The sequence below is a fragment of the Lissotriton vulgaris genome, chromosome 7 (genome assembly GCF_964263255.1).
Source record: "Lissotriton vulgaris chromosome 7, aLisVul1.2, whole genome shotgun sequence".
Classification (NCBI taxonomy): domain Eukaryota; kingdom Metazoa; phylum Chordata; class Amphibia; order Caudata; family Salamandridae; genus Lissotriton; species Lissotriton vulgaris.
The window spans coordinates 765,617,239-765,689,327 of NC_141695.1; positions in this window are offsets into that span (position 1 = coordinate 765,617,239).

Consider the following 72,089-nt stretch of genomic DNA (forward strand, 5'->3'; position numbering starts at 1 on the left):
AATGGATTTGCACGAAACTTGGCAAAATTGTAGGGACTGTTAGCCCGATGTGCCTTTGCTAGGTCTCAATATATGTGCTCCAGTAGTTTTTGAGAAATTAACGTTCAAACCAAGATATATATCTGTAACAGCGCTCTGGGCAGCGATCCGGTCCGCTTACTTTTCGCTTATCGGAACTTTGCGCGCAGAAAGCTGATTGGCTCTCCGGTGTCTGTCAACATTCTAAACAGTCCGGAGCGGACGCCATCTTGTCTCTCGGTAGGATCGAGAGAGAAGAAGAGGTGGAAAACGAAGGGGGAATTTAATGAAAGGGGGCAAGGTATCCCCCTCTTGACCCCCTAGGAATGTTGTTGGGGTTATTAAAGGGTCCCGTGGGGAAAATAAAAAAAAAATGATTTTTCACGGTAGAAGCGCGGCCGCGAACTGGTAGCGAAACGGGAATTCGCCATTTTGTGCTTCGTAAATTAAATTACTACTTATAAGTGGGTGCGGGAGACGTATCCTAATCCCCTATGTTTCCTGAGGGTGGGTGAGGAGGCTGATATATGTTGATACATCTCTTCCAGCGGCTGTGCGTGAGCTTTTTTTTTTTTTTTGCTGCGTGACAGTCCGGAGCGGCCGCCATCTTGTCTCTCGGTAGGATCGAGAGAGAAGAAAAGGTGAAAAACTAAGGGGGAATTTAATGAAAGGGGGCAAGGTATCCCCCTCTTGACCCCCTAGGAATGTTGTTGGGGTTATTAAAGGGTCCCGTGGGGAAAATAAAAAAAAAATGATTTTTCACGGTAGAAGCGCTTCACGGGCCGCGAACTGGGCCGCAAACTGGTAGCGAAACGGGAATTCGCCATTTTGTGCTTCGTTAATTAAAGTACTAGGTATAAGGGGGTGCGGGAGACATATCCTAATCCCCTATGTTTCCTGAGGGTGGCTGAGGAGGCTGATATATGTTGATATATCTCTTCCAGCGGCTGCGCCATCTTGCCTTTTTTCGAATGCCACAATTTTGTCGTGCACGGCAGCCATTTTAGATGCCAGGCTGGTTCCAGGCTATCACCTAACCCTGCGGATGTAGTTTATGGCCCCAGCTGTAGAGAATTCAGACATGCCAATCCTCCTGATTCAGGCGTGTGAGTACTGATTTCAGTGCTAGTCTCCTGCCTCCCGATTTCTGCAAGCAAAAACCCGGGGGCATATTACGAACAACTAGCGATAATTTTTGTCTCTAACTTGTTTAGAGACAAAAATTATCGCCGCACATCGGCGATTTTTATCGCAGATAAACCTTGCTATTATCACAGAAAAGTCAGCGATATTCATGTATTATCGACCTAATGCTCTTAGCCATGTTATCCACCTCCCATTGGATAACATGGCTAAGAACTACTCAGGGCAGGTGTTAGATTTTGGAGATATTCGCGCTTAGCGCGAATATCTCCAAAAGTTGGTAATAGAAGGTAGCGATGTGAGGGACTGTTTCCAGTCGCTAACATCTTGGCACGCCACTTTGCATGTCATTAGTGATAAGTATCACTGACATGCAAAGCGGGGCCCAAGATGGTCGCTATCTCCTTTTAGCTGTCACTAACTGGTGTTAGCGACAGCTTGATAATAGGGAAATAATTTTATCTCCGCTTTCATGGTTTTTAAAGCCAAAAAAGCGGAGATAAACCCCCTTGATAATATGCCCCACGATTCCTTGGGGGTTTCAGCTGACAGGGCTTGGTATTGTGTTACATGGTAATTTTTCCATGAAACGTCAGAGGGTCGATGCAGGGGTTCTAGAAGAGGTGATAAACCATTTAAGCCTCATGAACAAGCGCATGGTCTTTTAAAGATTTGTGAAGTACTCGGGGCGGCGGTGTGTGTGTGCCCTCTTTCAGGAGCGGGCGGGGGGGCACTGCCAGCAACTTGCCAGGTCAGGTAGTGTTCAACACGTGCATCACCCTTTCTCTGCCTGCTATTGCGCTCCATGCTTCGGAAAGGTAAGAAAAAGAACGTGCATTTGAGTTTGAAATGTCCGATCCTGCAGCAGCACACTTCCAAAGCCCACACATGACAATAACCCGATTCAAGGCCCCATTCACCCGTTTTTAAAAAAATAGATAACACTCCAACAAAGTAAGGTTATAAAACTTTATTAACTACTAACTTTAACAAACGGAACAAAAACTAAAAACATTTAAACATTTCTCAACACAAAAAGCAACAATGGTTAGAAGCTGTCTTTTGTGCGAATAGTCCCAAGGCAGCACAACGTGCAGAGTTCTGGACGGCACCCAGGTGATGTCGCCTGGGTGCCGCACTGGTTTAGGGATCCTACAATGCTGCTCCGAAAATTGGCGTGGGGCGTCCCGGGTGGGGCGGGGGGAGGCCTCGTCAGTAGCGGTCTGTTGTGCGAATAGTCCCAAGGCAGCACAACGTGCAGAGTTCTGGACGGCACCCAGGTGATGTCGCCTGGGTGCCGCACTGGTTTAGGGATCCTACAATGCAGCACAGAAAAACAGCGTGGGGCGTCCCGGGTGGTGCGGGGGGAGGCCTCGTCAGTAGCGGTCTGTGTCCAGTGTCACATGGCTGACACAACATGTACGACAGGCACCCAGGTGATGTCCAGTAAACTGCCGCACTGGTTTTGGTATCCTACAATGCTGCTCCGAAAATTGGCGTGCGGCGGCCCGGGGGGGGCGTGGGGGAGCCGGCGTGAACGGGCCTCCCCAGGTGGCGGCCATCTAGCTGAGTTGCGCTCGCTCTTGCGGCCACAGCGTCTCGCTCACCATGTTGTTGAGTTGCTCCCACTCTTGCAGTGCAGCGATAGGCGGCTGCCACATGGCTCTTAAAATGGCGGACGGCTCCTCGGTTTTGGGCCTGGTCCACTGAAATGGCCCTGGGACACTTTGGAACTCGGACGCTTGCCTGCTAGGTCTTGGGCTCCATTCTCGAAAAGCGTCCCCTCAGCCGTGAAGATTGTATAAAAGTCTTGGGGGCCCCCGACTCCCGCAGGCTTCCGGTGGGGAGCGGCTGCCATGATTGCTCGCGGAATGACCACGACGGAGCCACGAGATGGTGGTGCTCTCATGCTGACGCCAGCTTCAGTCTGAATGATCCAGAAACAAGGTGGGGCTTTCATCGTTTGGGAAAAAAAAATGTTCTAAACCAATGAAAAGTGTTATTTTTAGGTCATATGACCAAGCCTTCCATCTTTAGGAAACCAAAAGTAAAATGAACCAATGAAAAGTTTTATAAACAAGTCACATGACCTGTTATGCGACATAGGGCTACAAAAAGCGTAGAAAATCCGTTGGCACGTGAGGCGGCGTCAGTAGCGGACCGATGTGCGAATAGGCCGAAGGCAGCACAACGCGCCGAGATCCGGATGGCACCGAGGTGGTGTCCAGCAAATTGCCGCACTGGTGTGGCCATCCTACAATGCTGCGCCGAAAGACGGCGTGTCCAGCTGAATTGCGGTCACTGTTGCGGTACAGTGACTCGAACGCGCCGAGATCCGGATGGCGCCGAGGTGGTGTCCAGCAAATTGCCGTACTGGTGTGGCCATCCTACAATGCTGCGCCGAAAGACGGCGTGTTCAGCTGAGTTCCGGTCACTCTTCCGGCACAGTGACTCGAACGCGCTGAGATCCGGATGGCACCGAGGTGGTGTCCAGCAAGTGGCTGCACTGGTGTGGCCATCCTACAATGCTGCGCCGAAAGTCGGCGTGGGGTGCCCCGTTGGCTTATGAGGTGATGTCAGTAGTGGACTGATGTGTGAATAGGTCGGAACCAGCACAAGGCGCCAAGATCCGAATGGCAAGTCCTGGATGTTGAGTGCCTCAGTTGAGATTTCTGAGCAGTGCTTGTAGGACTGTCTGAAGCTTATTTGCACCTGCTGCAGCTTCACTAGGTCCGGCGGAACTTTTTGCCTTTTCCTTTCTGCTTCTTTTCCTACAATGCGTTTCATCTGAAGACACGACCAGGTCCCTGAATGTGTGCAGGGGGACGCTATTGATTGAATGAACACGCCGAGATCTGGATGGCACCGAGGTGGTGTCCAGCAAATTGCCGCACTGGTGTGGCCATCCTACAATGCTGCGCCGAAAGTCGGCGTGGGGTGCCCCGTTGGTTTATGAGGTGATGTCAGTAGCGGACCGATGTGTGAATAGGTCGGAACCAGCACAAGGCGCCCTGCACTGTTGAGCCTTTTTCAATGTCTGTTTTTTGTTGTTTCCCCTCCATCAAAAACAAAACAAAAATACAAGGCGCCAAGATCCGAATGGCAAGTCCTGGATGTTGAGTGCCTCAGTTGAGAGTTCTGAGCAGTGCTTGTAAGACTGTCTGAAGCTTATTTGCACCTGCTGCAGCTTCACTAGGTCCGGCGGAACTTTTTTCCTTTTCCTTTCTGCTTCTTTTCCTACAATGCGTTTCAACTGAAGACACGACCAGGTCCCTGAATGTGTGCAGGGGGACGCTATTGATTGAATGAAAATGGCGGCTTGACACAAAGCTGACTCAAGCGTTACTGTTGGTGCTATACAGACAAAAATTGGTTTTCAGGTTGTACATTCTTCAGGTTTTTTTTTTCCATCCAAGTCTGATTGAGAGTTTGTAGAAAAATGGCTTCAGATTTTCCACATACTACTCTTCAACATTCTTCCTAAATGTAACAATGTGAAACTCACTAGGAGAACGGCTGTTTCTGTTTCCTTTCAAAATGCTGCCACCAATATTTTCTGAATGGAAGACACCATCTTGTAGCATAAAGGGCCGAAAGGGGTTCTGGTCTGGCCGATGGTTGGTGGAGACATTTTGACTATATCTTGGACCTGCCCGGCCTCGCCCAAAATGGCGCCGGTATAAATGGGACTCGTAACTCTTTGCCCGCAAATGTATATCTAGAAAATGTTATTGTAAGTGGCCCTGTCGTATTTTAATTACAAAATGTACGTCCACCGATTCCGCAACTGTTAGACACCTTTGTTCTTGTCACCTAATGGCCCGCTCGTTACGTTCTTCTACAGTGTAAATGTCTCCTCATCATATACGATTTCAGTTTGCTCCGTGGCCGGCCCACGTGGTTATAGGCCCGTATTTGTATACTGACATTTTCACAATAAAGGTTTTTAAAACAAAACACGGTAGTAGTATTTTCATTTGTAAAGTTTTTACTTTTAGTGACTGTTTTCGAATCAGTAAAAGGCAAGTGAAATAAAGCAGTCCAATTACATGACGGATAAAAGGTATAATACGTAGGAACGCAGTAAAGATAAATGGTCAAGGGCAGTTGTGTTTTTCATGTCTGCAACATAAAGTGATCGATAAGAATCTGATAATCAGGCGTATCGGCGACTAAGACAGCAGGCCGAATCTCTTTTACTCAACGGCTCCGTCATGGAAGGAAGAAACGCCCTTTTTCTCGAAAAAGGAATATATTTTACTTGCAAGACAGTTGTAAATTTTCCGGGAAAGTACATTAGCCTGGAATATTATAACATATGTTTGAAAAAAAAATATTGTTCGAAAATAATAAAAAGCGTAATTTTTAGGTCATATGACCAAGCTTTTCATCATTAAATTAACAAAAGTAAAATGAACCAATGAAAAGTTTTATTAACAAGTCACATGACCTGTTATGCTTACGTTACGCGCTGCGCGCCGCGCCTCGGATCACTTCCGGGTGCGCTAACGCGGCGTGTCATAAAACGCATTACGCGACAACGTAGGTCAAGAATATAGTCTAAATGTCTCCACCAACCAGCGTTCAGAACACAACCCCTTTCAGCAGTCCAAAAAGTTCTGTTAAATGACAACAGAGGGGACAGGCAACAAGAACCATCAGTCAAAGAGGGGAGGGCAAGTTCTTCTCTTCCGGGTCATGTTGGGGCGCTACCGGAACTGATCGAATTGGTAGTCTACAGTGTTTCTGGATGTTTCAGACTAAAGCTGGCGTCAGCATGAGACCACTACCATCTCGTAGCTCCGTCGTGGCCATTCCACGAGCAATCATGGCAGCCGCTCCCCACCAGAAGCCTGCGGGAGTCGGAGGCCCCCAAGACTTTTGTAGAATCTTCACAGCTGAGGGGACGCTTTTCGAGAATGGGACCCAAGCCCTAGCAGACAAGCGTCCGAGTTCCAAGGTGTCCCAGGGCCATTTTAGTGGACCAGGCCCAAAACCGAAGAGCCGGCCGCCATTTTGAGAGTCCTGTGGCAGCCGCCTATCGCTGCACCGCAAGAGCGGGCGCATCTCAACTACATGGTGAGCGAGACGCTGTAGTCGCAAGAGCGGGCGGAAAACAGCTGAATGGCGGAAGAGGCACAGTGTAGCAAAAGCGGGCGGAATGGCAACTAAAACGATAAAGGGGCGCCCCACTACAGCTTGTCTTCAGGTCAAACGGATTGTGGGACAAGGTCCAGAATTGAAGAGTCATCAAAAGGCAAAAAGTTCCGCCGGACCCCGGGAGCCGGCCGCCTATGTCGGGGGCGATCTCAGGCTACACCAGTGCTATAAGACTTGGGGAGGGTGTCGGAGCCAAGCGTCTTCTCCGAGTCCATGGCCATCACACCGCCCCTCAGGGGCCTCCGTCAAGCTGTTTAGGAAGGTAACATATCACATTGTTTTCTAATGCAGTCAGGTCCACAAACGACACTCACTTACTTTGAGAATAGTGAAGCTGCAGTAGGTGGAAATAAGCTTCAGACAGTGTTACAAGCACTGCTCAGAACTCTTAACTATGGCACCCAACATCCAGAACTTATGCTATTTGAGAATGGTAGTGACATCGAAGCATCTCAGGGACCAAAACCATTAACGTACTTTCACGTATGAAAATCTTACTTGGGGAGGGGGCAGGAGCGAAGCGCCCCCTCCCAGTCAGCGCCACCACACCGTATGTTGAAAATCTGAAGCCATCGTTCTACAAAGTCAACCAAACTTGGATTGAAAAATCTAGAAAAATGTACAAACTGAAAACCAGTTTTGGTCTGCATAGCATCAGTAACAACGCTTGAGTCAGCTTTGTGTCAAGCCGCCATTTTGATTCAACAAAGCACAGGCATTGAAAAAGGCTGAAATTCAGAACTCTAAACTATGGCACCCAACATCCAGGAGCTTGCTATCCGGATCTTGGAGCCTTGTGCTGTTTTCGATCTATTCACACATCGGTCCACTACTGACATCATCTTATAAACCAACGTTATGTAAATAGTTTTTTAATAAAATGTTTTACCCTGTTTCTTTGCTGGTGTGTTGTCTATATTTTTAATATTTGCATAGGGTTTGTCGTTATTTTGTGCGGGATGGGTGATGGAGCCGAGCTGTCTTGCAGCCCTCATGGTGTGGAGCTCAGTTCATCTCACTATTTTCGTATTTCTCAAGAAGGGTTGTTCCTAATATTTCTATTTTAGCGAGGTCAAAAAGAGATCCAATTAGTGGCCTACTGATTTTGCTCGATTACTTTTATTTTTTTACACGATTTTTCACTATCTGCAAAGACTAAACAGAGTATTGCGACTTTGTGCTTGTTTGTAAATAGAGAATGATCCAAAGAGAACCAATTCTAAAACAGTAAATGCTTGGACAACAATCAATCAAATGGAGAGACAAGGAGGCACGACGGATTACAACGGGGGTAAAGGCCTGCGTTAACTACCCTTCAGTATCTGCAAAGAGAGAGTACTACTAAGGCAAAAGAGGGGAGGGGGGGGGGGGCAGCGTTCAAAGCACATCAGCGTGCATAAATACGAAAATGTTTTTATCTATCACGTACTTGACATTTTAAAGCTTTTCATATTTGCTATTAAAAAACCAATGAAATTCACAGAAAAAACCATAGGTTATAGTGGATATATAGTTAGGAATTTGCATTTACAAAACCTTGAAAATTCAATGAAAAAACCATAGGTTATAGGCCATATATAGTTAGGAATTAGCATTTACAAAACCTTATTTTACTCGCATAAAACCATTGAAATTCCATATATAGTTAGCTAACTATAAGCGCTAACTATATATCGCGCACCCGCAATCCACTGCTGATGATGTCACATATTACATCATTCATGACATGGTCAGTGACATCACTGATGACATCACTGATGACATCTCAAATGACATCACTGATGACAACTCAAATGATATCAATGATGACATCTCAAATGACATCACTGATGACATCACTGATGACAACTCAAATGACATCACTGATGACATCTCATTTGTCATCACTGATCACATCACTCATGTGATAATACAATGAACCTCTTCAGACTCTAATATAACCTTACATACACTCAGTATAAACAGACACTCACAGACTGTCACTCATCCATGGAGTTACTCACACACCTAGTCAGTCATGCAAAGAATCAATCACACCTCCATTTCCTCAACTATACAGTTATACACATCTTACTTATTCAAACATATAATAACACATATTTACTCTCTTATATAATCCCTGATACAAGCTCACAGTGAACGATACAGCCACTCACACATTCACTGGCTCTTATGTTCAGTTATTTATATATCTCAACTCTCACATGTATTGTGTTTTACATACGTACTTACTTGCACATGTAGCAATGAGAAATCCATTCACTCACCAACACACCCATGCATAGTCAACCGCCCATATAGCTGTTTCCACATGCACTCTTGAACTCATACTCCTAGTGAATCAACTGCTTACACATCTATGCACAGAGTCACGCACCTCCCAGCCACCCACACACACACTCAGCCTCCCATTCAAATACTTGGGCAACCAATCAATAACCCATATGGCCACTCTTATAGCTACTGATCAACACATGCAACAGCTTACACAACAACAAACATAATGATGCACAAATTAAGACAGTTTAGTCACTAACCCATGCACTCAGTGAGACACATTTAATCACTCACTCATACAGTCAGTCATGCACCTACTAAATTCTTCATCCAGACACTTATACATCCACTCATTCTTCAATATGTGAAACATATTTAAACTTTACAGACACATACAATCACTGGATGTTGTGATCAGTGATGTCATCAGTGATGTCACTGACCATGTCATGAATGATGTAATATGTGACATCATCAGCAGTGGATTGCGGGTGCGCGATATATAGTTAGCGCTTATAGTTAGCTAACTATATATGGAATTTCAATGGTTTTATGCGAGTAAAATAAGGTTTTGTAAATGCTAATTCCTAACTTTATATGGCCTATAACCTATGGTTTTTTCATTGAATATATATATATATATATATATATATATAAAAGCTCCAAGTTACCCACAGGTAAGGAATGCACTTATATATATATATATATATATATATATATATATATATATACTACTATAATAAAGGAAGAACTTTCAGGCTTTGAGACGGGTAAACTACTCGGGAACCACAGCGCCAATCCACACACCCAATACACCGTTGAAATTGTCAGGGTGTGTAGATGGTTATAGGCTATATAAATAAAAAAAAAACGTTATTTAAAAAATATATCTATACTACTATAATAAAGGAAGAACTTTCAGCCTTTGAGGCGGGTAAACTCGGGAACCACAGCGCCAATCCACACACCCGCTACATCGTTGGAATCGTCAGGGTGTGTAGATGGTTATAGGCTATATACTTTATTAAAAAAAACGTTATTTAATCAATTTATAGTAAAAAAAAAGTAGTCCTACCGAAGTAGCGCTGGCCGCGACGTGTGTGCTCAGGCCAGCGGCGGTGCGAGCAGCAGACAGGCTGGAGGAGCGGTGGCTGAGGTAAGGGAGCGGCAGACATGGCGCGAGGGAGGAGTGGTGACGTGAGAAGCAGCGGACAGGCCAGCGGCGGTGCAACCAGCAGACAGGCAGGAGGAGCGGTGGCTGAGGTAAGGGGACCCATGTCGGGGCAGGCGGGGGTCAGGGCAAGCAGGGGTCGGAGCAGGCGGGGGACGGGCCGGGTAGGGGTTGAGGAAGCCTGCTACTCCCGGACAAGGTCAGGACGGGCTGCTAGTATATATATATATATATATATATATATATATATATATATATATATATATATATATATATATATATATATATATATATATTATACACCTCGTTTATACCGCAATGGTGCATTTGTACTATTCTAAGATGGCGCCTAGAGTGACCATAGTGGGGTTGTCCTCTGTCCATTTCCATGACTAGGAAAACGCTTTATTAATTCATTTTGATGTGTGCACTGATGTTATTCACACTGACGAAGGCAGCACGCCGAAACGCGTCTGTGTAGAACGCCCGCAGAATAAAAACTTGCGTGGTTGAAAGGACTCCTCGAGTGCTGTTTGTTTTCTTCATATGCGAAGAGAAATTGGAGTGTTATGTTATGCGGCGTCCCGCGAGCCGCTGACAGCACCCGCCCGAGAGTGAGCAGCTTTCTTCGTGGGAGAAGGAGCGTTGCAAAGTACGAGCTGCGCACCGCCACCACCCGCCATTACTAGTGGGGAGTTGCTGACCGGAGGCAAAGTACGGAGGAACCCGTCTGGTTGACGAGCGTGACCGGAAGCTTCCCGAGGAAGACGCCGTCCCGGTGAGCACTACTAAGTTCATTTACCCCCACTGTATGTGCATCTGTACAGCATAGCGGGTATTGCGACAGGGTGACCGAGGAGTAACCATCACCAGCAATTAAGCTGGTGCTCTCACTGGTCTTAGCTATGTTCGAGGACACGGAGTGTTCCGAATCACATTGCAAGACGTGAAACATCAATACAAACCAACATGTTTTCGGATACCGAGCGCCAAACAGCGGCGAAAGAAATGTTTAAACGGCGGGAAAAGCCGCTAGCAGCAACGACCACAACAACTGTAGAACCGTCAAATGACAAATTAACATCCACGATGTCGAAACTTGAGAGGCTCCACGAGCGAGAAATACGCAAGTGGTGGGAGGCGACAAGTCTTACGAACTATGTTGAGGAAGGAAGGGTACCCAGGGGCTTAAGGGTGCACACAGTCCCAACTTACGAGCATCTGGACCCACAGTTACTCACGGACTGGTTTGAACACACTGCCACATATTGTGAAGGAACCTTGACAATATTGATAAAGTACTCTTGGAGCGACAGAGAGAAAGTACTGGCTGAGATCTCATTGATCAATGAAGAACTCGAGAAAGAAACAGATGCGAGCGTGATAACGCAAATTTCTGAAAAGAAAGAACAAATGAAAGCTCGGCTCGTGAAATATGAGACGAAAATAAGGCATCGTAAACAGGAGAAATATGAACGCGACGCAAATGACTATCTGACAGGTCGCGTCTTAACCTATGCCAAGAAATTTGACGCTCCACGCAAAGCTTTACAAAAGGGCGCAGGCACCAGTGCTGGGTCAACTGCACCAGCTGACGTAGCCACTTCAGAGTCAGAAGTGACTGAGAATGAATCTGGTGACGATCAACCTGACTCAGCAGAACGGAGTCAAAATCGTGGAGCCCAGCCTGGAAGAAGTAAGAGAACTCCTTTTCAGGAGGAATACGAAGTAATCAAAAAATCATGGCTCCGTGGCGGGAAAAACAAGCCACCGGACGTGGAAGAAATGGGACCGGGGGAACCAGGAGGACAAGGAGGTCAGGGGGCGGTAAAAGGAGGAAGAGGAGGCACGAAAAGCTCTCGTTGGACCAACCGCAACCAAACCAAAAAATAGTGACATCCGAGAATATCGGTTCCTTAGATCAGGTGAATTTAACTGTTGTAAATCTCACAGAAAAACAACTAACAGATCAGGAAACCGAAGTCCTCAGCCTAGGACTAACCTTCTGCCCGAACAACGAATTGGAGTATACACAAACAAGGATCGACTTGTTTCGCTTTACAAGGAAACTAAATTTCCACAAATATTTCAAACTGCGTCCCCACACTCAAGACTCTAATAAGAAAGGAACAAGAATAACGGCAACAGATGCCTTAAGCAGCAGAGACCTACCAATGGTGGAGATTCTTGAAGATCTAGACAGAGAATAACCCCTAGATATAGAACATGTGGACACTGCCCAAAGAGCAGAGCTGCAAGGAATCGAACAATAAAGGGAGGAAAGTGGTTTCAAACCCCCTTCTGTCTTTGTTCCTCAGTCCCATTGGGATGCTGTGGATGTGTTTAGCGAAGCAATGAACAATTACCTTATGCGATATCGGAAGTCATACCATCAAAGTCACAAATTTAAAATCACAGACCAGCAGAATATTGCCTTAACGAATCTAATGAAAGATAAGAACATTGTGGTGAAACCTTCAGATAAAGGTGGGAACGTTGTTTTAATGAGTAGGGACTATTATAAGAATGAGGCACTGAGGCAGCTCTCGCACGAGAAGTTTTATATGAAATGTACCAATGATGTTTATCAACAGAGCATCAAAGAATATGATATACTGATTACATAATGGTATGACCTTCAGATGCTGGGAAAAGATGAACACCTGTTCCTACGTAACAACTGTCCTATGACCCCCACCTTTTACCACCTCCCAAAGCTGCACAAAATTAGAGACAGTCCACCAGGACGTCCGATCATCTCTTCAATTGGCAGCCTAACAGAGAACATGTCTCGTTTTGTAGATAATATCCTTTTCCCTTTGGTGTTGAATCTGAAATCTTACATTAGGGACACCAAAGATTTTCTGATGAAAATACAAGATCTAGAATGGAACTCAGGATATTTGCTTTTGGTGCTGGACATTACAAGCTTATACACATGTATTGAACATCAGCATGGCCTGAAAGCAATTAGACATGCTCTCGAACAGCGTCAAATGCGATTCGCGAGACATAATATGATGATCCTAGAATTTGTTGAGTTCTGTCTAACCCACAATATATTCCTGTTTGAAGAACAACTGTATTTACAGAAGTCAGGGACGGCGATGGGCACCTGCTTTGCCCCCAGCTATGCGAACTTGTTCATAGGCTGGTGGGAGGAGCAGGTGCCCAGGAACTGCATGGTTGGACAGGATACGGGCAGTACCGTGTGTTGGCATTGTTACATCGATGATTTATTTATCGTTTGGAACGGTAGCATTGAAACAGCAACAGAGTACATCAAGGTACTGAACAGCAATAACCTCAATTTACACTTCTCGGGCTCGATTAGTCCGGTGGCAGCGGAGTATCTAGACCTGAAGGTGTTTGTTGAGGGGGAAAATCTACACACAAGTCTATTTAGAAAGGAGACTGCTGGTAATTCTACACTCTTTGCCAGCAGCAGTAATCCCCCACAACTCATCAACAGCTTTCCCTACGGAGAGCTTTTGAGACTCCGTAGGAACTGCTCTAGAGATTCAGATTTCGAGGCGGCTGCCTTGGAATGCATATCCCGTTTCAAGATCAGGGGATATGGTGATGATTTATTGCAAAGGATGCTCAATAAAGTTAGAAAGATCCCAAGAGGTACCTTGTTCACTGCCAAACCTAGGATGGCTGGCCGTGGGAAAGATACAACCACTAACAAAGTCAAATTTAGAATGATCACTACTTATTCAGCTGGGGCTAATGACTTGAGAAGGATGCTTAAAAAAACTGGCACATTCTACAAACTGATACTGTACTCAAAGAGGATCTACCTACTAACCCATTGCTAACATTCAGTAAAGCCAGGTCGGTGGGAGATATGCTCGTTACTAGCCACTTAGAAAAGCCTTTGCCCAGAACCAACACCTTAAGGGACCAAAAAGGGTTTTACCCTTGTGGCAGGTGCAAAGCCTGTTTGGGCAGTAAGAGGGTTCTCTCGTACACAATACCTGATACAGGCAAGAAAATATTCATCACCTGTAGTACGCAATATGCGGTTTATTGCTTGCACTGCCCATGTGGCCTCCGCTACATCGGCAGCACAATAAAAGAACTAAAACTAAGAATATTGGAACAACTCAAGGCCATCGACAAAGCCGATCCTAGTTACCCAGTGGCCCGCCACTTCGCTGAAGTACATGGACGGGACCGTCAACAACTACAATACTTTGGCCTCGACACTGTACCTCCGAATGTAAGAGGCGGGGACCATTTGAGAGGGCTCCGTAGATTGGAATCTAGATTTATTATAGACCTTTCTACGAAACACCCAAGGGGCCTGAACAGTGGGGAGGAGATGGCGTTCCATCTGGGTAAATGAAGATTATAGCACAATGGGTAGTACAGTATCAATTTAGCCCACGCTAATTGCATTTATTTGTATGCAAAGGTGATTATGAAATCTGCTAATTGTTCTTTAGATGCGTAATATGGCTTGACTCATATTTTCCTTTAGGAATTAATGAAATTGACTCGTGTACCTAGATAGGTGTCTTGTCTTGCTGTATTTGTTTTAAGAGCAATACATCTGACTGTATGGTATACGAGCCAGGATGGTTTCTGCAATGTTGCCTGGTTGCTGCTCTTTGTCACTTTCAATATATTAACAAGACTGTTTTGAAAGTATTTTGCACATTGAATCAGAAATGCAAGGGAACATATAAATGAATTATCGAAGTAGTTTTACATTACCATTTAGATATGCACTTTTGATGGATCAATCTTGAGATATGGTTGCATAATCCAGTATGAAATAAGAAATGTATGGTTGTATTTATTTGTACACAGATTGACTTTCACAATGATGAATAGTGATAGAGGACTTTTTAGCCGATCCACGGCTTGATGTTTCTGTTTTGTTTATGTCTCAAACATTTTAGATGCCAATTATACCCACTGCTTGTACGGATTAGCCCATCGATGGGCTCAATTATACACCTCGTTTATACCGCAATGGTGCATTTGTACTATTCTAAGATGGCGCCTAGAGTGACCATAGTGGGGTTGTCCTCTGTCCATTTCCATGACTAGGAAAACGCTTTATTAATTCATTGTGATGTGTGCACTGATGTTATTCACACTGACGAAGGCAGCACACCGAAATGCGTCTGTGTAGAACGCCTGCAGAATAAAAACTTGCGTGGTTGAAAGGACTCCTCGAGTGCTGTTTGTTTTCTTCATATGCGAAGAGAAATTGGAGTGTTATGTTATGCGGCGTCCCGCGAGCCGCTGACAGCACCCGCCCGAGAGTGAGCAGCTTTCTTCGTGGGAGAAGGAGCGTTGCAAAGTACGAGCTGCGCACCGCCACCACCCGCCATTACTAGTGGGGAGTTGCTGACCGGAGGCAAAGTACGGAGGAACCCGTCTGGTTGACGAGCGTGACCGGAAGCTTCCCGAGGAAGACGCCGTCCCGGTGAGCACTACTAAGTTCATTTACCCCCACTGTATGTGCATCTGTACAGCATAGCGGGTATTGCGACAGGGTGACCGAGGAGTAACCATCACCAGCAATTAAGCTGGTGCTCTCACTGGTCTTAGCTATGTTCGAGGACACGGAGTGTTCCGAATCACATTGCAAGACGTGAAACATCAATACAAACCAACATGTTTTCGGATACCGAGCGCCAAACAGCGGCGAAAGAAATGTTTAAACGGCGGGAAAAGCCGCTAGCAGCAACGACCACAACAACTGTAGAACCGTCAAATGACAAATTAACATCCACGATGTCGAAACTTGAGAGGCTCCACGAGCGAGAAATACGCAAGTGGTGGGAGGCGACAAGTCTTACGAACTATGTTGAGGAAGGAAGGGTACCCAGGGGCTTAAGGGTGCACACAGTCCCAACTTACGAGCATCCGGACCCACAGTTACTCACGGACTGGTTTGAACACACTGCCACATATTGTGAAGGAACCTTGACAATATTGATAAAGTACTCTTGGAGCGACAGAGAGAAAGTACTGGCTGAGATCTCATTGATCAATGAAGAACTCGAGAAAGAAACAGATGCGAGCGTGATAACGCAAATTTCTGAAAAGAAAGAACAAATGAAAGCTCGGCTCGTGAAATATGAGACGAAAATAAGGCATCGTAAACAGGAGAAATATGAACGCGACGCAAATGACTATCTGACAGGTCGCGTCTTAACCTATGCCAAGAAATTTGACGCTCCACGCAAAGCTTTACAAAAGGGCGCAGGCACCAGTGCTGGGTCAACTGCACCAGCTGACGTAGCCACTTCAGAGTCAGAAGTGACTGAGAATGAATCTGGTGACGATCAACCTGACTCAGCAGAACGGAGTCAAAATCGTGGAGCCCAGCCTGGAAGAAGTAAGAGAACTCCTTTTCAGGAGGAATACGAAGTAATCAAAAAATCATGGCTCCGTGGCGGGAAAAACAAGCCACCGGACGTGGAAGAAATGGGACCGGGGGAACCAGGAGGACAAGGAGGTCAGGGGGCGGTAAAAGGAGGAAGAGGAGGCACGAAAAGCTCTCGTTGGACCAACCGCAACCAAACTAAAAAATAGTGACATCCGAGAATATCGGTTCCTTAGATCAGGTGAATTTAACTGTTGTAAATCTCACAGAAAAACAACTAACAGATCAGGAAACCGAAGTCCTCAGCCTAGGACTAACCTTCTGCCCGAACAACGAATTGGAGTATACACAAACAAGGATCGACTTGTTTCGCTTTACAAGGAAACTAAATTTCCACAAATATTTCAAACTGCGTCCCCACACTCAAGACTCTAATAAGAAAGGAACAAGAATAACGGCAACAGATGCCTTAAGCAGCAGAGACCTACCAATGGTGGAGATTCTTGAAGATCTAGACAGAGAATAACCCCTAGATATAGAACATGTGGACACTGCCCAAAGAGCAGAGCTGCAAGGAATCGAACAATAAAGGGAGGAAAGTGGTTTCAAACCCCCTTCTGTCTTTGTTCCTCAGTCCCATTGGGATGCTGTGGATGTGTTTAGCGAAGCAATGAACAATTACCTTATGCGATATCGGAAGTCATACCATCAAAGTCACAAATTTAAAATCACAGACCAGCAGAATATTGCCTTAACGAATCTAATGAAAGATAAGAACATTGTGGTGAAACCTTCAGATAAAGGTGGGAACGTTGTTTTAATGAGTAGGGACTATTATAAGAATGAGGCACTGAGGCAGCTCTCGCACGAGAAGTTTTATATGAAATGTACCAATGATGTTTATCAACAGAGCATCAAAGAATATGATATACTGATTACATAATGGTATGACCTTCAGATGCTGGGAAAAGATGAACACCTGTTCCTACGTAACAACTGTCCTATGACCCCCACCTTTTACCACCTCCCAAAGCTGCACAAAATTAGAGACAGTCCACCAGGACGTCCGATCATCTCTTCAATTGGCAGCCTAACAGAGAACATGTCTCGTTTTGTAGATAATATCCTTTTCCCTTTGGTGTTGAATCTGAAATCTTACATTAGGGACACCAAAGATTTTCTGATGAAAATACAAGATCTAGAATGGAACTCAGGATATTTGCTTTTGGTGCTGGACATTACAAGCTTATACACATGTATTGAACATCAGCATGGCCTGAAAGCAATTAGACATGCTCTCGAACAGCGTCAAATGCGATTCGCGAGACATAATATGATGATCCTAGAATTTGTTGAGTTCTGTCTAACCCACAATATATTCCTGTTTGAAGAACAACTGTATTTACAGAAGTCAGGGACGGCGATGGGCACCTGCTTTGCCCCCAGCTATGCGAACTTGTTCATAGGCTGGTGGGAGGAGCAGGTGCCCAGGAACTGCATGGTTGGACAGGATACGGGCAGTACCGTGTGTTGGCATCGTTACATCGATGATTTATTTATCGTTTGGAACGGTAGCATTGAAACAGCAACAGAGTACATCAAGGTACTGAACAGCAATAACCTCAATTTACACTTCTCGGGCTCGATTAGTCCGGTGGCAGCGGAGTATCTAGACCTGAAGGTGTTTGTTGAGGGGGAAAATCTACACACAAGTCTATTTAGAAAGGAGACTGCTGGTAATTCTACACTCTTTGCCAGCAGCAGTAATCCCCCACAACTCATCAACAGCTTTCCCTACGGAGAGCTTTTGAGACTCCGTAGGAACTGCTCTAGAGATTCAGATTTCGAGGCGGCTGCCTTGGAATGCATATCCCGTTTCAAGATCAGGGGATATGGTGATGATTTATTGCAAAGGATGCTCAATAAAGTTAGAAAGATCCCAAGAGGTACCTTGTTCACTGCCAAACCTAGGATGGCTGGCCGTGGGAAAGATACAACCACTAACAAAGTCAAATTTAGAATGATCACTCCTTATTCAGCTGGGGCTAATGACTTGAGAAGGATGCTTAAAAAAACTGGCACATTCTACAAACTGATACTGTACTCAAAGAGGATCTACCTACTAACCCATTGCTAACATTCAGTAAAGCCAGGTCGGTGGGAGATATGCTCGTTACTAGCCACTTAGAAAAGCCTTTGCCCAGAACCAACACCTTAAGGGACCAAAAAGGGTTTTACCCTTGTGGCAGGTGCAAAGCCTGTTTGGGCAGTAAGAGGGTTCTCTCGTACACAATACCTGATACAGGCAAGAAAATATTCATCACCTGTAGTACGCAATATGCGGTTTATTGCTTGCACTGCCCATGTGGCCTCCGCTACATCGGCAGCACAATAAAAGAACTAAAACTAAGAATATTGGAACAACTCAAGGCCATCGACAAAGCCGATCCTAGTTACCCAGTGGCCCGCCACTTCGCTGAAGTACATGGACGGGACCGTCAACAACTACAATACTTTGGCCTCGACACTGTACCTCCGAATGTAAGAGGCGGGGACCATTTGAGAGGGCTCCGTAGATTGGAATCTAGATTTATTATAGACCTTTCTACGAAACACCCAAGGGGCCTGAACAGTGGGGAGGAGATGGCGTTCCATCTGGGTAAATGAAGATTATAGCACAATGGGTAGTACAGTATCAATTTAGCCCACGCTAATTGCATTTATTTGTATGCAAAGGTGATTATGAAATCTGCTAATTGTTCTTTAGATGCGTAATATGGCTTGACTCATATTTTCCTTTAGGAATTAATGAAATTGACTCGTGTACCTAGATAGGTGTCTTGTCTTGCTGTATTTGTTTTAAGAGCAATACATCTGACTGTATGGTATACGAGCCAGGATGGTTTCTGCAATGTTGCCTGGTTGCTGCTCTTTGTCACTTTCAATATATTAACAAGACTGTTTTGAAAGTATTTTGCACATTGAATCAGAAATGCAAGGGAACATATAAATGAATTATCGAAGTAGTTTTACATTACCATTTAGATATGCACTTTTGATGGATCAATCTTGAGATATGGTTGCATAATCCAGTATGAAATAAGAAATGTATGGTTGTATTTATTTGTACACAGATTGACTTTCACAATGATGAATAGTGATAGAGGACTTTTTAGCCGATCCACGGCTTGATGTTTCTGTTTTGTTTATGTCTCAAACATTTTAGATGCCAATTATACCCACTGCTTGTACGGATTAGCCCATCGATGGGCTCAATTATACACCTCGTTTATACCGCAATGGTGCATTTGTACTATTCTAAGATGGCGCCTAGAGTGACCATAGTGGGGTTGTCCTCTGTCCATTTCCATGACTAGGAAAACGCTTTATTAATTCATTGTGATGTGTGCACTGATGTTATTCACACTGACGAAGGCAGCACACCGAAATGCGTCTGTGTAGAACGCCTGCAGAATAAAAACTTGCGTGGTTGAAAGGACTCCTCGAGTGCTGTTTGTTTTCTTCATATGCGAAGAGAAATTGGAGCGTTATATATATATATATATATATATATATATATATATATATATATATATATATATATATATATATATATATATATATATATATATATATGTATTTATATATATATATATATATATATTGCCTACTGCCGGTCGCCAGTAGGTAGTTATTTTTAGGACCTAGTTTCCATAGGAAATCCACAACATTCTATTTGGAATATCTTTGGCGCTGGTGGATGAATCTTCGCGAAATTCTCCAAGAAATTGGCCTGCTCTGCTCCGCTCCTTCCCTGCAAGTTTGGGGGTGATTCGTCAAGTGGGGGCCAAGAAAAAAGGGGGGTCCCAAAATGTGTTTTCCCCATGCAATTTTCCATAGGACCTTTAGCCAGGGCTACAGCCCGAACGGCTGAATGGAATTACACCAAATTTGGCAAGATTGTGCTTTTTGTTAAATGCTGTAAATCTGTTCAGTAGTTCCTGAGAAAATCAAAAGTAAAATCATAGTGATATCTAGAGACGAAGTACCGTACTCTGTACTGTACTCTGTACCTTCTTGAGCACGAGCTGCATGGTCATTGGCTATCAACTGTCTGTCAACACTCCAAACCAGGAAGTGTTGGCAGCCATCTTGTGCTTCGGTAGAACCGAAGCACAAGAAAGTAGTGAAACAAATGTGCAAAAAACGCAAAGGGGGCAGAGTAGAAACACCCTGATCCCCTAGGCCTGCTCAGGGGGTCCCACAAGGCCCAAAATATTATTATTCTTTTTTTTTTATTGCGGGGTACGAAGTACCCTACTCTGTACTGTACTCTGTACTGTACTCTGTATGGTACTCTGTACCTTCCCGAGCACGAGCTGCATGGTCATTGGCTGTCAACTGTCTGTCAACACTCCAAACCAGGAAGTTTTGTCAGCCATCTTGTGCCTCGGTAGAACCGAAGCACAAGAAAGTAGGGAAACAAACGTACAAAACACGCAAAGGGAGCATGGTAGAAACACCCTGATATCCTAGGCCTGCTCAGGGGGTCCCACAAGGACGCCCAAGGCCCAAAAAATTATTATTATTATTATTTTTAATTGCTGGGTACGAAGTACAGTACTCTGTACTTTCCCGAGCGCATACTGGAGATTCCTGGTGGGCTAGTTGGCCCCCAGGGACCTCCAGTATGCAAGGGGAATTAGTTACCCCTCTGCAAATGCGCAAGGGGGCTGCGTTGCAGAGAGGTGTAAAAAGCGGCGTGGCCTCATTACATCTCTCTCAATGCAGCCCCCTGGTGCAAACTGGAGGTTCCTGGTGGGCTAGTTGACCCCCAGGGACACCCAGTATGCAAGGGGAATTAGTTCCCCCTCCGCAAACGCGCCAGGGGGTTGCGTTGAAGAGAGGTCTAAAAAAGGGCGTGGCCTCATTACACCTCTCTGCAATGCAACCCCCTGGTGCATACTGGGGGTTCCTGGAGGGCTAGTTAGCCCCCAAGGACCCCCAGTATTCAAGGAGAATTAGTTCCCCCTCTGCAAACGCGCCAGGGGTCTGCGTTGCAGAGAGGTGTAAAAAGGGGCGTGCCTCATTACACCTCTCTGCAAGGCAGCCACTGGCGCATACTGGAGGTTCCTGGTGGGCTGGTTGGCCCCCAGGGACCTCCAGTATGCAAGGGGAATTAGTTCCCCCTATACAAACGTGCCAGGGGGCTGCGTTGCAGAGAGGTGTAATGAGGCCATGCCCCTTTTAACACCTCTCTGCAACGCAGCCCCCTGGCGCATACTGGAGGTTGCAGGTGGGCTAGTTGGCCCCCAGGGACCCCCAGTATGCAAGGGGACTTAATCCCCACACTTAGAACATGCTACAAGGCGAGTTTGCACAGTGGTGAAGGTAGGGGGCGGGGCTTGAAGTGATGTGAGTGCAAACATGCCCTGTGGCACGTTTTAGGTTGGGGAATTAATTCCTCTTCAATCCAGAGGTCCCTAGGGGGCAACTAGTCCAACAGGTATCTCCAGTAAGTGTCACGGAGATGTGTTGCAGAGTGTTGTAAAAAGGGGGCGTGCCCACTGAACACCTCTCTGCCAGGCGCATATTGGAGGTACCTGGTGGGCTAGTTGGCTCACAGGGGACCTTAGAATTGAAGAGGAATTAATCCCCCAATATAAAACGCGCCACAGGGCGTGTTTGCACACATGTTACCTCAGGCTCCGCCCCCTTTCTTCACTATTGAGCAAAATATTCCTGTAAAATCAGCCGAACTACGAATTCCGATTTACTCACCTGTTATCACAAGAAACATCAGTGCTGCATCTTTGAGCGCACTACTGATCCTGAAAAGTAATTCTAACCATACTTACAGTAACTTGAATTTCCATCCATAGGCTAACATTGACTGGTTTCACTTGGAAATTTTTCCAAGTGTGGAGTTTTGGAAATTAAAAAAATTCCTTAAAAATCAGTCGAACTACGAATTCCAATTTACTCACCTGTTATCAGGAGATACCTCAGTGCTGCATCTTTCAGCTCACTACTATTCCTGAAAAGTAAATTTAACTGTACTTACCAGTAACTTGAATTTCCTTCCATAGGATGTCATTGCCTGCTATATAAAATATATATATATTAAAAAAATATATTACAATTTCAATATTTTTAACACCTTGCCTGCGGTGCCGATTCTCCCCCGGTGCTAGACATTCCATTTGCGGGTGTGGTCATGACGGAACGGTTCCGTCATGAGCACAGCGCGACCGATGCTCATGACGGAACCGTTACGTCATGAGCATCGAAGGTGTTAAAAAAAATTTTTTTCAATTTATATTAAAAATATGTAATGTAACTTAAAAAATAAAATATCTAAAAATAAATACTTTAAAATAATGTAGTAAATTAGTATTAAAAATATAACAATTAATACATTTAAAAATTATCATTTACAAAACCTTTGAAATTTACTGAAAAAACCCTCGGTTTCAGCCACATTATAGTTAGGAATTAGCATTTAAAAAACCTTTGAAATTCACTGAAAAATCCATAGGTTTCAGCCACGTTATAGTTAGGAATGAGCATTTAAAAAACCTTGCAAATTCACTGAAAAAAAACATAGGTTCCACACATGTTAGCTGGACATTTCACTCTTACAAAACCATTGAAATTCCCCCGTTATAGTTAGTTCAGCTAACTATAACTTGCACGCCCGCAATGCACTGCTGATGACGTCACATATTACATCACTCATAACATGGTCAGTTTCATCACTCATGATATCACTAATGACATCTCAAATGACATCACTGATGACATCATCCTTGTGAAAGAGTGGCAGACCTCCTCTCACCCTAATATAACCTTTGATACACACATTCAAAAATAGAACCTAAAATTTCCAAAACAATGGAGATACCAATACCAGTTAGAACAACCTATTCAGTAATTCCAAAATCTACATACACATCCACTCATTCACCAATAGTTCTATATAGTCACTCATACATGTACTCACTCATCATATGTACTCATACACCTATACATCCTGTTACACACCTACACTTATACATAGTTATTCACACAAATACTCACACATGCAAATAAACTATCAAACATCCATTTACTTGCATATACAGCTCTACACACAGCACTACACTTATTTCTACAGAAACGTACACATAATTACTCTCTTAAACAATCAGTTATAGAAACACATACTTATTTATACAGGAACTCTTCCAATCTGTCAATGCCATATATCCTTACTTATATACATCAATGCTCACATATACTAGTTTAAAACATATGTACTTAGTCATAAAGACACTTTTGAGGCAGCCATTCACTCACTAACACACCCATACAAACACTCATCCATCCATACAGTCCTGCACACATGCTGTCTTCAAAACACATACAAACAGTGAGTCAGTCATTAATGCATCTGTGCGCTAAGTAATACCCCCCACCAAACCATACAGACACACATTTTGATATTAAAAAAAACAACTAATAACCCAGTTATACACAAAGTGAGACACTGATACAGATATTTACATATTTAAACATTACTCCCTAATACATATATTCACTAAGATATACTTAATAAGTCAGTTATACAATCAATTTAAAAAAACTAAAACATTTAGGCACTGATTTACTCATTCTTCCATCAACCTTTAGATATACATATATAAAAAATGCATTCACTGGATGATGTCATCAGTGATGTCATCGGTGATGTCATTTTAGATGTCATCAGTGATGTCATGAGTGATGTCACTGACCATGTCATGAGTGATGTATTTTTTGTGACGTCATCAGCAGTGCATTGCGGGCGCGTGAGTTATAGTTAGCTGAAGTAACTATAACGGGGGAATTTCAATGGATTTTTATGAGTGAAATGTCCAGCTAACTATAACATGTGTGAAACCTATGGTTTAATTAGAGAATATATATATATATAATCGTCATGTGATCAAGTCCCTTCGCGGGCTGAAACGCGTCATGGTTGGTATGGTGTTTGGGCTCCAATAAAAGAATTTTACACCATCCAAGGGTTCGTCTCGTCTTTGCTCGACAGCCTCATATATATATATATATATATATATATATATATATATATATATATATATATATATATATATATATATATATATATATAATATTCACTGAAAAAGCCACTGCTCATGATGTCACATATTACATCATTCATGACATGGTCAGTGATATCACTGATGACATTACTGATGACATATCAAATGACATCACTGATGACATCACTAATGACATCATCCAGTGAATGTGGTTTGGTTTGTTATTTATATAATTATTATATATATAGGAATCTGCATTGAAGACTGAGTGGATGTAGAAGTGTCTGGATGGAGGATTTACTACTACTGTGATGACTGTGTAAGCGAATAATTTAAAGTATCTCAATAAATATATTGGATAGTGATTTAACTGTGTGAATATGTGTTTCACTCTGTGTCTTGTTGTGTAAACTACTGCATATGTAGGTTACTAGGTATGTGAAACTCTATATTAGTTTTTATTTAGTTAAGAGAATATTTGTATGAGAGAGTGAATGTGTGTGTAGTTTGACGGAAGGTTTGTAACTGTGTAAAGATGTGTAAATAGTTGATTAAGTACATATATAAGGTTAAGACTGTATGTGAAAACAGTTATTTTGGGTGAGTGAATCTCTTTATGGGTGTGTTGATGAGTAAATATATTTCTAAATGATATATGTACAACAAAGTAGAAATATAAAAAGCAATGTATATGACAGTTGTATATAAATAAGTATACATAAGACTCAGTGATTGAGTGACTGTATCGAAAACTGTATACTTGTAATAGTGATTTTATAACACACTAAGTATGAGTTATTATCTATATGAATAAATAAAGTGGTGTTTGTATAAGTGTATGGCTTAGTAAATGTAAGTATGATCAATTGTTTGCATAAGTGGGTAGGATGACTACATAAGTGAATTGAGTGTGTGCTGGTGTGTAATGTTGATGTAGGTGTATAAGTATATATAATAGTGTTCTATTGATCTTTGTTGGCATGTATGAGTGAATCTATAGGCAAGTGTTTAGATGTGTGTGTAGATCTAGGAATCACTGAGTGGGTTTTTAGAAAATTGTATTGGTGTGTCAATGGATTCAAAGATGATACTCTGTATTTTACAGTGAGAGTTGAAAGGTTATACTAGTGTATAATGAGGCGTAACTGATTGTCATGTGGATGATGTCATCAGTGATGTCATTTGAGATGTCATCAGTGATGTCACTGACCATGTCATGAATGATGTAATATGTGACATCATTAGCAGTAGATTGTGGGCGCTCGAGTTCTACTTAGTATAACTAACTATAACGGAGGAATTTCACTGGTTTTGTATGAGTAAAATATCCAGCTAACTATAATACCCCTGAAACCTTTTTTTTTCTGTGAATTTCTAAGGTTTTTTAAATGATAATTCCTAACTATAACCTGCTGATATATGTTTTTTTCAGTCAATTTCAAAGGTTTTTTAAAAGATAATTCCTTAGTATAACCTAATAATTGTATGTGTATTTACCCATATATATTTCGGATTTTGTAAAAAAATTAATCTGAAATTAGTATATTTCCACATTTATTTTACTGATAAATATGCACTAATGGCTGAAAGACTGGCCATTTTCACTCATGTAAACACTCCTAAATGATAAACTATACACAACCTTCATATTAAAATGGGCAAGTTTTCTTATACGAGGATATATATATTGCTCTTTAAGGCTCTTTACCAAAAGTCTTTTATTGTTTTTACCCTTTTACTTTTAGAACGACAGACCTATTGGCCTAATACACATCATTGACAGCATTTACTAATGCTCAAAAAATAACCCAATTTCCCTATGTATCCACACTTTAAAATGAATACAGAGTGGAAAATAAATACTTTTCTGTCTGTATTCATCTGTAAAAATCTGTAAAAACATAAATCGAGGAGCCCTACTTATAATTTAAGAATATTTTCAACTTAATTAGCAGTAATTAACATATAAGTGTGGTAAAAGTATGACACAGCACCTATAATACCTGACTTTCAAGAACAACATTCACAGTTCGATTCCAAAGTCCATCAACATCTTAGCCCGCCACTATCTCACTGTAGGTAACACCTTGCTTAATCTTCCCAACGCCCCGAGCACCGGCACACCTTTCCAGGGTTACTTTACGCTATACAAATGCTGGCATTTTTTTAATTAAAAAGCAAAGTGATAACAAATATTAACAAATTTTTTTCTTCTATTGTAAACAATATTTTTTTTATCTTCTATTTAGATGTTTTTAATTATGACAATGCAAAGGACACAGTTTACCGGGTAACACTTTTTAAACTCTCCAACGTATGTGGATAATAAGGACATTATATGTGTTACGATGGAAATCGAAACCTTTACAGCTTCACAGTTTGTAACTTTTCCCCACATGTGCACAAGTAAAACAGTTAAAACGTGAGCATGTGTAAACTGTAAAACGTGACATCTACATAGGCAGAGCCAAATCTTCCTTCCATAGACTACTAAACAACTAAAAACTATATAAACCACAACTATTGTGCAATTAGTTTTGTTTTCCCGAGTTATTTCTGCATCGCCAATCTGTGATGCAGGTTCCCTTTTCTAGCATCGGATTCTTGTTTTGCGTCAACAAACATATTCCGGAGTTGTAAGTTGTTTCATTGTGGCATAGTAGATAGTTATAATTTGTGGCTATTTGTCAATATTTAAACATTTATATCTAGAAAAAAGTGTTATTGCATGTTTTTCCCTTTTTCTCTGTAAAGTCAGCAGCTTGTTTTCAGAAACAGATAGATTACAACAAACATTGCTCCTTTTCTGGTTCCTTTCAGCTCATATATTGTGACTTTCTATAATATAATATTGACACTGTACTTCGCTTCAGAGGCGTTGGTGACTGTCGCCGCAAACCCTAAACATTTACAATTATTGTCACCACCTTCCAGTTGTTAGTGTGTTTTCCCCTAGGGATTATATACTGTTAATATGTATATTATAATATTAACAGTTATGCTAATCTCAGTGGAGTTCATTACCAGTCGTCGCAAAGAGTAAAGATATATAAGCAACGTCACCAGCTTCTGGTTTTTAGTCTGTTCCCCCCTTTTGGCCATATACTGTAAATATATATATATTAGAATTTTCACAGTCATGATCTCAGAGGAGTTTATGATCCGTCGCCACGAAGATCAAACCTTTTGACCTCCCGGAGAAAAGAAGCTCAGAAAATAATTACTACTCAAAAGTATTTTGTTATGGATGATCTGTTAAATAGATAACTTTATTTTCCTTTTCTTTTTACTGTATCAATGGTATCAATCAGTATATTGTAATAGATTGCCCTATTGTTGCAGAAGAGGAATAGGAGATTTTTCTGTGCCATTTGTAATACAGTTTACAAACATTAGAACGTACTTGATCACATATTTTATTGAGAGAGCATATTTTACGTAATTACATAATAAAAAATATAGCTTTCATACATACTTTGTCACTTTGTATTATTTGATAAACCCTACATTTCTGAATGTTATTCTCTAATTTCTATTCTTCTCATTTGCAGTTCCTATTCACCTTCTCCCTAAATATTATATAGGACCAGTTCTGTATATTATAATAGTACCATCCTATATATTCTTAATGGAGTACATGATTTGTTAGCGAAACAGTGTACGACCTTTAAGCACTACGACAGAACGTTCCTGAATTCTACAGAATACAAATTTGAAAAATATTAATGCATACATTTCTATGTAATATGAAATCACTTGTATTTAACTGTTTTTTACTTGTTCTCCTGACCTCAGATAATGTAGTGTGGTAGTGTTTGTTGTAGCACTTCTATTCTACTTTATCTACAAGTAACTGATGCCCTCTTACATTATCAAGAATATGGGGCAACATTTTTACAAACTATAGCAGAAAAAAGGAGGGTATGGCCATGCTTAACTGATATTTGCATTTTTAATTGTCATCCCTTTCATATATACAGCGTCAGTTTCTGAAGAAAGTTTATTTTCTATTTGCTAAAAAAAAACTGTTTCAAACCTAGACTGAAATTTTTGCTGCGCAAGCAAACCTCCCCATCAGAAAAGTAAACACCACATTATAATTAAATAGTGCTCCTGGGAAGTATCCCACCCGCAAATTTGATTTAAAAAAAAAACGCAAGACTGTCATTTTTCTGCCTTGATTTGTACAGCACAGGGCAACTATATACATGGCCCTTAAAACATATTAAAAACTATTTTTACCTTCATAATCCCTGTCTACCACCTTGTGACCACTGTACAGAGTAAATAGTGTTCCTAACCTCCCCTCTACTACTTTCTTTTCCCATACTGCTTTGGAAGTGCGTCACAAAATCATTCACAACAGTGAACCGTTACCACCTAATAAGGAACAACCTTGTGTTGAAGCACTTTAGCCAATAAAATGTTCATATTGTTCCGCAGAGGAGAAAGGAATGACTGCCAAAACTTGACTCTTGTGTGATAAATAAAGTACAATCTTATATTACTTGGAACCTCCCCCATGGAGTGTGCTGTTTTTGGCTATTATTGAGGCAGAGTTCACTTCCACTAAATAACATATTATCTAAATGGTACGGTTCCTCTCCAGTCTGTAATTTGTGTAATAATTCCATCCAGGATGTTACCCATGTGCTCTTTATCTGTCCCGCTCTACTATTATATCGACGTAAAAGGATGAGGCCAATCTGTCTACAATTATCCATTTTTTCTGCTTCTGCATTAATAGACGCCATCTATAAACCACCAAATGAAATGTTTTGTCATAGGATTTTTAACTTTTTTAAATGTTTTTTAGATATGTATTAAAACTTTATATGGATGTCATGATTATTAATATTAATTTTATCTGATGTTTTATAATATTTAGTGCATTTGTAAATCATATTTTACTGTTTGAGGATGTATGCTTCATCTTTTTTTTTCTTTTTATGTGGATCTCTTTAGAGTTCAAAAATCATAAAAATAAAATAAACTTGAACTTGAAACTTGACTGCCAAAACTTCTACTTTTAATGCTTTATAGCCAATGAACATTAAGCTTCGTAAGGTCCCGCTTGGAACACATTACCCAATGAAATGTCCCTAATACTCGGCGGAGAGGGAAGAAATCGCTGACAACACTTCTACTTTCAACAGTTTACAGTCAATCAAAATTAAGCTTGGGAAAGTCCTCCTTGGAGCACGTCAGCAAATCAGATGTCCCTCCTACTCAGCAGAGCGAAAGTGAATGGCTGCCAACACTTCTACTTTTAATAGTTTGCAACAAACCAACATAAAGCTCAGGGAAGTCCTCCTTACAAGATGTAAGCCAATTAGATGTCCTTGCTACTCTCCGGAGCAGAAGTTAATTGCAAAAACACTTCTACTTTCAATAGTTCACACCCAATGAACATTGAGAGGCCGATTACAATGGTGGACGGAAATGGGTCCGACCGCCATGGTCGCGGCAAATATACTCACGACCCCACCGCGGAAAACTGCCGATGCGATTAGGATATTTCCGCAATCACACACCGACCGCGGTGGACGAATCACACCAAAGACCGCCGCACTTGGAGGGTACCACAGAAACACCTTCCGCAGCGGACGCAACGCCTGCGGAAACAGGCCCAACCTCCGCCAGACCTGCGGAGGGACCAGCCGCACAATTAGGATAACCCCGCCATCCCAACGAAACTCACCACTCTCCATGACCACCGTGGAAAAAAAGCATTGACAAACGGAGCTTGGCTGCGGAAGGACGAAACGAACATCACCCCTGCCGTCAAACCGAAACAAAAATGGCGGATGGAATTAAATAGTAAACCAAAAAAACAGGGCACACACCCTCCTGGAACACCCACCCCAACAACTACATGCCCCAATGCCACACCTCCCAGCCCAAACAAGAGCATCCAAGTCTCCACACCCACAGAACACCTGACTGCAAAAAACCATTGGGACACTACCACCACACAGAGTATAAAAGGAATCCGTCCCATTACCACAATCGTTTGCATCACAGCACAGCTTCAAGAAAGAGGCACACATCACACACAACAGACACACACAAACACACATACAACCTAGGTTACACACCAACACACCCACCACACCAACCCCCACAACACCATCCCTACATACCACACACCTGCACACCCAACACCCCCAACACCTTGCACATCACACACCATGGCCCCCAAGAAAAACCCCAAGTTCACAGAGAGTGAGGTGAAGGTCATGGTGGATGAAATCATCCGTGTAGAACTACATCTGTTTGGTACCCTAGTGCAGCAGACCACCTTGGCAACTAAAACCACTATGTGGGACAGGATAGTGACCAGAGTGAATGCTTCAGGGACCGTGCCACGCACCAATCACAATATCCAGAGGCGGTGGCACAACCTCAAGGCAAGGGTGGAAGGCATCATGACCAAGAACCACCTGTGGGCACACGACACTGGTGGTGGCACTCCCATGGATCAAATACCATACATCGAATGGGAAGAGGAGATGCTAGACACACTGCACCCTGAGAGCCTGGAAGGAATAGATGAGGGAGTGGAGGCTGGTACAAACCAATGACCACCATCACACTGTTATGTTCTGTCTTGCACAACTGCTAAGACACATCTCCAAGGCTCCAGTCCATGCATGTGGACCACACAGTCACCCAAATGTAAAGCCCAGGGCTCAAATGCACCCACCATGATCAACCACAAATGTACCTCCTACGTTCCCAGGCTTGCATGTGGTCAAGCAGCTAACACCACAACTCCCAACAGGCCACCATGTCTACAGGGAGGGTGGGGGTGGGGGTGGGTGAGAGGCCAGAACAACAACTCCCAACAGGCCCACATGTCTACAGGGAGGGTGGGGGTGGGTGGAAGGCCAGCACTACAACTCCCAACAGGTCCACATGTCTACAGGGAGGGTGGGGGTGGGTGAGAGGCCAGCACCACAACTCCCAACAGGCCCTTATGTCTACAGGAAGGGTGGGGGTGGGTGAGAGGCCAGCACTACAACTCCCAACAGGCCCCCATGTCCCATCCCAGAGCAAGATGGAGTCTCCCCACCATGTGCTGACCAGTGCATCTCCCTCTTCAAACTTACAGGTAGGTAGCCATCTTCACAGGGAGGGGTGGGTGTGAGGGGGAAGTCTGTACTCCAAATTCCAATGTGCACCCTCCACCCACATGATTGCAGTGAGGAGCAACACAACACATGGCTTCATAGTAACTATATGGTTAAAATGTGAAATTAAACTTGGGACAGGTGAGTGCGCAGTGCCTGCATACTGCATTCGTGGAACAACAAACAAGTACCATATGTCCACAGAAGGACCCACAAATAACAGCCCTTGGACACATGTAAGAGAAGTGTCACATCTGCATGCATCAAAGAACCAGCATGGGGAAACTTGGACATGGTGGCAGCACACACAATCCATGTAGTAGGCAGTCTGTGCATGATGTGAGACTTGACATACCCACAACAGCAAGTACAATGTGTTTCCTGACACAAGGCACATGGATACAATGTCCAAACCCTGTCCAAAACACAAGGTAGACCAACCATATGAAAGACCAACATATGCCTCTTTTGACAATGACTAGACCAGGTACAGTAGCAAGGTAGGTTGTCCACAACCCTGGTGAACATGGCCTAGTCCACACTGCAGAGCCACAGCAACAATGTCAAAATGACTACCAAACTACACAGAGTCCAGGGGTACCATCCAATAGCAGAACAGCACCACACATATCCAAGTATTGTCTCCCCACCTCCACTCCACCATAATGCCCAGTACTGTGTACCACACCAATGTGATGACATCAACAACCATGTCCTGAATCCCTAGAAAATTGAAATGTAACAATAACAAACCTGTCATGTCCACAGCATTGATTATTAAATTCTTGTCGCTGAGGTGACCGAGAACTGGCAGGAGAAAGCAGCAACCACCAGCACCAGTCACCCCTCTCACAGCATGGACTCTCCGGTGATGATTCCCTGGACTCCTCGGGTGCGGAGGGCGATGCCAGTCCACCTATACTGCCAGGGCCATCAGGCTCCCAGGAAATCCCTTCCCCCACCACCTTGGCCAGTGGAACCACAGCAACTACTGCCATTGTGACCTGTACAGCTACCACAACCACCACCACCACTCCTGCCTGTGCTACCCTCCCTGACCCATTGGACGATGGTGGACCATCAACATCACAGGCTAGCAGGGAGAGTGGACGGTTGAGGACACAGATGAGGCCACAGCTTCGGAACAGGAGGGCAGGTGCAAGGCGAGGTGGGGGACAAGACCCACCCAATCCTGGGACCGAGACCCTGGATGTCATTTCAAGATTGCATGCTTCGTACGAGCGGTCGCAGGCACAGGCGGATCGGGCGCGCCAAGACTCACTTGAGACCCGCCAGCTGTTGAGGGCCTATGGGACAAATGGTGGACCTCATGGGGCAGCAAACATCTGTTTTGAGGGAGTGGTTATCTCGCAACACACCACCGCCCCCTCCCCCAAGTGACCAGCAGTACAGGACACCACCACCAGCACCACCACCACCATCACCTGAGGCCACTGACAGGGAGGTGTCCCCAAAACAACCTGCCCCCACAGCCGGCTCGGAGACAGAGGGGCCGTCCTAGGCTGGATCCAGGACAGAGCAGTGGCAATGCACCAGCCACCCGCCAGAAGAGGGGCCGGCACTGACTTCACCCTTCCTTGAGCCTGGCATTCACTCTGTGAACTATCTTGTCCCACATTGCCAAGCATTGGAACACGTCTGTTGGACTAGGTGTACACCACACAATGTGGTGTCTACACGGTGGTATCATGTGACATGACCTTCAACTTACTCTTCCCCTCCACCACTATTTTGTAAATATGTACTAACACAAATCCACACCCTGTAAATTAAAACCGTGGAAACACTCAAGGCTGTGTGACCTCCATGTTTAAACACAGGTTTGTCTCAGTTTTTGTCATTACCAGGTGCAGGGATCAATGTTGTTCGGAATCATGGTTCTGTGTGAGTGACCTAGGGATAATGAGAGAACAACAAGCCCAGGTCAGGAAACTGAATCACACCCATCACACCACACCGTACTGCAACATCCCACAAACCACAATCATCACAAATTAGGCGGATCACAAGACACACATCAGGGAGCATTGCTTGTACACCATGTCCCACACCCATGTGCAAACAGAACATACCAGAATAGGCAGCATTCACACACCACACCCACCCATCACCAGCAAACATACATCACACATTGAACAGCAGCACAAGATGTAGTTACTCACATTCAAGGAAAGTAGTGGTCATTGAGCTGACGCCTCTGGTCCACACCTTCTTCCTCCCCACTATCTTCATCAGTGGACATGGGTGGAATGGGAGGCGGAGCAACCTGTTGGTCTGCAGGGTCCATGATCAGGTCAATATACTTTGGCAAGTCCAAGTTGTGGAGCATGCAGCAGGCAACCACGATTTTGCATACTTTGCCAGGTGAGTATGGCAGGGCCCCTTCGGTTTTATCCAGGCAGCGAAACCTAGACTTCAGCAGTCCAAATGTATGTTCCACCACCCGACGTGTCTTACCATGGGCCTCATTATAGGGCATTTCACCTGGGGTAGTAGGATTCCGTAGGGGGCTCAGCAGCAACGGGAGGTTTGGGTATGCAGAGTCACCAAGATGGGGGGGATGACAGACACATACATCATTACCAGGACTGGTGGGAACAGCATGGCACACATCCAACACAGTAGTCATCACAGCACACTCACCTACAAGCCACGCATGTTCTTGACGCAGATTAGCCATCAGTTGGGGAGAATGCTGCTCCGCAGGATGTGGGAGTCATGTGCTGATCCGGGAAATCTGGCACACACATGGGAGATGATGTTATCAGCCAGGCACACCACTTGCACTTTGATTGAATGGTAGTGCTTCTGATTGCACGTGCCTGGGGTGGAACTAGACCAATATGTGTGCCATCAATGGCACCCACTACATGTGGAATCTGGGCCAGGGCATAGAAGTCCCCTTTCACTGCTGCCCACTATGCCGGACATGGGAAATGGATGTAATCATCCTTGTAACGCATCATGGCTTCCAGCACATCCTGCAGTACCATGCTGAACATGGATTGGGGGGGTACAAAAGGGGGTGGTGATGGACGGAGCATCTGAACCAATCAAACACTCACACCCAGTCAAAAGATCTGGGTTATATCCATCACCGTTCTTTAGCCCACTCTGCCACCCCAGTTCAGACATGGCTATATGCAAATCAGTCTGACCCTGTGCCTCATGGGAACAGTCCAGCCTGAACTGCCAAGCCATGCCTTCCCTGGACCGGAAACTAGCTTCCGAGGACCGGTTTCTGGCATTCCAGCCGTCTTCAGCCCGGCTTGCTTGAATCCAGTGGCAAAGTGAGCAAGGGACTCACGTCTGAGCATACCCTGCCACACTTATGGCGGCCAAAAGCAATACAAAAGGGGGTGGTGATGGACAGAGCATCTGAACCAATCAAACACTCACACCCAGTCAAAAGATCTGGGTTATATCCATCACCGTTCTTTAGCCCACTCTGACACCCCAGTTCAGACATGGCTATATGCAAATCAGTCTGACCCTGTGCCTCATGGGAACAGTCCAGCCCGAACTGCAAAGCCATACCTTCCCAGGACCGGAAACAGGCTTCCGAGGACCGGTTTCTGGCATTCCAGCGTCTTCAGCCCGGCTTGCTTGAATCCAGTGGCAAAGTGAGCAAGGGACTCACGTCTGAGCATACCCTGGCGGCCAAAAGCGTGCTGGGTATACTCAGACGTGAGTCCCAGGCTCTCCACACCACTGGTGTCAAGCTATCCAGGCTGATGAAGGCTGATAGCCAGAAACCGGTCCTTGGATGCTTGATTCCGGTCTGGGAAAGACATGGCCTGGTAGTTCGGACTGGACTGTTCCCATGAGGCACAGGGTCAGAGCTGATTTGCATATAGCCAGTGTCTAACCCAGGGTGGTGTGGAGTGCAAAAAAACGATGGATTTAGGCCCAGATCCTTGTACTGGGGTGAATCTATGACATTGTTCTACATTCTGTCCATCAACTGTGTTTTTTGCAATTTTCACCCCCCGAGTGTGCTGGGTATATTCAGACGTGAGTCCCAGGCTCTCCACACCACTGGAGTCAAGCTATCCAGGCTGATGAAGGCTGATAGCCAGAAACCGGTCCTTGGATGCTTGATTCCGGTCTGGGAAAGACATGGCTTGGTAGTTCGGACTGGACTGTTCCCATGAGGCATAGGGTCAGAGCTGATTTGCATATAGCCAGTGTCTAACCCAGGGTGGTGTGGAGTGCAAAAAAACGATGGATTTAGGCCCAGATCCTTGTACTGGGGTGAATCTATGACATTGTTCTACATTCTGTCCATCAACTGTGTTTTTTGCAATTTTCACCCCGAGTGTGCTGGGTATACTCAGACGTGAGTCCCAGGCTCTCCACACCACTGGAGTCAAGCTATCCAGGCTGATGAAGGCTGATAGCCAGAAACCGGTCCTTGGATGCTTGATTCCGGTCTGGGAAAGACATGGCTTGGTAGCTCGGACTGGACTGTTCCCATGAGGCACAGGGTCAGAGCTGATTTGCATATAGCCAGTGTCATACCCAGGGTGGTGTGGAGTGCATAAAAACGATGGATTTAGGCCCAGATCCTTGTACTGGGGTGAATGTATGACATTGTTCTACATTCTGTCCATCAACTGTGTTTTTTGCAATTTTCACCCCGAGTGTGCTGGGTATACTCAGACGTGAGTCCCAGGCTCTCCACACCACTGGAGTCAAGCTATCCAGGCTGATGAAGGCTGATAGCCAGAAACCGGTCCTTGGATGCTTGATTCCGGTCTGGGAAAGACATGGCTTGGTAGTTCGGACTGGACTGTTCCCATGAGGCACAGGGTCAGAGCTGATTTGCCTATAGCCAGTGTCTAACCCAGGGTGGTGTGGAGTACAAAACAACGATGGATTTAGGCCCAGATCCTTGTACTGGGGTGAATGTATGACATTGTTCTACATTCTGTCCATCAACTGTGTTTTTTGCAATTTTCACCCCGAGTGTGCCAGGTATACTCAGACATGAGTCCCAGGCTCTCCGCACCACTGGAGTCAAGCTATCCAGGCTGATGAAGGCTGATAGCCAGAAACCGGTCCTTGGATGCTTGATTCCGGTCTGGGAAAGACATGGCCTGGTAGTTCGGACTGGACTGTTCCCATGAGGCACAGGGTCAGAGCTGATTTGCATATAGCCAGTGTCTAACCCAGGGTGGTGTGGAGTGCAAAAAAACAATGGATTTAGGCCCAGATCCTTGTACTGGGGTGCATCTATGACATTGTTCTACATTCTGTCCATCAACTGTGTTTTTTGCAATTTTCACCCCCCGAGTGTGCTGGGTATACTCAGACGTGAGTCCCAGGCTCTCCACACCACTGGAGTCAAGCTATCCAGGCTGATGAAGGCTGATAGCCAGAAACCGGTCCTTGGATGCTTGATTCCGGTCTGGGAAATACATGGCTTGGTAGTTCGGACTGGACTGTTCCCATGAGGCACAGGGTCAGAGCTGATTTGCAAATAGCCAGTGTCTAACCCAGGGTGGTGTGGAGTGCAAAAAAATGATGGATTTAGGCCCAGATCCCCTTACTGGGGTGAATGTATGACATTGTTCTACATTCTGTCCATCAACTGTGTTTTTTGCAATTTTCACCCCGAGTGTGCTGGGTATACTCAGAAGTGAGTCCCAGGCTCTCCACACCACTGGAGTCAAGCTATCCAGGCTGATGAAGGCTGATAGCCAGAAACCGGTCCTTGGATGCTTGATTCCGGTCTGGGAAAGACATGGCTTGGTAGTTCGGACTGGACTGTTCCCATGAGGCACAGGGTCAGAGCTGATTTGCATATAGCCAGTGTCTAACCCAGGGTGATGTGGAGTGCAAAAAAACGATGGATTTAGGCCCAGATCCTTGTACTGGGGTGAATTTATGACATTGTTCTACATTCTGTCCATCAACTGTGTTTTTTGCAATTTTCACCCCGAGTGTGCTGGGTATACTCAGACGTGAGTCCCAGGCTCTCCACACCACTGGAGTCAAGCTATCCAGGCTGATGAAGGCTGATAGCCAGAAACCGGTCCTTGGATGCTTGATTCCGGTCTGGGAAAGACATGGCTTGGTAGTTCGGACTGGACTGTTCCCATGAGGCACAGGGTCAGAGCTGATTTGCATATAGCCAGTGTCTAACCCAGGGTGGTGTGGAGTGCAAAAAACGATGGATTTAGGCCCAGATCCTTGTACTGGGGTGAATGTATGACATTGTTCTACATTCTGTCCATCAACTGTGTTTTTTGCAATTTTCACCCCGAGTGTGCTGGGTATACTCAGACGTGAGTCCCAGGCTCTCCACACAACTGGAGTCAAGCTATCCAGGCTGATGAAGGCTGATAGCCAGAAATCGGTCCTTGGATGCTTGATTCCGGTCTGGGAAAGACATGGCTTGGTAGTTCGGACTGGACTGTTCCCATGAGGCACAGGGTCAGAGCTGATTTGCATATAGCCAGTGTCAAACCCTGGGTGGTGTGGAGTGCAAAAAAACGATGGATTTAGGCCCAGATCCTTGTACTGGGGTGAATGTATGACATTGTTCTACATTCTGTCCATCAACTGTGTTTTTTGCAGTTTTCACCCCGAACATGGATTGGGACATCCCCCCGGCATGACCAAGCCCGTCGCGAAGAAGTGAAGTGCCGCCATCAACTTTGCTGTGGGTGTAATTGCTCCAGGATATGGCCTGCATGGCTGCAGGTGCGGTGCCATGTGCTACAAGGTCCTCCAATGTCGGTCGGTCAAGCCAGAATTTGCGGATCACCTCCTCTTCAACCATGTCCTTCAGCACAGTGTATGGTTGATGCACATTTGGAGCCCTCCTGTGTGTGAGTAGATGGGAGCAGATGTCAATTGTACAACACCGCACAGCTGAACCACACTATCACATCTTGACCAACACACCACAAATAATCCATGTTGCAGACACTGATTGTATGCGTGACATGACAGAAATATAAGGCACTACAGCTAACTACACACACAATGTTCACCCACAAACAACATCCTGTGTGCAAACATGTACAATGGTACATGCACACATGTTGAAAGAACAGCCAACATCACATGATGGAGGGCCCATGTGTGGACAAGCATCCCCACAGACACACATGGATGTGCACTCACAACACGAACCTGGAACAAATCCTCCTTGTCTTCATGCACCCATGACACCACCAACAATGCTGTGCATGCTCACATGACAGGCATTGACATACAACAGATGACACACAGAATGCATGTATCCCTCCATCATTGCTTCTTGCACACACAAAACACACACTCACGACTGGATCAAACTGTGGGTACACAGCCTTAATGGACTGTGAAGATGTGTACACTTTGAAACGTGTGTCCTCAAAACCAAGATGTCACCACATTGCCATGCACATCTGACGCAATTTGAGCTCACATCACTGTCCTTTGACAACCACTGGCAATGTCAATAGTATGATCACACATGCAACAAATGGACATTGATGGGACACGTGGACACGGGCCATTAACAGAACATGATGAGTTTTGAGGCATTTCGGACATGCCCTGACACACATGTACACCTATTATCATTACATGTGTGCGGAAACATGCAGTGTGTCTCCACACCGCGTCCGGGCACACCGTCCGCCATCACAGAAAATGATCCTTGCTACTGCAATTGTGCGTACCATTGGCTGCATGGTCAAGGTCCATCACAGTCACACACCGCCAACCACATGTGCGCGCTACCGTGATGGTGCATCATTTGAACACAGGCATCACAATGGTGGAGCACGCATTCCGCAGGGGTGGGGCAGGCTAACAGATACATTTGAATGTGCAAGTGGAAATGGCAGTTAGTATCCCCCCTTTCAGTCACATAGTGGCACCCACCGCCGGGTGCGGGCAGTGGGTGCCGCCGGGTACGGGCGGTGGGTGCCACAGGGTGCGGGTGGTGGGTGCGGGTATGTGTATTGATGCTACCGTGGCACAGATGGCCATGGCCGGTCACCCACCCCGCACCCGGCGGTGGGTGACCGCCTGCACCTGGCGGTGGGTGACCGGCCATGGCCATCCATGCCACGGTAACATCAATACACAGAGCGGCACCCAGCGCCTGCACCCAGCGGCACCCACCGCCCGCACCCAGCGGTGGGTGACCGGCCAAGGCCATCCATGCCACGGTAACATCAATACACAGAGCGGCACCCACTGCCTGCACCCGGTGGCACCCCCGCCCACACCCGGCGGTGGGTGACCGGCCATGGCCATCCATGCCACCGTAACATCAATACACAGAGCGGCACCCACCGCCTGCACCCAGCGGTGGGTGACCGCCTGCACCCGGTGGTGGGTGACCAGCCATGGCCATTCATGCCACGGTAACATCAATACACATAGCGACACCCACTGCCCGCACCCGCCGGCTCCCACTGCCTGTACCCAGTGGCACCCACCGTCCGTACTCGGCAGTGGGTGACCGGCCATGGCCATCCATGCCACAGTAACATCAATACACAGATCAACACCCACCGCCTGCACCCGGCGGTGGGTGACTGCCCGCACCCGGCAGTGAGTGACCGGCCATGGTCATCCATGCCACGGTAACATCAATACACATAGCAGCACCCACTGCCCGCACCCGGCTGTGGGTGACTGCCCGCACCCGGCGGTGGGTGACCGCACGCACCCGGCGGTGGGCGCCGCTATGTGACTGAAAGGGGGATACCAACTGCCATTTCTACTTGCACATTCAAATGTATCTGTTAGCCTGCCCCGCCCCCGCGGAATGCGTGCTCCACCATTGCGATGCCAGTGAGTGATGAATTTCAAATGATGTACCATCGCGGTAGCGTGCACATGTGGTTGGCGGTGTGTGACCGTGATGGTCTTTGCACATGCAGCCAATGGAAAGAGGTACCGCGGGACGTGTAAGAGATTTCCAAAAAATGGTGAAGCCGTGCACCGCCACAGCGGGGCCAGTCATTGGCTCATTTTGAATGAGGCAGCCTGGGAACACCAATTGCTGCAGACGTGTGCCACTGATATCTGCTCAGGGCCCCAAAAATGTGTGAATTTGAGCACCACACATCCACTGCTTCCAGCCACTGCTGCCTGCACCCATCACCTCTACCTGCTGCTGCTCACCACTCCACCAACTGCTGCTGATGTGTCAGTGTCCTGGACCTTGCCATGGCGAGAGTTGGAGAGATCTGGTCCCGTCCCTTCAGTGCAGAGGAGCTGGAGGTCCTTGTGGACGGTGTGCTTCGCCACTATGAACGGCTCTACGGTGCGGCCAGGACAGGTGGTAAGTGTAGTGGGGGACATGTTGGTGTGCATGAGGTGGGCCCTGACTGGCCTCTGCAATCTGGGCAGTGTGTAGGGCAGGCACGCTGTGATGTGTTCCTGGTTCTGTCACTGACTGATTGACCTCTATGCTGCGAAGTGTTATCTTTGAGGGGTCACAAACATGACTTGTGTAGTCTTGTGGCTGTGCTGGGTCACAACCGATCACATCTATCTTGTGGGTGTGTACCTCACCTGCTTTCCATGATGGACTAATTCCATATTGACCTGTCAGTCACATATGTCGTACTATGCATGGCTGCTGACAGACCCCTGTACCGTTCTATCTGTGTGAACGGCCAACTGTTCACTGACTTGCCCCCTCTTGTCTCCCATTATGGTAGGTCAAGCTGCACCATTGCAAGGCCATGTGGAGGGCCATAGCACGTGATGTACGGGCAGTGGGGGTGTGCAACACGCGACCCACACACTGCCACAAGCAGTGGGACGACATCTCCAGGCTCAGCAAGAATGTGGCGAGATGACACTGGGGCTGATTCCCAGATCAGGCCGGCTTGCACGTCGGACCATGACCCCTCTAATGCTCCGTATCATAGCTGTGACACATCCTGACCTGTCCGCATGGTTGGGAGAGGAGCAGCAGCAAACTAGCGGTAAGCACACTGAATGGGTTTGTGACTTGGGAGAGCATGCATGTATTGCTACTCAGACTCAGTAGTGACATCCGTGGTGTATATGTTGGGCTGCTATTGCTTGTTGGTGGCATTAGCGGAGTGAGAGTTAGCATCCATGTCAGCCAGCTGGACATACCAGTTGCATTATAGTGCAGGGGCCCAGGACATGCCATTCAGGTCTGTGGTTCCATGGCATCATATGTGTGGTGGTCTGCATGCACTTGCCCTGTTTGTTTCATGTACACACAGGCCCCCCTGATTCTTTGACATGAGGATGTCTGGTAGGGGTGGTTCATGTGCAGGATGGGTGCAACATGTTGTTCAGCAGTCAAGGAAGTTTGGATTTTGTAATTTGCTAGATGTGAGTGTGGCACTTATGTATACCTCTTATGTCTCACTTTCAGCTTTGGACGAGGGTACTTACAGACAAATGACAGAGCTAAGTGGTGGCAATGCACCCGGGTCAGAGATCACACAAACGCAGACCGAGACTGAATAGAGAGGGGGACAGAACTATCCCTGAGGACTCACATGTGGAGACACCATCGTCCTCATCTTCAGACAGCGGTGGTGAGTCATCACTGTTGGTAGACACAGGGAGTGGACAATCTACACCTTCAATCGGTACACAACACACTGGGCCCACACTGCCACCAACTGCAACAAGTACTGCTCGTGCTCGCCAGAGTAGGGGGAGCAGAGTGGTCTTTGGTGCAGGCACCGCTGCCCCTGCCCCTGTAACACAAACTGCCCTTAGTGCTGAGGCGGTTGATCTGCTGCGACAGCTGTGTGTAGGGTAGACAAACATGATAAATGCATTCCTGGACCACAATAGGAAGTTGGGGCATGTGGAAGCATTCATGGAGGGGATGCATGGTGATGTTGCTGGTCTCCACAGAACAGTACAGTCTTTATCCAACACAGTGTCTGCAGCCACTCAACAGTCACATGGACAAGGTTCTACTTCAGTTCCCCCATCCATACCATTTACTGTCTCAGGGGAGAGTGACATTTCTGAACATACCTAATTTTCAGGGTATTGCACTAGAAGCAGGCATAGGCAGCAGGGCAGGCAACGGAGGCCACAGACACCATCCCGTAGGAAAGGGAAATCTTTCACAGAACACGACATCAGCTACCTTGGAGATGACACACAGGACCCTCAAGGGGCGATGGGGGTCACGGATTCACAGGGCACACAGGTATCCCCCTCAAAAGGTACTCCCAAGGGCAAGGCACATATCATGGACAAGGCACAGATCAAGGAAAGGACACCAACCACGGACACGGCTCCTCCCAAGGAGCAGGCACCTCACAAGGACAGGGACACTCCCAAGGACCGGGCCCCTACAAAGGACAGGGCACCTTTCAAGGACAAGGACACTCCCAAGGACCGGGCCACTACAAGGGACATGGAACCTTCAATGGACAGGGCACCTCCCAAGTACAGGGCACCTCCCATGGACAGGGACACTCCCAAGGACCGGGCCACTACAAAGGACAGGGCACCTCCCAAGGACAGGGCACCTCCCAAGGACAGGGCACCTTCAATGGACAGGGCACCTCCCAAGGACAGGGACACTCGGAAGAACTGGGCCACTACAAAGGACAGGGCACCTCCCAAGGACAGGGTACCTCCCAAGGACAGGGACACTCCCAAGGACCGGGCCACTATAAAGGACAGGGCACCTCTCAAGGACAGGGCACCTCCCAAGGACAGGGCCCCTACAAGGGACAGGGCACCTTCAATGGACAGGGCACCTCCCAGGGACAGAGCACAGCCCACGGAAAAGGCACATTCCAAAGACAGGACACCTCCTAAGGCCAAGGCGTCTCCCATGGCCAAGGCACCTCCCAGGGAGCAGGCACCTCCCAGGGCCAAGGCGTCTCCCATGGACAGGGCATCCACCAAGCACAGGCATCCATCACCCATGCGTCCTCTGAAGATGGTGTTGGTGAAGAAACGTAAACCACATGTGTCAGAGTTGGAGTCCCCCCATACCTCTACTCCCCTCCACACCCCGGTGCAGCAGAGGAAGGAGTACACTGTTGTTGGATCCCCCATTACACATGATGCAGAGGGCAGACAGCAGGGCCAGAGCAAGCGTCAAGCAGGGTCCAGCACGTCCCCAGAGAGCAGACCCCACCAGCACATGATCCACCTTTGATGGGTGATGTTTCAGATGAGCCCGCATGACTTACCAGTCCAGTCATGTCCAGGGTGCCCTTACATATCCCAAAGAAACAGAAACACACACCGGTGACACCTGACCACCCCAATGTCGCTCCAGTACAGCTGTCCCCAGTTCCCAGAGCCACCCTGCCTCCTGCGCCATACAACCCTGTGGCTCATCATTTCATTGGCCCTAGTAGGTCAGCTGCAGTTCACTCTCATGTGTCAGATAGTGGCACTGTGTCTGTTGTTCGCTGTCATGCCTCATGTAGTAGCACTGTGTTAGTTGTGCCCTCTCCTGTTTTAGGTACTGCCACTGTGTGTGTCCTCCACTCTCATGTCTCAGAGGCTGGCATGGTATTTGTTGGTCACTGTCCAGGCACATGTCCTGCCAGTGTGTCAGGGTCTATCACTCATGTGTCAGTCACTAGAGCTGTGGCTGTGTCTCACACTCCTGTATCCATTCCTGCCAGTGTGTCTGGGTCTATCGCTCATGTGTCAGTCACTAGAGCTGTGGCTGTTTCTCACACTCCTGTAGCCGGTCCTGCCAGTGTGTCAGGGTCCATCGCTCATGTGTCAGTCACTAGAGCTGTGGCTGTGTCTCACACTCCTGTATCCGGTCCTGCCAGTGTGTCTGGGTCTATCGCTCATGTGTCAGTCACTAGAGCTGTGGCTGTGTCTCACACTCCTGTATCCGGTCCTGCCAGTGTGTCTGGGTCTATCGCTCATGTGTCAGTCACTAGAGCTGTGGCTGTTTCTCACACTCCTGTATCAGGTCCTGCCAGTTTGTCTGGGTCTATTGCTCATGTGTCAGTCCCTGGAGCTGTGGCTGTTAGTCACACTCCTGTATCAGGTCCTGCCAGTGTGTCTGGGTCTATCGCTCATGTTTCAGTCACTGGAGTTGTGGCTGTTTCTTACACTCCTGTATCAGGTGCTGCCACTGTGTCCGAAGCTACGAGGTCTCACAGTCCACCTGATTCTGTGCTGTGCGGTGCAGTTCCCATCACTCAAATCTCATTGTACTTAATGTCTGGACTGTCCATTGTAACCACCAGGCCGGCTTGCACGTCGGACCATGACCCCTCTAATGCTCCGTATCATAGCTGTGACACATCCTGACCTGTCCGCATGGTTGGGAGAGGAGCACAGCAAACTAGCGGTAAGCACACTGAATGGGTTTGTGACTTGGGAGTGCATGCATGTATTGCTACTCAGACTCAGTAGTGACATCCGTGGTGTATATGTTGGGCTGCTATTGCTTGTTGGTGGCATTAGCGGAGTGAGAGTTAGCATCCATGTCAGCCAGCTGGACATACCAGTTGCATTATAGTGCAGGGGCCCAGGACATGCCATTCAGGTCTGTGGTTCCATGGCATCATATGTGTGGTGGTCTGCATGCACTTGCCCTGTTTGTTTCATGTACACACAGGCCCCCCTGATTCTTTGACATGAGGATGTCTGGTAGGGGTGGTTCATGTGCAGGATGGGTGCGACATGTTGTTCAGCAGTCAAGGAAGTTTGGATTTTGTAATTTGCTAGATGTGAGTGTGGCACTTATGTATACCTCTTATGTCTCACTTTCAGCTTTGGACGAGGGTACTTACAGACAAACGACAGAGCTAAGTGGTGGCAATGCACCCGGGTCAGAGATCACACAAACGCAGACCGAGACTGAATAGAGAGGGGGACAGAACTATCCCTGAGGACTCACATGTGGAGACACCATCATCCTCATCTTCAGACAGCGGTGGTGAGTCATCACTGTTGGTAGACACAGGGAGTGGACAATCTACACCTTCAATCGGTACACAACACACTGGGCCCACACTGCCACCAACTGCAACAAGTACTGCTCGTGCTCGCCAGAGTAGGGGGAGCAGAGTGGTCTTTGGTGCAGGCACCGCTGCCCCTGCCCCTGTAACACAAACTGCCCTTAGTGCTGAGGCGGTTGATCTGCTGCGACAGCTGTGTGTAGGGTAGACAAACATGATAAATGCATTCCTGGACCACAATAGGAAGTTGGGGCATGTGGAAGCATTCATGGAGGGGATGCATGGTGATGTTGCTGGTCTCCACAGAACAGTACAGTCTTTATCCAACACAGTGTCTGCAGCCACTCAACAGTCACATGGACAAGGTTCTACTTCAGTTCCCCCATCCATACCACTTACTGTCTCAGGGGAGAGTGACATTTCTGAACATACCTAATTTTCAGGGTATTGCACTAGAAGCAGGCATAGGCAGCAGGGCAGGCAACGGAGGCCACAGACACCATCCCGTAGGAAAGGGAAATCTTTCACAGAACACGACATCAGCTACCTTGGAGATGACACACAGGACCCTCAAGGGGCGATGGGGGTCACGGATTCACAGGGCACACAGGTATCCCCCTCAAAAGGTACTCCCAAGGGCAAGGCACATATCATGGACAAGGCACAGATCAAGGAAAGGACACCAACCACGGACACGGCTCCTCCCAAGGAGCAGGCACCTCACAAGGACAGGGACACTCCCAAGGACCGGGCCCCTACAAAGGACAGGGCACCTTTCAAGGACAAGGACACTCCCAAGGACCGGGCCACTACAAGGGACATGGAACCTTCAATGGACAGGGCACCTCCCAAGTACAGGGCACCTCCCATGGACAGGGACACTCCCAAGGACCGGGCCACTACAAAGGACAGGGCACCTCCCAAGGACAGGGCACCTCCCAATGACAGGGCACCTTCAATGGACAGGGCACCTCCCAAGGACAGGGACACTCGGAAGAACTGGGCCACTACAAAGGACAGGGCACCTCCCAAGGACAGGGTACCTCCCAAGGACAGGGACACTCCCAAGGACCGGGCCACTATAAAGGACAGGGCACCTCTCAAGGACAGGGCACCTCCCAAGGACAGGGCCCCTACAAGGGACAGGGCACCTTCAATGGACAGGGCACCTCCCAGGGACAGAGCACAGCCCACGGAAAAGGCACATTCCAAAGACAGGACACCTCCTAAGGCCAAGGCGTCTCCCATGGCCAAGGCACCTCCCAGGGAGCAGGCACCTCCCAGGGCCAAGGCGTCTCCCATGGACAGGGCATCCACCAAGCACAGGCATCCATCACCCATGCGTCCTCTGAAGATGGTGTTGGTGAAGAAACGTAAACCACATGTGTCAGAGTTGGAGTCCCCCCATACCTCTACTCCCCTCCACACCCCGGTGCAGCAGAGGAAGGAGTACACTGTTGTTGGATCCCCCATTACACATGATGCAGAGGGCAGACAGCAGGGCCAGAGCAAGCGTCAAGCAGGGTCCAGCACGTCCCCAGAGAGCAGACCCCACCAGCACATGATCCACCTTTGATGGGTGATGTTTCAGATGAGCCCGCATGACTTACCAGTCCAGTCATGTCCAGGGTGCCCTTACATATCCCAAAGAAACAGAAACACACACCGGTGACACCTGACCACCCCAATGTCGCTCCAGTACCGCTGTCCCCAGTTCCCAGAGCCACCCTGCCTCCTGCGCCATACAACCCTGTGGCTCATCATTTCAGTGGCCCTAGTAGGTCAGCTGCAGTTCACTCTCATGTGTCAGATAGTGGCACTGTGTCTGTTGTTCGCTGTCATGCCTCATGTAGTAGCACTGTGTTAGTTGTGCCCTCTCCTGTTTCAGGTACTGCCACTGTGTGTGTCCTCCACTCTCATGTCTCAGAGGCTGGCATGGTATTTGTTGGTCACTGTCCAGGCACATGTCCTGCCAGTGTGTCAGGGTCTATCACTCATGTGCCAGTCACTAGAGCTGTGGCTGTGTCTCACACTCCTGTATCCATTCCTGCCAGTGTGTCTGGGTCTATCGCTCATGTGTCAGTCACTAGAGCTGTGGCTGTTTCTCACACTCCTGTAGCCGGTCCTGCCAGTGTGTCAGGGTCCATCGCTCATGTGTCAGTCACTAGAGCTGTGGCTGTGTCTCACACTCCTGTATCCGGTCCTGCCAGTGTGTCTGGGTCTATCGCTCATGTGTCAGTCACTAGAGCTGTGGCTGTGTCTCACACTCCTGTATCCGGTCCTGCCAGTGTGTCTGGGTCTATCGCTCATGTGTCAGTCACTAGAGCTGTGGCTGTTTCTCACACTCCTGTATCAGGTCCTGCCAGTTTGTCCGGGTCTATTGCTCATGTGTCAGTCCCTGGAGCTGTGGCTGTTAGTCACACTCCTGTATCAGGTCCTGCCAGTGTGTCTGGGTCTATCGCTCATGTTTCAGTCACTGGAGTTGTGGCTGTTTCTCACACTCCTGTATCAGGTGCTGCCACTGTGTCCGAAGCTACGAGGTCTCACAGTCCACCTGATTCTGTGCTGTGCGGTGCAGTTCCCATCACTCAAATCTCATTGTACTTAATGTCTGGACTGTCCATTGTAACCACCCTTGCAATATTATTGTCCATGGGACTGTCCGTATGACACACGTCCTTGTGCTGCCTCAGATGTACCTGCTCAGTACTGTACCCTGGACTGTGGATGCACTTTACCCCTCTCATGTGCTGCCTCAGTTGGACCTGCTCTGTATCATGAACTGTTGATTCTCTTTGCCCCTCTCATGTGCTGCCTCAGTTGTACCTGCTCTGTACCATGGAATGTTGATGCACTTTGCCCCTCTCATGTGCTGCCTCAGTTGTACCTGCTCTGTTCTGTACCATGGACTGTTGATGCACTTTGCCCCTCTCATGTCCTGCCTCAGTTTTACCTGCTCTGTATCATGGACTGTTGATGCTCTTTGCCCCTCTCATGTGCTTCCTCAGATGTACCTGCTCTGTACCATGGCCTGTTGATGCACTTTGCCCCTCTCATGTGCTGCCTCAGGTGTACCTGCTCTGTTGTGAACACTGCCCTGTTGCTGTTCTGATGCTGCATTGTGCCATATCATGTGCTGCCTCAGATGTACCTACTCTGTTCTGTACCATGGACTGTTGATGCTCTTTGCCCCTCTCGTGCTGCCTCAGATGTACCTGCTCTGTTGTGAACACTGCCCTGTTGCTGTTATGAGGCTGCATTGTGCCCTCTCATGTGCTGCCTCAGATGTGCCTGCTCTGTTGTGAACACTGCCCTGTTGCTGTTATGTTGCTGCATTGTGCCCTCTCATGTGCTGCCTCAGTTGTATATGCTCTGTTCTGTACCATGGACTGTTGATGCACTTTGCCCCTCGCATGTGCCGCCTCAGTTGCACCTGCTCTATTCTGTACCATGGACTGTTGATGCTCTTTGGCCCTCTAATGTGCTGCCTCAGATGTACCTGCTCTGTTGTAAACACTACCCTGCTGCTGTTCTCATGCTGCATTGTGCCCTCTCATGTGCTGCCTCAGATGTACCTGCTCTGTTCTGTACCATGGACTGTTGATGGTCTTTGCCCCTCTCATGTGCTGCCTCAGATGTACCTGCTCTGTTGTGAACACTGCCCTGTTGCTGTTCTGATGCTGCATTGTGCCCTCTCATGTGCTTCCTCAGATGTACCTGCTCTGTACCATGGCCTGTTGATGCACTTTGCCCCTCTCATGTGCTGCCTCAGGTGTACCTGCTCTGTTGTGAACACTGCCCTGTTGCTGTTCTGATGCTGCATTGTGCCATATCATGTGCTGCCTCAGATGTACCTACTCTGTTCTGTACCATGGACTGTTGATGCTCTTTGCCCCTCTCGTGCTGCCTCAGATGTACCTGCTCTGTTGTGAACACTGCCCTGTTGCTGTTATGATGCTGCATTGTGCCCTCTCATGTGCTGCCTCAGATGTGCCTGCTCTGTTGTGAACACTGCCCTGTTGCTGTTATGTTGCTGCATTGTGCCCTCTCATGTGCTGCCTCAGTTGTATATGCTCTGTTCTGTACCATGGACTGTTGATGCACTTTGCCCCTCGCATGTGCCGCCTCAGTTGCACCTGCTCTATTCTGTACCATGGACTGTTGATGCTCTTTGGCCCGCTAATGTGCTGCCTCAGATGTACCTGCTCTGTTGTAAACACTACCCTGCTGCTGTTCTCATGCTGCATTGTGCCCTCTCATGTGCTGCCTCAGATGTACCTGCTCTGTTCTGTACCATGGACTGTTGATGGTCTTTGCCCCTCTCATGTGCTGCCTCAGATGTACCTGCTCTGTTGTGAACACTGCCCTGCTGCTGTTCTGATGCTGCATTGTGCCCTCTCATGTGCTGCCTCAGATGTACCTGCTCTGTTCTGTACCATGGACTGTTGATGCTCTTTGCCCCTCTCATGTGCTGCCTCAGATGTACCTGCTCTGTTGTGAACACTGCCCTGTTGCTGTTCTGATGCTGCATTGTGCCCTCTCATGTGCTGCCTCAGGTGTACCTGCTCTGTTCTGTACCATGGACTGTTGATGCTCTTTGCCCCTCTCATGTGCTGCCTCAGATGTAAATGTAAATGTGGCGTATTTGTATAGCGCGAACAGTGACCCGGAGGCATCCCGGCGCTTGTACTCCTACCACAAGGGAACCCCTCCTGGCTTTTCCTTGTGGGGTGTCCACTCCTGGGCATCCCATGGTGAAACCAGGCATCCCTTGTGTATCAGGGGGCCTTTGTGGAGACTAAGCAAGCTATTGTCCAGATTTGCAGCGTGGGACCCATGCTTAGAATCGGCACTGAGGCGAGAATATCCGGTCAGAGGAATTTAAGCCTGAAACCCGCCGAGGCGGGAATCGAACCCTGGTCCCTGGCCAGCGTTCTGCATCAAGGTCTGCCGCTCTAAGCATTGAACCACACTTCTCCAGATGTACCTGCTCTGTTGTGAACACTGCCCTGTTGCTGTTCTGATGCTGCATTGTGCCCTCTCATTTGCTGCCTCAGATGTACCTGCTCTGTTCTGTACCATGGACTGTTGATGCACTTTGCCCCTCTCATGTGCTGCCTCAGTTGAACCTGCTCTGTTCTGTACCATGGACTGTTGATGCCCTTTGCCCCTCTCATGTGCTGCCTCAGATGTACCTGCTCTGTTCTATCCAGTTGGCATGCTCCTGGCTACTCACAAAGTCAACCTCTATGATGTGCAATAAAGCAAGTTACTCCTGTGTTGTGGTTTATCTGTGTCATTCCTGGTTGTCTCCTTGCATTGTTGATATATTGCTGCTGTCGTGCATGCTGTGTATGCCCCTTTCACATTACCATTGCCCAGCACTGTTTACTTTCGTTTGGCAGGGGTGGCAGTCATTACAATGTGGCTGTGGACTGTTTAAAGGTGGGGGAGGCACTCTGAGGCTTATTTTGGGACAACAGTGGCTTCCCATACACTGCAGGTTATGTGGATGTTTTTCATTTGATGCATGTGTCACACTCATGATTTGTGAGTACCCAGTAGGTTGTTCAGTCTCGACTTTGTCTGTCAACATGTCAGGGCTCATCGTGTGTGTATTGGTTGTTGATGCGTGTGCAGCAGGGTTGTTTTTTGTGGTGTGTGGTGTATGGGCCCCTGTCTCTTAGTGGGGTAGGTGTGGGGTTGGCCTAAGGGTGGGCCAGCATGTCTCCTTATGTGTGGTATGCCTTATGTGTTAGTGTATGTATGTGGGCCTGTGAGCTGTGTGGCCTAGCCATTTCTGCCTGCCTGCCTGACTAGTTGATTGTGGGCATGGTTTCCGTTGTCTGCTCCGCTACGTTGTGTTGTCCGTGGTGTGGCTTTTTGTTCGCGATGCATGTGTGTTCTGGGTGAGTGGGGTCAGTTGTGCCCAGGTGGTTTTGCAGGTGGTGCATGTATGTGTGTTCATGTCCAGACCTGGGGCTCTGTTGTTGGCAGGGGCACGTGCGTGGTGTGTGTGTTGCAGCCGGAGTCGGTAGGGAAATACCTGCCGGGGCGGTGACATGGGGAGGGGCAGGGTGGGGGTTAGAAATGTATGGATAATGGATGTTTGCAGGTAAGTAAACATATATATAAATCAAACAAATTTCGTTGCGTACACTGCATACCCAAATGCAATGCAGTGCACGCTACGAAAGTCGTTTGTTTTATTTATATGTTTACTTACCTGCAAACATCCATTATCCATACATTACTAACCCCCACCCTGCCCCTCCCCCTCCCCACGTTACCGCCCCGGCAGGTATTCCCCTACCGAGCGCGGCTGGTGAGTTTGCATGCCTGCGTCGGTGGCGGCGCCGGTCCATGACTTGCTGGTGGTGGAGCACGAAGAGTAGCGGGAATGCGTCAAGAGCTGGGTCCATGATGGTGGTCTGACTGTGGTGGGTCTCTCTGCAATGTTTTGCCTCTCAGCTGTGCTGGTTCCACAGTGTTCTGGCTGGTGGTTTTTCTGCAGCGATTTGCTGTGTGGTTTCCGCCATCGTGATTTTGAGGACGGTTGAGACGTCATTCCGTACGGTGGTGTCTCTGAATTGGTTACGTCCGGCGTGAGGTCGGGGTTATTTGCGCCGCGGTTCACATTCTTCCGCGGTGTATGGAAATTTGACAGTGCTTCCCATCCTAATATGGTGGACGGACTATCCACAGCTTGCGGACTGTAAAAGGCAGGCAGTCGTCCTTCTCTCCGCCATCGTAATCGACCCCTAAGCTTGTTGTTCGAACACCTTAGCCAATTAAACATTAAATTTGTTCCATGCACACATACAGAACATGCCGTCCTACATATTAATACATTTCCTACAACAAAGTGACTCTATCCATAACAAAAGTGAACACTGCTTAATAAATAAACATTAATCCACATTATATTAAAGAAAAGCCGCAATAAGCCGCATTGTTGTTTTTCGATATCATTTACACAACCTACTGCACCCCCCTCACAGCATGAGTGAAGCCCCAGGACTGTGGAGGCCCCAGCGAACCCCTGCTATTATTTTTATTATATTTTCCACTGACTTCTTCAACAACTAACGGTTCCTATGGAAAACTTTTAAAACTCCAGCACAGTAACTGATTCGATTAGCAACATAGTGTGGTGAACTTCTAACCTCTGTGCTCACTTGAGTGTTCCATGAACTGTTACTATGGTAACAGGCAGTGAGCAGTTTGGGGGTAGGGGTGAAAGGTACTGGCTGTACAGAAACGATTATATTTACCCAGGATCCTCTACATGACAGAAAGGAAAGCAAAGTAAGACAGAACACTGTAGCAGATTTACAAGGCCCTTGAGCCACGTTCGCGTCACTTTTCCCATCTTAAAAATGATGCAACAGTAACGCAATTAACTTGTAAATCTGCCTCTATGCACATTACGAGCAAAAGAAGTACACAACTCTTTCAATTCTTTATCGATCACAATTAGACAGTATTGCTTCACGATTCAGAATGCACTTCAAAAAATACTTTGTGCCTATTTAAATGGGAGACAACATTGTCGACATTACAAAACTTAAGGGCATATTTACAAACGCGGCGTTATAATTGTCGCCGCTTTAGCGGCTGCCACCTACAACAAAAATGCCAAAAATGGACTTCAAAATCCTTTGTTATCTTACCAGAAGATTTTCTCAACATTGCTGTTTGCTATGCAACAGTGAGAGCCACCCCTCAGAGCTATACAATAAATGGTTGGAGTGGGCTCCAAGGCCCCCCATGCAAAATTAGAAGTGGAAGGGCCTCAATGACCCCCTCAAGCCCCAGGAACCACCACCCCTGGGGTTTTGTATATTGTGGGAGGGAGGTTGCGTGGCCTTCTGCCTGGAGCCCTTGAGGGCCCTGGGGACCTCCATCCCCCAGGGCCGGCTCCTGCAGGGTCCCGGGGGGGCCTACCCCTGGGACACTGCTGTTTGCTATGAGAGGGCGGGAGTCTCGCTGCTCCCGCCCTCCCATAGCAAACTTGGTTTGCATTTTGAAAGGCTGAGCATTGAAACCTGTTCTCACTTTCAAAATCAAAACCAGATGACTTTTCCACAGGCAAGTTAGCATCTCCCCATGTGGAAAAGCAAGGACGCGGGGAGCCGACGGGACCGTGGGGGCATTGTGGCTCCCCCCACGGTCCCCAACATTTTTTATAATACCCCAGGGATAGAGTCCCCAGGGATAATAGAAATTACTGATAGGGGCTATTTTTATGGTAAAATTAAAAGTTGTGCACTTAGGGCAGCGTTCAGTGTGGCCCCCTGGTGTGCACATGCTGGATGCATGACTCATAATCTGTAGGGTGCGCGACTCCAGCGCCTTTGGTGCACAACTTCTACGTGTTTGGGAGCCAGCATTGCTTTTCCACATGGGGAGCTACTAACATGCAGCTCCCCATGTGGAAAAGCAATCTGATTTATATTTCCTTGCTATGGGAGGGCGGGATGGATACCCCGGGACACTGCAAGAGCCGGCCCTCCCACAATACATAAAGCCCCAGTGAGTGGTAGTCCCTGGGGCTTTGGAGATCTTGCAGCCCCCTTAACCATTTTTTTATATCCCTGGGGGGTAACGGGGCCTTCGAGTGATCCAGGAGGGGGGCCACACAATCCCCCTCCCACAATACATAAATCCCTGGGGGCGGTGGTCCCCGTGGATTTGGGGAACTTGGACCCCTCCCCCCACCATTTTTTTTTAGCCCCTGGGATGACGATCCCGGGGGCTAGGGGGGCCCCTCTGGGCCCCACATAAAATGTAATAATTTTGCCCCTGGTGTTTAGCCCTCCTGGGGGCTAATTATAAAAAAAGCTCTGTTTTTTTTTTTTTTTTTTATGACAGAGTCTGCGCACCCTACACGCACCTGCCGGGTCTTTTAAAAAAAAAAAATTGTGGGCCCTGACTTAATGGGTGAAAGACCTAACGCACATGAAAGGTCATATCTTAGATATGATATTTGCAGAGGAAGGGTTTATTACGATGGGGAAAACTCTGCCGGTGAGATGGTTGGACCACCATCTAGTCAATTTTAGTATGTCAATCTTAAGTAAAACGAGGCCTTTGAATAGGCAGGGACTAGAAAGGATTACCAAGAAAGGCAAATACGGGCCCTTTATTCCAGATAGGGACCCTGTTTAACCCGGAGAAACAGGTAGCAGAGAATTATACAGCTCTCTGTGAGTTCCTTACCAGAAAGATTGACCAGCTCACTCCGGTAAAAGATATCAGGAAAAGAGGTAGTCCCTCAGCCCCATGGTGGGGGGCATGCAGGACAGAGATGAAGAGTGAGAGGCGGAGAGAAAGTCTGGGGTGAGTTGGGGCAGCTGTGCGCTTTACAAATTACACAAATAAAATAAATAAATAAGTGAAGGCTGTGGCCGAGCTGTTGGAGAGCTGATCTGTCTCCCCTCCCCAGCTCTGTATGGGGCAGTAGAGGCCAGGCTATATCTCTGCTTCCAGCCCCAGCTCATCTCAACACAATTGTGTGCACCTACGTTTGCACTAAGATGAGTGGATCTAATAGATCCAATCCACATGCAGTATTGTGACTTGAATAGAAACCTGACAAACTTACTGAGAAGGTGGCAGAGACCTTTACTTACCTATTTAGATATGAAATTACTTCTGTGATGTAGAGTGTCACTCGATTACCAAAGAACAGCCTGCATGGGCCCGAGGTGATAAGTTCAGTCCCCTGTTGATGATAATATGTGTTACAGTTTGCACGGGGAGCCTATATATCACTGTCCACAAAACGATAAACATGTTTTGCTGAACTTCATTTTCTTTGTCATTATTGCTGAGAATGCCATGCCAAATTGAATTGTATTGCTTTAGTTTATAAACCCGGGGACTCAATTATGAGAAATGACACATCGCTGCGTGAAAGCAGCGATGCGTCACTTCTCAGTGCGCACTCCTTGCGACATACCTGATGCGTCATATTTAATGTATGACGCATCATGTCGCAAGGAGTTACAGACACGTCAGTATTTCTGACGTTTCTGTAAGCGCAAAGGTGACACATTGCTGGAGTGTGTCACAAAAGTGATGCAACTCCAGCAATGCGTCCTTTCACATGGGGCAAGCCCCATGTGAAAGGGCTTGCGTCAGTCTTACGCCTGCTGTGAGGCAGGCGTAAGATTTTGACGCAACAGCGTCCTAGAAGTGACGCAGTGATATCTCACAGATTTCACTGAGTCACTTCTACGACCTTTTCTTGTGTCAATACGCCCCCCTTGCATACATTATACCTGGCACATGTATAATGTTCAAAAAGGGGGTGGTGATGAACAGAGTGTCTGAATTAAGCAGACCACTCTTACCCAGTCAGGAGATCAGGGCTTGATTCATCACCGTTGGTAGTTTGGTCTGCCCTGTTCCCATGATGCACTGGGCCAGGGTCAGACTAATTTGCATGTAGCCAGGTTCTGAGATGGGATGGTGCAGTGAGCTAAAAAACGGTGATGGATCAAGCCCTGATCTTTGGACTGGGTAAGAGTGGTCTGCTTAATTCAGACATTCTGTTCATCACCACCCCCTTTTCTGAATCGCAGGTATAATGTGGCGCAGGGGTTTACAAAGTGACTCATCTACCTGGATGCGTCACTTTGTAAATATGGCGCAACAAGGCGCATTTTTTATGCCACTGGTGCGTCACAAAAAGTGACGCACCGGCGGCGTAAAACTGACGCACGGCCTCATAAATGAGACCCCGGGTGTTTTAAGAATGCACATATCTAACCGTGTATGCTGCGAGCGTAACAACTCTAACGGGGATTTTACACATACTTTTATACATACTTTTATTAACCTCCAGGATCCTCTTCTCTTTTCCTCCTGCAATATGTAAAGTTCCATAACCCTTTATACGCAAAGGCCAGCAGGTCGCATGCAAATTCAGACCTTGAAACTAAATTCAATGTGAGACTAAAAGAAGATTGAAGAAAGCTGCTACCGACCCCTTGAAGGGAGTGTTCGTGATTTGAAGTTATGTGGGTCGCTCTCTTGACACCCCGCGCCCCAGAACCCTCCCCTCGCTACGGCGTGATTCAGAGAGGAAAAGCGCGGCTCTAATTAATAGCCTCAAGGGGCCGCGCCGCTTTACCAGCCAACGTGGGAGGTCAGGCGGAAAAGCACATTGTTAATAATGCAATAATATTTCCAATAATCAGCATTTCACCTGTTAGCGCACTGAATAATGCAGCCCATAAAACGGGCTATCAGCACAATCCAGGGTTCTATTTTTTTTACAAGAGGACCTGTCAGCGCGCAGGGACCGTGCCGTCATAAAATGAATGCAGAATAATGCAATTGGATTAAATGTGAATAGTAATCAGTGAGATTGGAAGAGCATCCGTAGGGCAAGGAAACCAATGTATTGAGAGAGTCTCAGCAGAGAGGCACGATGATTTACCCCTTCATCTGCGTCCTCCTTATCCCAGTTGTTGCAGAAGAAGGCACCTCCGCCTCAGACAATGATATTTCTCTGCACTCAGGTGAAATGACCCTGTTTCCACAGAATTCTTGAATGTCTATACAATATTTGCCCTTCTCTCTGCTACCACATCTTTATCACTCTAAGTTGTGGCCCCAGCAACCTCGGTTTAAATTCGAGTCGCTGCATTGTGTTTGGAGCATATCTGGTGTTCTAAGAGGTTTACACCAAGATCCCTTTCAATCTTTAGAGGAGGCTGTGTGTCTTGGCTGTCCTATGAAACAGCTTTTCTGTTCGCTTTTACATCAGCCAGGAGTTTGATTGATCTAGTGGCCTTAATGTCATCTTTCCCTTATACAAGATTGTTCCCGAATCGGATTGTTCTGAAACTGGATCCCAAGTTTGTTCGAACAGTACAGTCTCATTTCCACGTGGCGCAAGTACTGGTATAACCTGAATCTGGGGAGACGTCAGTGGTGCTTTCATTGCCGAGGTATGCAGGGCAGCAAAGTGATCTTCTCACCACACATTTATTCATTATTACATTTATCCAATTCAAGTGATGAGAATTTTGTTGTTGCTGTTTTAACGTCAGCAATAAAGTAATTGCTTGTGCAGTTAAAGGTTTCAGTGGCATCTATTGTGTGCATTTCTGTTTTGTTTACTTGAGGAATTCTCATTCATTACTCAGACAAGGAGGATGTAGATGAGGCAGTAATGGTTCAACTACTTACCAGTAATCTTCTTTACTCTGATTCGTAGTCCTTCTCCTCCAAGTCTGAAACCCAGCTGTGTCACTTCAATTTTTGGCTTGTAATATACAGAAAGTGGTAATGGAAAAAAATGCTTATATGAGCTACTGTAGATATACAAGAATTCTATTAAAACAGGGCCCTTTGACCCTGGGTGTGGTGAAATCTCTGTTTTGGAAGAGGAGATGACTCATTCTGCAATTACTGGAATGAGGAGGACTACGAATCTTGGTAAAATAGGTTACCAGTAGGCAATTGAACCATTTATGTCTTCAGCAGAGTTCTCCCATATTAGGTGTGGGTACCGTGATGTAGCAAGGGTGCCTTTGGCCCTGGTGTGAACAAGGAATATTGTCAATTCACCTGCTACACCATATATAGCCATGCCTCTGTCTGGGCAATGCATTAAGACCAGCTTTGTTGTTTATTGTTATGCATGTAGGCTTGCTTTAGCCTGTGTTAATCCAGAACTTCAATCACCTGACGTCCTATTATGCATTTTCATTGATTGCGCACGCAAACATTGAAAATGCACCCTATTATGATGAATGCACTACCCCAGGGCAGCAGTGAACTCACGCTGCCCTGGGGGCAGCACATTCATGTGAAAATATGGAGCAGCTGCTTTAAAGCTCCTCCATGTTTTCACAGTGCAGGCAGCAACCCAACTGCACTTTTTAAGAGAAATAGAGATCCCCTTGCAGGTGGGGGATGTCTGGGGGTCCATATGACCCCCTTTAACAACCTCCAGATCTCTGCTCCCAGGGGGCACACTCACCTGTGGCACAATGTGAGCGCACCTCCTAATAGCTTTTTTGCCTCTGCACCTGCATCTATAATATGGCGTGGTGGCAAAGGAATTCCCTCATTTGCATAGGCCACTCCCCAAATGTGGAAACACCCCTGAAGGTAGCGCTGGTGCTTTAAGTGCACCAGTACTATTGGTATTACTGAAGGAGTTGCACAAGCGCCTTCGCCCCCTTCTGTAATTCCAAAGTGCCCATGGGGCATGCAAAGCAGGCGCAAACTCCTGTTGCGCCCCCAGGGCACTTACTGTAATACTGCCCCTGAATGCAAAAGGCAGTGGTACTAACAGACTTGGGGCAATATGATACCTCCACAGATTGACAAGGTGACAAATGCACTGCATGCTCCTCCAAAACAGAGTAGTTTTGGTCAGTTACCTTCACCGCTCAAGGTTAACGGCAGTTTCATGCACACAGGCGGCCCAGTGTGAAACCCTAGCTCTAAGAGGACTTTCTAAGAGGCCTCTCTGGTGGACACGAAGAAGATTGGTCACTCAGGGAAGCAAATGTTTTTTGCGGTTGACTGGTTTGTCTGGCCATTTGGGATGGTGGCAAAATCATTATGGCACATCTGGCTTTGTGTAAGACGGATAAGGCTGGTTCAGGTTCACTCTTACATCAGACTCCACTTGACAGGCATGACTTAAGAAGAGACAGCACTCCTTAATCTCATGAATGAGATTTATACCCAGATTCCCACAGTGAGGGATAGTAGCCACCAGGAAATTAAGCACCAGTTTAGCATCAGCTATACTTGGCTCTAGTCGAGAGGCTAGAGTTATGCACTAGTTCGCTGCAAAGGAGCACATTGAGAGATGTTGAATACAAATATGAGAAAGTAGGACCACTCATAGTGGGAGTTATTGAACACCATGAGATTGCAGTTCTCCCATTATCAAATAACAAAGGTACATCTCTTTGACCAGTGTCTAGAATGCTTCTTTGTTAGGCGAAGGCACCTCTGCTCAATTGCTTACGTTTCACTGAGCAGTTCACTGTCTCACTTTTTCCCCACACACACTCACCAGCCTCACCCACCATGTATTGTATTTGAGATAATATGATTAGGCAAGGTGGTGGACAGGTGGTAGGGTAGGAGATGTCTTAAAGTTGCAGTTGGAGCTGCTCGTTGGTTATTGGCATTGTGTCCCCAAGTAAAAGTAGTTGCATTTGGAGGAGAAAAATGATTTTTGCTACCCCTGGATCCTGCTACCTGATCCAGGAATGTAAGTAGGAGCACAAAGAAGATAACACGCACAGTCAGGCCACTCGGTCATCTCATTACCAACCAAAGTATTGCTCTGAGGATTCAAGTGCGCATAATCTGGCAGCAGATTATTGATACATCTATCGCATACAGGTTGGGATACATTTTCAAACATGAAATTAATATTACTAAGCTTTTTCTTAATCAAATATCTATGGGCCCTGAAAGATTCTTGGCTTTTGTTTTTCATTTCAAAATATTTTAGAGAACAGGCATACAATCAGACAACATCGAGATACAAACAAAGGTTGGGTACCTGTATCAGTAAAACCAAGCGTATGATGTACAGATTACACATGGAGTGATATTGGTTTACATACACTAGTTGTCACAATATTAATGACAATTGGCTATATGAGAACTTCTAATTGATGATGTGAGACACAAGTCAGAGATAAGAGGAATAACATTGCTGTTCTAGTAGAACCACATTAAAAAAAAATACCTTGCAGTGCATCTGGAAGGGCATGTGAGTAGATGGTCACATAAAGATTGCAACTTGTGTTTCTTAAATATAATATGGCTGAGATACCCGCCACCCCCTCTCAACACAATCCCCAAAAGGAGGGAAACCGGAAACAGTTCTTAAAGTTTTTGGAAGTGGGAGGGAGTGACCCTCCCGGCCGTATTTATTAAACAAAATTAAAAACATTAAACGTTTCATGTTATGTACAATTTCATTAACACATTGCGATGTTTGGCTAACCTTAACATATTCTCTAATACAGAGGTTCTCCTAGCCGAACTAGCATCCTACAAAACATTCTCTAGAAATACTGAAATTGTACATCCTAACGTTTAAGGGCCAACGGCAAGGTCATAACCGGTGTCAAGATCCCTAACCAGACTTACCCCTCCCACTTGGGAGGGGCGACAGCACAGAGGCTTACCTCAAGTGCAACTACTAACAATTTCCCTTGACTTGACGGGGGCACTTAAGACTCGACGCCATTTAAAGGTCGTTCGAAGACTCGTGTGAGGTATCTAGAAGGTATCGTGGACCTCCCCCCACCCCACACAACTTACCGCATCTGCCGTCGCAGATGACACTGGCCCCGGGAAATTCCCCAGGAGGGGGCTGTAACCCCTCCTACAAAGGAAGGGGCCTTGACCGCCTTTCCTTTACTTCCGGCGACCCACCCTTAGACGGGACCGCCTCCCCACTGAGGGGCCAATGGCCACCTCTCCCGAGCGCTCCCATCCATGTTGGGTGACGCCCACTCATAGGGATCTTCTAATTAGTGCTCACCGATCATGACCTTACCGCCTACCAAAAAATAAATACGACAATTCTTACTCAAACCTATGTAAACATTGGTCGCTACGACCGAAAGAGCATGCTTAAAGATACAACACTATATCAAATCATTTTCATCGTAAAAACCTACACGACATTCACCATTCTTTATTAGGCTCAACATCAAACTGATACCTTCACAGCCTATAAACGAAACGGAAAACATATTTATAAATTCACTTTATTACAAAACAACTGGCTGTCCTCAGGGGCTGGTGGGTGGGTCAAAATTGGCTCTTCGTTCTGTCCCGAGCTCACGTGTAGCGAGGAGGTGCAACTTCGGAGCACAAGAACAAGAGGACGTCTTCTGGTCTTGCGTCTCTTTTTATCCGTCTTCAGGGCGGGCGTAAACCCGCCCCTGCCTGCCCCTAGGGCGGGGCTGGCTACGTCGGTGTCTAGGCCAGCCCACTCTAGGGCGGGAAAAGACGCGCCCCGGCTACGCCGCTTCGGGCATACCAGCCGAGACGCGCCTCCCGCCCAAAAATGGCTTCCCGGGGGGATCGAGGCACTCCGCCATACGTTCGGGGGGACCGAGTGGTCGCCCCTTTCCATATGGCTGAGATACCCGCCACCCCCTCTCAACACAATCCCCAAAAGGAGGGAAACCGGAAACAGTTCTTAAAGTTTTTGGAAGTGGGAGGGAGTGACCCTCCCGGCCGTATTTATTAAACAAAATTAAAAACATTAAACGTTTCATGTTATGTACAATTTCATTAACACATTGCGATGTTTGGCTAACCTTAACATATTCTCTAATACAGAGGTTCTCCTAGCCGAACTAGCATCCTACAAAACATTCTCTAGAAATACTGAAATTGTACATCCTAACGTTTAAGGGCCAACGGCAAGGTCATAACCGGTGTCAAGATCCCTAACCAGACTTACCCCTCCCACTTGGGAGGGGCGACAGCACAGAGGCTTACCTCAAGTGCAACTACTAACAATTTCCCTTGACTTGACGGGGGCACTTAAGACTCGACGCCATTTAAAGGTCGTTCGAAGACTCGTGTGAGGTATCTAGAAGGTATCGTGGACCTCCCCCCACCCCACACAACTTACCGCATCTGCCGTCGCAGATGACACTGGCCCCGGGAAATTCCCCAGGAGGGGGCTGTAACCCCTCCTACAAAGGAAGGGGCCTTGACCGCCTTTCCTTTACTTCCGGCGACCCACCCTTAGACGGGACCGCCTCCCCACTGAGGGGCCAATGGCCACCTCTCCCGAGCGCTCCCATCCGTGTTGGGTGACGCCCACTCATAGGGATCTTCTAATTAGTGCTCACCGATCATGACCTTACCGCCACAGGTCCGGATAGTTGACCGGCTATCCGGACCCCCCACAAGACTCCTACCTAAAGGTCATGTTTTAACGTTTTTAACCAAGCTAAGAAGTCTCCTATGAGTAACTCATTCCCCACCCTTGACAAATGCACACCATCCCCCAAATACATACTGTCATCATTAATACAACTATGCGAGATCGAATGCAATGTCTTGGAACGGAACAACCTACTCACTTTGTTATTCAATTTTTTAACAGAATGATTCAAAGCAGGGATCGAGATAGCCCCCCGCCACACTTTTCGTGGGATCATATGAGACCACGCAATTATGCACCCCGGAACTCTCCTCGCTAACCAACTTACCGTGGAAAGCATAGCCTCCAGGAGAAGTCGTCTACCGGTGGTGACCAAATCATTGCCCCCTAAATGCACTATGACTATGGACGGCGGTGACCTCATCCGCCCTAACAAACCCTCAAAGAATGCTTGAAACTGGTCAATACAGAGACCGCCTCTTCCGTAGAAGGACACTCTGTACCCGTATTCCCCAGGTACGTGAATCATGTCACCTGCTTTGAATACGTCTGCGGCCCGTCTCACGTATGAGTGGCCCACGACCCACACCTCCTTTCTCACAGCCGGTGATGCCTGACCGCTGGCCTGGTGTTGGGTCGACTGCATAGTCCGCCCTGCCGCGTAGGCTTGCGCAACTGAAAACAAACAAAAGACAAGAAGCGTGAGTATATGATTACAGCTTCACAACATGTGCAATCGCACATATCTCTTATAACAATTGGAGGACCAACGCCCCACTCGTTTCACTTGCTCTACATTAAGACCCCTGGCTGTAGCTTCAGTGGCAGCCCCTATTCGAAAGGAATGGGTCCCAAATTCGCCCGGGTCCAAGCCCGCTGCGGCAATGGCCATTGCAAGCACCCGCTGAAACTGAAACCTCGTCAGCGGGGTGGCGTCTGCATGCCTCAACAAAGTCCCCCCCCATGATGCCACCCTTCGTGCTAGGTAATCTTCTAAACACTGTACCGGACACATGGAGGACCCGGGGGTCCTGCGAATGATCGTGCAGTCCCCCCTCCCATCTTGGTCGGTCTTGGACCTGAGAAAGGAGACAATCATCGCATCGCCCCTGATCTGAACGTGTTCCCGGCACAACCCCCCCACCACATCCTGTTTGTTTCTTGCAACCAGCTCACTTATCCTCATAGCCCCGTGAAATGCCAGCGTAAATGCAGTCCGGAACAAACACGTCTCGAAAGGAGACGAGCATGTGGTAGGGAGTGTGGCCAGCAACTGGGACAACCTATCCAGACCTATCGGTCGTCTCACATCTACTCTGCGACCCTCAAGGCGTTGCCACCCACGCAGCGCCTTTTGTACTGCAAAAGATGCTGCCGGGTCCTGGATATTATGGGCCCTGGCAACAAAGGAAATGGCGGCACGATGCCTTTGGGCCGTAGCCACCGATTTCCCAGCCCTACGTAAGGACATCAGAAAATGTACAACCCACTCTTCCTGACCCCAAAGTCCCCCTCTCTCAGTCCCCAAAAAGGCTAAATAGGCCTGAAACGCCCCTTCATATGCCTTCCTTGTCCTGGGTGCTAGACTCTCTCCCACGAGGTGACGAAGTTCGGGGCACCGAGAGACCAGAGAGCTTCGGGGAAGGGTGCCGGCTCTGGGTCCGCTGAAGGAAGGAAACCCGAGAAAGCCTGCATGTGAAAACGAGACAGTGCATCAGCCGCCTGATTCATCACCCCCGGGACATGTTTTGCTCTGAATATCACGTTCAGTTGCATACACAGTAGGACAATTTCTTTGAGCAGCCTCAAAATCAGTTTACAACGGGCTGCCTGACTATTGATGCATTCTACAACGGTCATATTGTCAGACCAGAACACGACAGAATGATCTCTGAACCCTTCAGGCCAGGTTCTCAGGGCCACCAGAATGGGAAACAGTTCAAGGAAAGCAATATTACTCGTCAGCCCCTTCTCGTGCCACCATAGGGGCCACCTTTGTGCAGACCATTTTGTGCCGAAGATGGCGCCAAAGCCTATGCTTCCCGCTGAATCTGTCCATAGCCCAAGCTCCTCGGAGGATACGGCTGGCTTGTTCCAGACGACTCGACCATTGAAGTCCGCCAAAAATGCTAACCAAATACGCATGTCCTGGCGGACCTCGGCCGATAACCTCGTGCGATGATGACCCTCCTTTAGGCCAACCATTGCTTGGGCGATTGAGCGGGAAAAGGGGCGGGCCATTGGGATCACTCTCAAGGCAAAGTTCAACTTCCCCACCAATTGTTGCAACTGATGCAGTGTAACCTTAGATGCAGTTAAACATACATGGAGGGCTGCCCTAAACTTCAACACTTTGCTAGCTGGTAAACGGAAACACCCCTCCCTAGAGTCCAACTCGATCCCCAAAAACTCGAGGCAAGTCGTGGGACCCATAGTTTTACCTGGTGCCAATGGCACGCCAAAATGACCCATCAACACACAGAATTCAGCTAAGGCCTGGGCACATTCGGGATTTCCGGCGGGGCCAAGGAACAGAAAGTCGTCAAGGTAGTGCATTACATTTCGGAAACCCGTTTTCATAGTGAACACCCATTGCAGGAAAGTACCGAATTTCTCAAAATAAGCACATGATATAGAGCATCCCATTGGCATACACCTATCCATGTAAAATGACCCCTGAAACCCGAATCCCAGAAGACGCTGGTCGTCTGGGTGTACCGGGAGCAACCGGAACGCTGACTCGATATCTGATTTCGCCATCAACGTCCCGGGCCCCAGGCGATTCAAGATGGCTACTGCCTCATCAAACGATGCGTATCGCACCGAACAAAGCTCTGGATCAATTGCATCGTTCACCGAAAGACCATGTGGAGCAGACAGATTATGGATCAAACGAAACTCACCTGGGTCCTTCTTGGGGACCACCCCTAACGGAGAACAGACAAAATGCGGTACCGGGGGTACACTAAACGGGCCGGCGACCCGTCCCCGGCTAACCTCTTTCTGAATTTTCTCTTGCACTACAGATGTATGTTGTAAAACGGAAAGTTGATTTTTGCACGTCCCTACACCCTGAAAGTCCCCCACCGGGATGCGGAAACCATGTGTAAAACCGTTCCGCAGCACCCCAGCAGAAGTACGATCCGGGTATTCGCTGAGCCAGGGAATCATTGCCAAGGTATCAATCGGAGTTGGTAAAGGCGCCCCTCGGACTATCTTAGACCTGTTTGGCGCCTCCCTTACCCCCATTCTCACTCGTTCTGGCTCTGCACGATGACTCAGGATGGGACGACCCACAAGTACTACATTCATGTTTGAATTTACACGATCCCGGAGGCCTGGTACATTTCCCCTTGTTGAAATTAAAGCAGAAACCCTTTTTCCCTGTATTGCCTGCGGGTCTCGAATAATCGTCGGTGCTCGTACTTGGTCGAAAGGGCGTCCCCACATTTTGGCGGGAGTAATCAACAACATTGCTCCCAACCAATGGCATTTTTAACATTCCTGATTCTTTCATTTTATCCCATGTCACAGAATCGTAACAATCCCAAGTCAAGCTCTTGTTATGCTCCTTTTCTTTCCTGAACAGATTGTCATAACAGAACCAATGGTTACCTTGATACGCTGTCGAGTAACCCATAATTCGTGATTGATAAATGGGAAACTCAGGAAGCAACTCGGGCCTACGTTCCCCCAAAATCGATGTAAAAATACCCCACGCATTGCCCCAGTTGCCAATATTCTCATTTACCTTGAAGGCGGCCATTTTTGCGCGCCAAACACTTGGATGCATTAGGTCCTTCTGACTCTTGACATGCTCTAACTCATAGTGATCGACAAGCAAGGAGAATATATTCACGTATTCCCCCGCCCAAATCTTTTCTTTTAATGCTAAGGGAACATGCTGCCCCAATCTTTCTCTACGAGAGGGTGCTGACTCGTCCCTTGCGATCGGCAATGGCCGCTTACCTGAACCGGATGCTGCGTCTACCACTTGCGGCTTTTCTATCACCGCCACCGGTGCGGTCACCTTGGCTGCTTCTTTTTCCTTACGCAGCTTTCTTATCAGCGCCTGTGCCTCGGCAGCCGTGGCGCCCTCAGTACTATCGCCCAACCACGCTGCTAGCTGTGCTGCCAGCTCGGGGGGCATATCCTCGTTGGATGTCGGGGTGATGACAACGGGGATTGGATTCCCCTCCATCGGTAGCGGGGTCGGCACCTCGAGCGGGGCAGAGGGAGCCGGGACACTTCCCCCGGCTGGAACCCTTCTCGGCCTCTTAGGTCTCCCTCCAGCCGGTGGTTGGCCCGATCCCTCCTCCCCGTCTCGCTCCGCCAGCCGCTTCTTTATGTCGGACATATCCTTAAAGAGGGCCCGAACCATCTGCTCAGTCGTCATTCTCTTTGCGCCTTTCTTGGGCATCTCTCCGACGAAGTATCTAGAAGACAAAGAAAAGGATCAAAACGCTCAAAATTGGCTCTTCGTTCTGTCCCGAGCTCACGTGTAGCGAGGAGGTGCAACTTCGGAGCACAAGAACAAGAGGACGTCTTCTGGTCTTGCGTCTCTTTTTATCCGTCTTCAGGGCGGGCGTAAACCCGCCCCTGCCTGCCCCTAGGGCGGGGCTGGCTACGTCGGTGTCTAGGCCAGCCCACTCTAGGGCGGGAAAAGACGCGCCCCGGCTACGCCGCTTCGGGCATACCAGCCGAGACGCGCCTCCCGCCCAAAAATGGCTTCCCGGGGGGATCGAGGCACTCCGCCATACGTTCGGGGGGACCGAGTGGTCGCCCCTTTCCACAAGTGTATGTTGCTGCTAGGTGTACGTCATAATGGTGTATCACCTTCATAGTACAGAAAAGTTAAACATGAAACAGGATTTGGGGGAGGAAGAAGGGTTTGCGATGATATCTGCTATGTAGACATGGGTATGTTATTTATTTTATATATTTTTTTTCAATTTGTTTTTTTTGAGTTTTTAGTCAGAAATTAAACAAAAATACATAAAGAAAATCAGATCACATAGTCAAGAAACATCATTAAAACAAAAATTGCATACCCGGTGTTAGACCTGGAACCATTGGCGTGTGTCTTCCTTCCATTTTTCACTTTTGTCACCTCTGTGTTTGCTGGTGTTAGATACTCTGGGCGCTGTGCCACTGCCGTTCAGTGCTACTGCGTGAATGCTCCCTATTGTTGATCCAAGGGACATGATAGGAAAACCGAGTTTAGTATGCCTGAGCTCAGAATATTACAGTGCATCTTGTGGTGAAGATTATTTTTGTGTTTTGTGTTTGAAAGCGCCACTTATGAAAGGTGGGTGTTTTCCTGCCTAAGCCTTCCCCCTGGGCTCTGCTGTTATGTGTAGTGGCTGTCCTAGATTGAACGGCGAGATCTGCATTTGGAGTATGGGGAGGGGTAACCCTTTGATCTGAGCAGGGCTGTGCCTGGCTAGGTGAATGATGGCTCCACCTCCCACTGTGCGTCTGATGGCAGAGCCCTCTTCCTGAAAGGCAGGATGCAGCCTTGTAAACGAAGTGCTCCAGGGCGACACCAAACTGGTTCTGGCTGGGCTCAGGGGTTTGTGACTTTTGAGAACAAAACTTTTTGGGGGTATAAGTATCTGTGCTAAAACCCCTACCCGGTGTGTTACTTCGGGATGTCCTTGTAACTAGAGGGAAAGGACTTTGACACTTTCATCCATCTTGCTGAAGCAACTACCCAAGGGCCTGATTTGAGCTTGCCTCCTGCAGAAGTTTCAGGGACATTAGACTTCACCCATCAGCTGCCCGGATTCCTATTTGAGGGGGATTCTACTTGCAGGTGAGGCCTCTGTTGAGAATTCTAGAGCCTCCGGTTCTACTGCGGGGAACACGGGCTGAAAGTCATCGGATCGCTATTGTGGGCCACCGCAGCTGAGGAGCTGTTGCTGCTGAGAGCCCGCTTTTGCCTGGGTTACCAAAGTCATCGCTATCACTATTGTGGGCCGCCTTGTTGAGGAGCTGTGCCGCTGAGTATCCGCATTTGCCTGTGTTACCAAAGTCATTGCTATCGATATTGTGGGCCGCCGCAACTGAGGAGCTGTTGCAGCTAAAAGCCAGAATTTGCCTGTGTTACCAAAGTCATCTTTATCGCTATTGTGGGCTGCCACAGCTGAGTAGCTGTGCCGCTGAGTGCCCGCATTTGCCGTTCTACAAGAATCATCGCTATTGCTACTGTGGGCCGCTGCAGCTGAGGAGCTGTGCTGCTGAGTGCCCGTATTTGCCAGTGTTACCAAAGTCATCGCTATTGCTATTGTGGGTCGCTGCAGCTGAGGAGCTGTGCCTCTGCGTGCCCGCATTTGCCTTCCTATGAGAATCATCGCTATCACTATTGTGGGCTGCATGCTGTCCCCCTTTAAATCTCAGGTATATTGTGCATCACCGGGTCTTGTGGACCCTGGCCTCAAACTAAGTCCGTTTCACATCCTTTTTGAGTGCCTTTGTTGCTTTTGAAGTGAATCTGTAATTATGTGCATTGTTGCTCCTTGAGCGCTTTAAGCCTCATGTTCAGTCTATATAAAGATAACTATTTTTCTATAACTACTTGTGGTGTCTGTTTGTAGCGTCTCTCCTGTGTTATTGTGTATGGTCATAAATGCTTAACACACTGCTTTTGAGATAGGCCTGTCTGCTTGTGCTATGTTACCACAGGGTTGAGGAGGGGTTATCAAAGGGTGTAGCCCCCTTACTCTAACTTAGGAAGAAGGATCCCTATTTGGACCTCGGTGCCAGCTGCTGCCAACTAGAGATCCCCATTTCTAACACCCGGGGTATGGTGGCATACAAAGGGAGGGGGAGAAACCCCAAATTGCTCCAATGCAGAGTAGTTCAATCTGCCGCAGGCCATTTGCAAAGAGATGTACAGAAAAGCATATTTTGAATGACAAGTGAAATCATCAAATTGTCTGTGATAATAGTAAGCTCTGAGCTCACTGACTCCTTCCTGACGGCGTCACCGAGCCGTTGCCTGCACCACGACTTATGAACACCGTGACGTGCAACGCCTAGCTGCAACAACTCGTACTGGTCTGACCGACGCAGTCACTGCTGCTGATTTCGAGTTCTGTGAACGCATTGGAGTTGGGCACCGCTCGCACGCTTCTCGACGCACAGCCCAACTCGTACCTCTGTCCGGACTGATCAATGGCAGCTCCCGAACTCCGGCTAAGTTGTAGTGTTGTCACTTGATTACTGTATGTGTTTACAAGTGCTTTACACACTGCCTCTGAGATAAGCCTGTCTGCTCATGCCAAGCTACCAAGGGGGTGAGCAAGGGTTATTTTAGGAGTGTACCCTCTTACCCTGACTAGAGGAGCGGGTCTTATTTGTCACAAGTACCTACCTGTGCCAACTAGAGACCCCCAATTCTAACAAACCTCTAGAAAGTAGAGAAAAACAGTGAGTAACGCAATGGGGCAGATGTTGCCCAACAATATCAAACTAATCTACCCCCACCACATCACCGAGTACAAATCCTAAAGCTTCGGAAGTAACAAACCATAACAGTTAGGAGAAACTAAGCAGTAGCAGCTTATTTACCCTACTATTGCCAGAGTTCTAGAGAAGACTTTTGGAGTCGATACCTGACAGACCCTGCTGCATAGACGCAATGATCTGTTTGATGTTGCCGACAGGGTCTTCAGCAGGGTTGTCAGGTTCAGACATCGTGTTTTCTGCAGCATCCTCACAGCGCCGGGATTTACGCTGCTCAAAATTGATCTTTGGCTCAGACTTGTCTGGCTTTCCCATTTCGGCAACCACCAGCCAGCAGGCCCTTCAGTCACACGTTCACTAGGCCCAGATACTGGAAACCTGCAGGCTGGGTGCACAGAGTTGCCACCCCTGAGTCGCAACGGACAAGAGAGGTATTGTGCCAGGGCTATCGGCTGCTGCAGCAATTTACGCTGATGTGGGGCTGATCCCTGTCCCCACACTGAAGCAAAGAATGTTACCTCGTCCCCCTGCCCCAATATAGGAGGGGTCTCCAAGCAGAACAGGCAGCGCGAGGGAGATGGCAGCGGCGGTACCCCACCCACCCAAACAGCACCAACAGGCAGGGCCGTTTCCAGGTGTTTTGCCACCCTAGGCAACAATTTAGAAATGCCGCCCCCCTCCCTTTTACTACCATCACTCTCTCCCCCTGTCATCAAGGCTAGAAGAATTAATTGACAGGTGAGACTCGTGGGTGCCAAGGAACATCACTCCGGTTCTATGCATGTTGATAAGCAGGTGACGCAGCCCAGATATGTACTGAATTTACGTACAATAACTGGAATGCACTTAATTTTATTGATTGGGCAATCACTGAACTACAAATACAGGGGCCTATGACGTGGGTGCGTGATCGTGCAGGGCACAGATGTGTGTTTGTTTTTAGGTAAATTTATTGTGACTTTTAAGCTGGGGACCAGGTTGGAGTCTGGAGGGAGGCTCAATCATCCTGTGATTCTGGGCAAGTCAATTAATCTCCCCGTGTCTACAAAAGAACAAAACTGAATGTGTCCGTCTGTGATTCTGTAATGCACCTGGTGCTCCTGTAAAGTGCACTGGTACCTTCCAGTCGAGTTTGCGGTATATAAACTACTAAAAAAAAATACAAACACTTAATGCGGAATTTCTCGGAGGATGTGCAGCAAGCAGCATAACTAGAATGCCAGGCAGTCACCTCCAGCTGTTATCTAGTGATGCTCTCTGCAGCACATGTTCTAACCCTGAAAACAACCCGAGTTTGCTGTATGCGCTTTAGAAAGTGCCTTGCATTAACAGGAAGACATCAGTGCCCTGCGGGAACGCACGCCTTCATGACACCATCCCAGATCTTGTCTATAGGTTTAGTATTTCCTATACATGAATCTCTCCTGCACAGTCAGCATGCACAATGCCATCGTTCACTGGGCATAGCCAAAGACTGTAAACATATAAAAAAAGCCAATTTTGCTGATGTGTAACGCATTTCATTTCTAGTGTGCACTAACGTCTCATAATCTTCCACTAATTCATGTTTGTTCTTCTGACAACGTTTCCCATTGCAGCATCAGGCAAAGTAGCCTGTTGGTTAATGTAAAACTTGTCTTTGCTCCCGAATTTGAAGGAAACTCTTCCGTCGGTGTGATCTAGTCTGAAATCGAGCCCATAGGACTCCCAGATGACAGATGGCCTACATGCTCCGAAAGGAAGGGTTTATCTTGGAATACGAAACCTCGCCACCTGTAAACGCTGTACAAAATTTTCTTAAAGCATGACAAAATCTTCCCATTGTACACAAAAAACACAGCAACAAGTATATCTACATAACCATACTACTCGGAAAATCAGTAAGTACATCTACATTGGACTTTCAATAGTTATCAAACCTCGCGTCTTTTCTCGCTCATGAGCACGACTTTTAGTACATTTCTTCTCTGCATATATGTCTTGACAGGTTTTTTGGCTCTATTTCGGAGTGATGAAGACTTTAAGCTTGGTCACACCTAGGATCTGTATTCTTACCTCGTGTTGGCCCTTTTAAGCCCTTTTTTCCAGACCTAGAAGAGGATAGCTGCTTTATATGATGATAGATCCCTTATTCTTGACTCTAATCCATCTATTGCCTGTTGGCTTTGACATAATTATGCGTCCTTTCATTATCCTGCCTGTAGTAGAGGGTGGATCCTGTGGTCCTGACTTTATATTACACATTGGTATGGTTTGTGTAGGTACTCTGACAGAGCTAAGGGTTATTTCATCCTTCTCAGGCCTACAAGGCCCAGAACTAGAAAGACTCAATTTTTCTTTCTATCCCTGCAGAGCTGAGATGCTTGAAGGGGAAAGGTAATGTTTATAGTTAAGCCTGTTGTCTGCTAGGAGAAAACCAGCCAGGGCTGGTTCTTATCCGAGGA